General features: G+C 45.1%; 2 protein-coding genes and 1 long non-coding RNA gene across 3 annotated transcripts; 2 read left to right on the plus strand and 1 right to left on the minus strand.

Moving 5' to 3' along the window:
• The first annotated feature begins 19,413 nt into the window (after positions 1–19,413).
• LOC142558588 (uncharacterized) lies at positions 19,414–20,631 on the plus strand. The gene has a single exon (XM_075670720.1). It carries the CDS (start codon positions 19,423–19,425, stop codon positions 20,629–20,631), a length of 1,209 nt encoding a protein of 402 aa, XP_075526835.1. The 5' UTR covers positions 19,414–19,422.
• A 10,208-nt stretch (positions 20,632–30,839) lies between these two features.
• LOC142557847 (uncharacterized) lies at positions 30,840–32,509 on the minus strand. Its single transcript, XR_012822874.1, has 3 exons — positions 32,149–32,509; positions 31,273–31,347; positions 30,840–31,204 (listed from the first exon to the last, which is right to left on the minus strand). It is a non-coding gene; the product is annotated as an uncharacterized LOC142557847 (long non-coding RNA).
• A 10,508-nt stretch (positions 32,510–43,017) lies between these two features.
• Positions 43,018–46,476, plus strand: LOC142557848 (beta-1,4-galactosyltransferase 2-like). Its single transcript, XM_075670049.1, has one exon. It carries the CDS (start codon positions 43,508–43,510, stop codon positions 44,672–44,674), a length of 1,167 nt encoding a protein of 388 aa, XP_075526164.1. The 5' UTR covers positions 43,018–43,507; the 3' UTR covers positions 44,675–46,476.
• Positions 46,477–72,089: the final 25,613 nt, after the last annotated feature.

Below are 72,089 nucleotides of genomic sequence, written 5' to 3' on the forward strand. Positions count from 1 at the left end.
CAAGCATGAAAGGAGGAACCAAACGGTGTTCAGGTGCACGAGCGGTTAGTTGCACGGCACTTCTTGCATGTGTTCACTGGCTTCTTTCAAGCCTGAAAAAAAAATTTGTTGCACCTATTGAGCAGTAGAAAGCTGGATTGGGAATTTTTCAGGATGCTCTACAATTTTCGCACTTTTGCTTTGAATATAATTCAGCAGTTAAATAATCTTTAATAACTAATTACCTAATTAGGAAAAATGCAATTGGTTTCACTTCCTCAAAACGATGGCAAACGGCATTACCTTGGTGCTGTCCAGCTACGTGGCACTTGTACATATTTAAAGCTTGCACATGTCATACAGACCACCTGGTAATTACAAGGCATATATAGAAGTGGCTAAGTTGTGTGAGCCAGCCATGTGTAGCGAATCATGAGAAACAGCCATGTTTCTTTGACTTAAGGGCATAAGATTTACATGCTCGACACCTTGTATCAGTGTGTTCTAGGCCTCTTCGTAGTTTAGCTGCTACATAAACAATATTTCTCCACGTGTAAGCTCATATGCATCTTTCAAGTATATTGCCTCTTGTGTCCAAAATAAACCATCCTCGCGCTTCCTTCATTATGTCTTCATCTGTTGCTGTGCTAAATTTTTAACATGCAACTGCACAAATTTTCATCTTGTTTTCATATTTCCTCGTTGTTTGGTGGCTTTATTTCTGAACAAGTTGTTTTCGTTAAACCCTGTTGCACACAGCAGTACACATCATTTCTGCCTGGAGTGGGAATTGTTTTTTTTTCAGATTGACATTAATACACCTTGCCTGGGCAATGTAAGGCATTCTACATAACACGGCCCCGCAATAATGTATTATATTGCATTCCAGCATCATGCAAAACTGTTTACTTACCAGATTAGAATATGTATAAGTGTTGGAAGTAACAGAACTGGAAGAAGCCAGCAGATAATGAGGCCAAGGAAAGCATACAGGAACATGTTTTAAGTTTTTTATATGAAGTATAGAAGTGATAAATTCTAGGTAAGTGAAAGTGGATTAAAAAGATATCCAGCTGTGGGTGGGGAACGGACCCATAACCTTCACATTACGCATGTGATATACTAACCACTGGGGTACTACGGCCGTGTTCGAGCGTCGACAATCTGAGGGGCCATTGTGGACGGTTGAATGCTGCCTCGGTGGCACAGTGGTTAGTGCATCGCATGCCTAATGCAAAGGCTGTAGGTTCGTTCTCCCCCCATGCCTGGTTGTTTTTGACCATTTTCATTTCCCTTTATCATTTCTACATTTAAATAGAAAATTACAAATAAGTTTCTACGTGCCTTCCCTGGCATCTTCCAGCTGTGATTCAGAAAAATTTTGACCCTCAGTAGCCTTTCTTCTCGTTTGGAAGAACAGGAGCTTCATTTTAAAATAATGAATTCACCTTGTTCAGCATCTCAATGTGGTCTCAAATCTTATCACAGCATATGTATTACGAAGTGAAGTTTTAAGATGATGATATAGCATGGGACCTAATTAGTAGCCTTTGTGTACAGATATATGACTAGTCTAATAAATAGGAGGATTTTAAGAAGCACTTCTAACATGGTCTGAGCATGTGTTTAAAAAAACTAATCTAGCATGATTTCAGGCATAACTGTTGCCCCTGAAAAATATTTGGATCATCTGCATTGGCATTGTTTTTAGAGAGCACCAATACTGCTTTGATAGAAGTAGCCTCGTGGAACATGAAGCATCGCTTCTTGCCGAGTCAAGGAAATATCTGCATATCTGAGGTGCATGTGTCATATGCTCGAATGCTGTTTAAAGGCTGCTAATAAGAAAATTACTTTATTTGCCTTCCAGAGATTGCTTCAGTAGTTTATGCTACTCGATCATAAACAATTTACCAGTGAACATTCATCACAGTTGGCTTTTGCACTGTTTATGCAAAATACCACAATTGTCTACTAGACATGTGACTGCAGTAAAACTTGGAATTAATGACCAGTAAGATTTATGGGACCAGCAAAACTTAGTTTATTACTCCAGAACAAAATGCGAGGCACTTCGGTTATTTCTGCCATAGAGTTTCTTACAGTAATTACTAGAGGGAGCTCTGGCGCTGCAGTCGTACCACCATGGGAATGACAGGAAGCACATGGATTTGTCTAATATTCGTGCTTGGGAATTCAGACGTTCTTGTGGCTTCGTATATTATACGCTATATAAATCTTATTGTCGTAAATTTCAGCGTAGTCTATACTCTTCGAAGTGCAGAAGACGGCGCCAACACGGACAATTGCTATTAATTGCAACGATTGAGCTTGTCCAGGTGGCCAAATCGAAAGGCGCCAAGAGTCTCAAGGCACTGGTATGCCCGCGATAAATTCATCACGGCGTTGCACTCGCTTGTCGTTACATGCCTCCGTGGCTTAATGGTTTCAATATCAGACTTCTGTTCTAGAGTTCCTGTGTTTGAATCCTGTCGTCGGACGATTTTAATGCTTATTTATTTGTTACACAGTATATTGTTGAAAATGACTAGTTTACAAAGTCACAAAGCCGTTTGAAGCCAAACAGACGAAGTTTAGGCAAATCCATGTACTTTCCATAATTTCCATGCTGGTACAGCCGTTCTTGTTTGATCTCCTGTGGACACTAACGTCAGAGTTCCCTTTAGCAATTGTATGAAACTCTGATTTCTGCACCTCGCTCGTGCAGAAGCGGCACCACACCTGCTGCGTAAACATGCACTACCTTTCGGCCAAGCGCAGGGAATGCTGTGAACTCGCCCTGTACAAAGCCTGCACTAAGTAAAACAAATCACAACGTGCAGTTGCTGCCACGTTGAACTGGTGGAATGAGTAGTGAAATGCAGCACCTCCTGAACTAGTTCAGAAAGTGCAGGTTAATCAAGTGGAGATTATATAGTAACAGAAGTTGAGTGATACTGCATTACATTCACGAAATATACTTCATGATACTTTTCCATTTATTTCCTCAGTTATTAAGAATCCCTTTTGCATTGTTGGACAAAACTACAGAATGCCAACACATTTTCTAGCATTCACTGGTAGCAAACATGTCAAAACTTGTTCTAGTTTCTGGATTGTCGCTTTAGCCGTTAACCCCCAAGTTAATTCCGGAAAAATGTACCAAATTTTCCAAATTTCTTACGTACTAAATTTTTCGGTGTCATTCTCATTCTAAAGATATATTACTTCATTGGTCTCTGGTTAGAAATAACACAAAAATAAGAGCTGCTCTTGATGGCAGCTTTCCCTCAATGCCGACTGTAACTCATCTTTGACAATAAGAGCAGCATAACATTGGGCAGAAAGATTGCGACTCATCATTGGCGATGTTGGTACTACCTCCAGTCACTACTAGAGCTTGGGATCAATGGTTAAAGGTTGCGACTTTGTTGCTGCCCAACTTTAATTCTGCAGCTGTTACACTTGGGTGTAGCGTGTGTATATACGTGTGCATGCATTAAAATGACTTCACGCTAGAGCAAAGCAACTGTAGTGCAGAGAGGCATTAGTCATCTTTATATATTTGCTTTGTAAAGATGCACTAAGTTTATCTTTTGCAGTATAGACTTGGGGCTCATTGGCTAAAGATGCCCTTGTGCTACTAAAACCTGTCAATTAATTCGCTTTTTGCAGTAGCAGCTGCTTATTCCTTTTTCAAGATCGGTTTGTGAGTTTTAATTTGTTTTTCTTGAACTGTGCGATTCCCACTCACAGGACTGCATGTCATCTGAGGTGTTCCTTTTTCAATCAAGAATGTTGAGGTTGTGTTTGTACAACTTGATTTCTTGCCTCAAACGAGCGTGTACAAACTGACCAAGCAGATAATTCTACCTGATTATATATTAAATATGTTGCGGTTATGAACCCTCATAATGAATGACACATAGTATAAATCTAATAAAACAATTTAATGAAATTTTTCATGTTTTTCGCGTTCGTGTTCACTTCTCTACTCTCGTGTCCTGTCTGCATGCCTCACCTCTTCTTTTGCATATTAAATATCGTATAAACTTAACCATGCTTTTTTACCACAGTGCAGGGGAAAAGGTTCCGGTAACACCATGCATTCAGTATGGTGGCCCAGATGTGTATGCAAGCAACCTCCTTCATGTGGACCAAGAACTACTCTGCAGTGTCTCGCAGACTTCCATGCGAAGCCCTCAACATTCTCGTCTCAGTGGAATGGCTGCTCATCTATCTGCGTGTCCATCACCAAGACGGCCAGTTGTAAAGCTCCTGTACCCGTTTAAGAAAGCTTAATGATTTTTTTATTTAGTTTTCACGGTTGGCCGTAGAATCTTAACATTTTTGATGTTTCTAACATTTTTACCTGGCACAAAGTGGTGCAATAACTTTAAACCAGTGTAATGCATTTAAGTGATGCTCGCTCTAATGCCTATCTGGTTTTGTTTGTGTTTAAGAAATTTGAATGTCTGATGAGGTAACAGCATTTGAATTTCTCATCGTGGCTCTTTTCAATGAGCTGCTAGGAAATAAGACGCAAAACTTATCACATGCCAGTTGTAGCATTTTTGTTTTCATGACTGAAGTATACTAGTTTCAAAAGATGGAAAGTGGGGGAAAAAGCCTCAAGAACATAATCATCCTAGGATTGTCATGTCCTTACAACTCTGCAATGACTAATGCCTCATGCATCTTGGGAGCACATTGGTCGCAATGCCTACAGGTATACTTGATAAGAGAATAGCTTGCACTCAGATTTGCCACGCAGTTGATGGCTGATGGCTTTTGTTTGTCGTCTTCATGTTACTACTATGTATTCAATATTCATTTAGATGTGCTGCGGTTTCTTGCAGTCACCTATATATATATATATATATATACATATATATATTTATATATATATATATATATATATATATATATATATATATATATATATATATATATATATATATACGTTGCAATAAATATTTAGTTGAGAGTTAGCGCTCATCCTGTCTGCTTCTAGTCTGTGTCCGTGTCACTTCGCGCTACAATCCAAGATCATGTTACTGTACCAACTCGCCCAACTTTATATCCTTGTGTTAAAGACACACTCAGACTTGTTCTTACTTATGTGACCGGTTATTTTTGTGCTTTATAATAAGATGCAGTGCTTTTCGAATGAAAACATGTGATAGTTCGTAGTGAGGTTATTTAAAAAAACTGTTCTGCTTAAAATTTAATTGAGCAAGCCTGTGCCATTATTCGGTGCTTCTGTCTGTGTTGGTATGGTTTTACTCCTTATCTTCCTTTCTTACTTTTCAAATGTGCAAATATTATTATGTAACCATTTCTCTTTAATGAAATAAATACTTTTCTTCTGACATTTTGTCACAAATTTTACAATGATTTTGTTCGATTAGGTAACCTTAGACTAGTTGATTGTTATTCTGGTAGCTTAACTTACCATGCCTGTGAAATATTCAATGCAAGCACATGGTGAAAAATAAACTAAATTATTGGGTATAAGGAGGTCACTGGCAGTAAATGGAGCATACATATATTTCAGGAAATAGTGCATGTTTATATATTGAACAGCACGCACAGCTACACATGCTGTTTTGTTCGTAAATGCTGAAACATTATTCGACGTGGAAGCACTTTGTTCTTTGCCTTTCAGTGCTACCTTTAAGTCATATGTGTGAAAGTACTAGTAGAAGCATCCCGTGGAGATAAATGACAGCTTTGATGAATAGAGGTATAAAGTGTGTGCTTAAAACGGCAAAAAACTGCTTGACAGGCAAACGTATGCTTCTGTAATACTGCACTTGTTACCGTCGCCAATCTATGCATTGCTTGCGCTCTATTGCATTCAATACGAGCTACAACAACGAGCTATGGTGTCTTTCCCTCCTGGTCGAGCTGGTGTTGCGAAAATTTTTGACCAAGTGGAGGTTAATTATTTCTGAAATGCATATAACCATGCTTTTGGCTGTGTGCTGTTTCCACGGGGTTATAAGTACTGGTGCACCAAGGTGCGGGAGATCCTGTGTCCTTAGTGAAGCGTGCATTGTTATTGCGCTCTACATCCTGCCGGCAGTGTACTATCACTGCAGAGGAAGATTACGAAAAGCATGGCGTGTGTGCCTTGCTGCAATGGCGAAACCTTAAATTGTTTGCCTGAAAGGGTCGCACGTTATGCTACCACATGACGGGCCAGAAGCGCAATATGACGACGCCTCACAGATTCTGGCTCATACTGAACAAGGTAGTACCATAGCTAAGGCTAGGCAGCATTCACAACAGCTAGTCTGCCCATTAACTACATGGCTGTAGTGAACACCAAAATACTTGCAGGGATAACACCCTTTTGGAAGGGTGTTGTCCATGCTACACCCATATTGAAAGGGTGGTGTCTGTGTTACACCCCGTATAGAAAGGGTGTTGTTTGTTTTACACCCATAGGCGAGGTGACGTCATATTAACACCCCTTCTGTTGTGGGGTGTTAATTTGCCCCCCTTTGCTTGGGGTGTAGCAATACACCCAAAAAGGGTGTCACCCATGGGACAAGTCATTTACACCCTTAAGGGTGTTAAAATTTTTAGAGTGTACGCCTCGCCACGCCAGCACACTTGTGCACAAAGATGCCACGGAGGCACGTGCAGGTCAGAGGCAAGAAGCAGTGGCACTGGTGTCGACATTCACCCAATTTCTTTTTCTTACACTGAGGCAGCCAGCACACCTCGAACAGCCACCTTGACTGCGGGTGTGTCAGTAGATTCCTGTTGTACATATGCTCATAATAAACTTCAGTAAACTTGAACTTGATAATAAACTTGAAGGCAAATGGGGCATTGATGCATTGTATTTTTGAACATTTATTGTACACATACAATATATTTTATACTTTGCAGTGCTACAGAGCGTATTTTGAGGCTTCCCCCTATACTTTGCACCTTTAATTACGTATGTGTTGTGTGGCCCTCAATGCAGTTCATGTTGTAGCAGCTGCTTTCTCTGTGTATCGCACATTGGCTTAAGCTCGTGATATCCACATACTTCTCTCACATATACAAAATAAAGTTCTATGTAGTCCTCAGTGTTACAACGAAAAATGAAAGTAAACATTCCGATCGTGGAATTGTGTTTATTACAGTGATTCCTATAACAGTTACTCAGAAGTTGACAACTTGAACTGCTCAATCGGTCCATAGCCTCCTCTATTCTTCAAAAATAAAGGAGGCTATGATCCGTCATGGCAAGGAATTGTATGTATACGTAAAAAAGGGGGTATGTGTGTGTGTTTGTAGTGGGGGGTATAGGATTAGGGCGGTACGAAAAAAAGTACCAACACCGTCCTCTAGACCCATTCCGTTAATTTACCGTAAGAAAGCGTATTATGCATAAAGTTCATACAACGAACTCTGATATTACTGCACAAGCCAGGCGACGCGAGCTACATTGTTCATGACGCATTCGCGACTGCGCCGGATGCCCCCCATATTATTCTCGTTAATCGTGCTCACTGCACCGAGGCAAAAGAAAGATCATGGGCGCAGGTGCCTTTAAAGTATCTCGACCTTGCGAGGCACTGCTGCGCGTGCCAGGGTAGCTGTCCGTGCGAACACTCCCTGGCACACACACCTGCCTCGGCGGCCCCAACCTACGTACCGTTCTGCTTCGAGCTTTGATCCCCCCACTGTCACTTGGATGCCCTGGAGTTCTCGCGCCGCCTGCTTTATTATAATCTCAGGTGCTCTCCTGAGACTTCCGTTTGTCGGTTACATGTGCCCTACAGCTGGATCAGTCCTTATAATAATAAAAAAAAACCGATCTATCGTCGCGACGATAGATCGCGAAAGCTGCTTTTGCAACGTACCGCGCCCGTGCGAAGAGAATTACGGAACGCCAACGAGGAATCTGACCACAGCTTCGAGCTCGTAACCTCGTCGAGTGACACTCCTGCAACAGGCGTGACCGCTGAAAACCGCATACCGCCGGAAACTTCAACAGGATCATCCCTCGGTTGCATAACTGCCACCTGTACGGCCAACATGGACCACACCCACACCGTCCCGCAACATAGAATAAAGAACCAACTTATAAATCCCAAACACACGGCTGCACGCACACATCACGACACTACAAGCGAGACGCCATGCTGCTACGCTGCTACTGTTGCCGGATTAAAACTGCCTACTGTCACCAAGTCTAGCAAGCGTCTCAGGAGCTGGCAACCTCGGCGCGTAGCAACATGGCGGCGCTCATGCGGTTCCCGATTTCAATGCATGGGCCCTGTGGGTAGCTTGTCCTCTAGAGTCAGTATAGTAACTCTATGACCGCGCGCCCCAAGGGGATGGCTTAGGTGACGATTGTTTACAGCTTTTGAGAGAGATTTACCTAGAAAATACTGTTTGCTTTGAATGGGAAGGGATGAGGAGCAAGGAGAAAGTTCATATCAACAAGGGACTGAGGCAGGGGTGTCCTTTATCCCCACTGCTGTTTATGATGTACATGTGGAGGATGGAGAGGGCGCTAGAAGAAAGTAATATCGTCTTTAATCTCTCATACAAACAGGCGGGTACACTAGTTGAGCAGCAGCTTCCAGCTTTATTTTATGCGGACGACACTGTGTTGCTAGCTAACAAGCAAAGTGATTTCCAACGTCAGGTTAATATCTGTGGACAGGAAGGCAACAATTTAGGTGTGAAATTTAGTGTTAGAAAATCAGGTGTTATGGCATTCAATGAAAACAGTGAACAGACAGTGGCGATACAGGGCCAGGAAATACCTCGGGTAACAGAATATAAATAGCTTGGTATGTGAATAAACGAAGGCAATAGATATATGGAAACACAGGAAAAAACCATAACAGTAAAGGGGAAGATAAATGCAGCCATAATGAAGCACAGATCGCTATGGGGATACAATAGGTACGAGGCGCTCCGAGGTATGTGGAAATGTGCAATGGTTCTAGGACTTACTTTTGGAAATGCGATTGTTTGCTTTAAATCAGGGGTACAATCAGGACACGATGGGAACCAAAGGTCAGTGGGTCGCCTCGCATTGGGCGCTCACGGGAAGACTACAAATGAAGCTGTGCAGGGTGATATGGGCTGGACTAGTTTTGAAGTGAGGGAAGCTCGCAGTAAAATTGAGTATGAAGAACGGCTGAGGAATATGGAAGAAATGAAATGGGCTGGGAGAGTGTTGAGGTATCTGTGCAGGAAAAACATTGATTCACAGTGGAGAAAAAGAACTAGGAAACTTACCAGCAACTATGCGGCCTGTAGATTGGGCAACACAGCAGCAACAAAGAACGTCAAGCGGAAAGTCAGAGAGGCTAAAATAATCTCATGGGTGGCGGCAATGGAAAAGAAACCTGCCATGAGTAACACTTAAGAGGAAAAAACGAAATCAGGAAAGAAACAATTTATGATAACTCAAAGGGAAGCTCATTACTTTTCGAAGCGAGATCGGGGTGCCTTAGAACACGCACATATAAAGCGAGATATCCCGCTATATTGTCCTTACAAACAAAATAATGCAACTTGTTTTTAATTTACGATGTTCTTTCTTTATTTAGATTTTTGTGTCGCGTTCATTTTCATCAATACTTCACATTTGAAGTAAATTGTAAAACTGATAATTTGTGATACAACAACAACATTGCGCACAGTTGTTGAATAGGTTAATATCTCACAGTCCGCCAAATTTCAAAAGGCTCCACGGATTGCTTTAGTTGATAAAAGATCGTAGATATAGCAACTTTTGAAAATTGTAGCAAATTAAGCAGTTATGTTAAAACACTTCCGTTTTGCACGGCTAGCTGGCCCTTCTTTACGTCTATGTTTTACAGACGAAAATATATTCTTTGTTGCTGTAATATATTGTATTTCACATTCTTGCGAATTTTCGAGAATGCCTTGTGCATGAAATCGGTGCCTCCACACTGAGGGATTTCCCTATTTTTTTCTCCTAAATATTCATGTGGCAGAGGAGTCATGTTTACTTTCATGCTACCGAGTGATATGCGCACAAAATATAACACATTCTTTCGAATATAAAATATAAATTTCTTACCCTTGTTGATCTCTCGTGCGATCACCCAGCATGGAGACGATGGAAACTGACAAAATTTAAACATCAGTACGTGACACAGGTTTGTGACCAAGATTTTCAAAGTTGTCTGCATTCCTGTATGCTTGACTGCAAAAGATGTCTAAATGTGTAAGCGTGGTGCTGCCATATCAGCACACAGCATAGACATTAGTGATGGCCACAGCTTTACTAGCTATCAAAATAAAGCTTTACATGTTGCCTTAGATATGATGTGCATCTTATAAGTATGCAGCACTTTCCTGTGAAAATTGTTTTAAGAGAGCAAGATACCTTTTTCCAACAATTGAAGCAAAAGAAGTAGCCTCAAGGCAGCTTTTATAGGCTAAAATAGCTTCACTGTTCAGGGAACATGCTGGTTTACCCACACAGGTATTAATGCTAGCCTATATACTTCCTAATAGAGTACATCTCATAGCAGCTGACATCCTTGCCTAACTTCTTTCTTTTCTCGTCACAAAGACATCACATATGAACCTAGAGTATCCTCATAGTAATAAATGATAGCACAAAAGTACACATTAGCCTGCCCGTAGTTTCCAGGTCTTAATTTTTCTTCTCTTCAATGCTGTCTAGAATCTTCGCCAACTTTCCTAGATGATTTAGTGTGGCAGGATCTGATAGAGTGCGTATTGTCTCACAGTCTTGCAATAAGCCTTTTCTTTGTGTCAAATGGGCAGGTGTGCACATAAAGGAAAAATAATGTTTAATGCTGTAAATGGGATGATGACGGCGATCCATCCTATGTTGCCCTGAAAATCATAGCCTGGGTAAATTGCACAGTGTCCTCCAGGCATCCTGATATCTCACGTAAGAAATAGCTGCATAATTACTTCTCCTAAACATTATTCTTGTATTAGTGCTAATATAAGTACAGTGCCATGCAGCAGGAGGTCAGAACATGTCATTCACATGGGAGGATCTCTGTAGAAATGAGAAGAGAGAGCTGGAACTAATAGAGAGATTGGTTATTGTGGCTGTCTTAGATGCTTCCACAGAATGACAAGTTCCATAATTGTGCTAAGCTGGGCACGCAATTTAAGCATTTCGATTGAGATAAGACATGATTCAGTACCATTATTGCCCTTACTTCTCAGATGGTGAAATCTAGTATAGCCCACGGCTGAGCACTCGGTCAACGAAACTGTGCTTGATAGGTGATGCATGGTCAAATTAAAAAACTTGCAAGTTGGTCTGTCACCTCAGTGTGAGCTCTACCAGCATTTGGTTGAATTCTGTATACGAAGTCCAAAGCCAAGGTCGATGACTTCAAGACTGGCTTAGGCTAGTTTGAGCCTGAACCAGAAAGATGAATTCCAAGGCTAAGAGACGTAGCTTGTTCATTCTTAGCATGACTGACGGGTTGATTCCTAGCTCAAAGTCAGTTTCGAAGACTGACCTTACTTTTACTTATCTTAATTGTTAGTAACATGAATGCAGCGCAGGACTTTCCTATAGATAGTTGGGGACCAACAGTCTCTGCATATTCAGTGAGTATGTCAAGAGCATTTTGCAGCTGTTTACATTGCATATCAAGAGTCCCATACGTTGACCAAATCGTCATGTCATCAGTATAGATCCAGAACTCAATAACTGTGATGTCTTGTAGCCTCCATGCAGGACGAATGATGAACAGCAAGGGGGCCAGAAAAGAGCCATGTGGCACACTGTGGTTTGAAGTACAGCTAGGACCCAATATGAAAACAATTTACATGCACACTAATTCGTCTCAGACTCAAAAATATGGGTACCACTTTTGTTACCTGCTTTGGTAGACAAAAGTCTTCCATGTTTCCAAAATTACCTAGATTATGTTCCGCATTATTGTACGCATTGGTTGTATCAGTTGCCACCACCGTCCACAACTAGTGGCTGTGAGGGGAGATAAGCAGGACACCATCTGGCAGGAGAGACAGGCCATCCTCTGTGCCTAAGTACAATCTGAATCAAATCTGTGCTGCTGGGTACATATAATTGTTATATTCAAGCTCCCGTGTTTTTCAAGGTGCATACATGTCCATCATTAACTTCATTAAGCAATTTATGTCTGCTGTAGGATTGAAAGCTTCAGTTATATCCTTGCCTTGCATTAGATAACTCCATTCTATGCCAGTGAATTATGCTATCTCGAATTACACCTCCCAATCCTCTGCTGCCCATTACTGCCCTGCTTTCCTCTAGCACCGATTTTGGTACTCTTATAGATTATCAGTTAACTGCCTTGCATATTATATATGATAACTGATAATTTCTATTATCATCTATTCCTTGTTAATATATAGGATATTATAGGTCATTCTGCACATAAAATTGATATGTCCAGTAGCAAGTATTATCAGTGCAAATGTGGCAATGTATAAAAGACAGAGTGAACAGCAGCAACGCAAGGAAATTAAGTGATGGCTGACTGGCTGTGAAATGAGATGCATGCGGGGGCTAACCAACATTTTTTTAATAAAAAATTTGCCACATATATTGCGATTACAAGCCAATCTTACAATTTCATAATAGGAGTGTGCAAATATTCAATATTTCGAATATGAATCAAATAGTCTTTGCTATTCAATTCGTATTCGATTCGAGAATTCACTATTTGAAGTTGTCGAATAGTACATTTGTTTTGTTCGAATACTGTAAAGGACAACAACACTTCTTGCAGTCTACAAGGAGGAAGTCTGATATAAATGGAGAATCGTTGGATGGTTATAGTGCAGGATAATTGTGATTGTTGCGCAGATGATCCAGTTTCTAAACAAAGATATGGAGGAGGTCATATACATGCTATAGTTGAGTTAGCATGTCCTACCTTAGGAAGACTTTGCATTTGCGCTGTCTAATTAGACAAAGCAATTTATTGTTTGGTCAATCTCTCCATATGCTTGGATTCCTTGAAAATGATATGCAAGGCTGCAGTATTGCCCTTAGCTCTTTCACTGAGCTGTATACTCTACTATACTCTACTACATGTGTCTGGGACATGCTGTTCATTTTTTTTATTTGTGTCATAGTCATTGTGCACCAGATATGATTGTGCTTTCCTTGGCTTCTCATTTACAAGCTTCCTAGTTGACTTGACATCTAGTTGTTAGTGGCACTACACGCATCCAAAAAGGCCAGCAAGTCTTTCTTTCTTTAACAGGCTCCACGGCATTTTTCATTTCATTATTTTAGAAATTGGGAATATTCAATATTTGATTCGATATTCAGAGGTAACTTTTCTTAAGTATTGCTATCGATTCAATGAGAAAATTTCACTATCCAAGCATGCCTATTCAATATTAAAACTGCAACAATAATAAGCTTAGGTTTCAGTGCATGAGAACAATGTCACTTATCATTGCTGAATGTGGCTTACGTACTGTGTGCATAACTTCTCCGCTTATATTTTAAGCAAGAAAGGGGCAAAAAGATTGCTTGGAGGCATGGGACAGCTGAAAAGTGAAGCTTGCTTGAGATCCCCTGAGCGAGCTGGCGATACTTGTCCATGCACACGCTGACACTGTCAACAGTGTTGTTAGTGCCAACGTGCACAATGACAACATCAAAACCAGCTAGCTTGTCAGCAATCATTCACAGCGAATGCTCAATCCTTACTCCTCTATGCACGGCAACACTGACTGACAAACTACGACACGATGGGAAATACTGGTCCGTGTTTTTCACCATCGAGTCGCCGGCAACCAAAACACGTGTCATGTTGCAAGCAGTGCAATCTAAAATGACACCTAGAAGAAAAAAAAAGACTGTGACAAAATAAATCTGAGCTTTTCCCCAAACGAAAGGAGGCTACCTTCTAGTCAGCACTATATATGTTGAATCCGAGAAAAAGCAAGCGGTCGCGAATAAGGACAGCAAGATCGGCAAATACGCGACAAACACAATCAAAGTACCATCAAAATACTTATTAGAATAGATATAAATAACGCTAGCAAATATAAAATAGCCCTGCAAAGCAGCTTTCGCGCATATAAAAGGATGATGTTAAAAGCTTGCGAGGATGCAGCAGAACCAGGCATTGGGACCGGCACCAGCGGCAGCAGAAAAGCACGACCCGCAAGCGCGGCTGACGGGATGCGTACTGAATGTGTGGGGTCTCTCACACCGGTGCTCTTGGAACAAAGGAACGACAACACAGTAGTGCAAACAATCACAAGGGCATTTATTGCACCTTTCATAGATCAGCGCCTGCTAGCCGAGTTGCTATCCACAAAACATGCCGATGGTCGCGCGACAAATCTAGAAGTCCGACTCACCGCGACCTGGTAGCGAGCGAATATGTTCGCCCCATGCTGGATCCCCAACGCCTGGTCATTCGCGTGTACGGTCACGCGGACGGTGTCCAAGGCGGCCACGCGAGACGGTCTCGCAGAAGCATGGGTCGGCGCACGCGCAGCACGGCATGTCCGCCCCGCTTGCCTCCCGAACCCCAAAGAGCGCAAGCGCCTTCCTTTCGGCGCCCAAGTAACCTCGCCTGTCGGCGGCGTTAGCAGCGCAACACTCGCGCCATCTCTCGCACTGCGCCCCAACCACATCGACCGCCGTGGGCATCACGCAGGCCACGCGGCGAAGCCGGATTGCAGGAGACGCGCGAGAGTCGCGCATCCCCACATCCCCCCAACCTTAGATCACTACATATTCCGGCAACACATGTGACATGGTCTAACATCAAACGGTGCTTCGCGAACAAGGTAGAACATTAAACAGTGGCCGCGCCGAGGAAATGTCCACGCTGTCCATAGCATGCGAGCCGACATTGTCCTTGGGTGCACCGCTGGCGTCCGCCGGTCACAGCGGCAGCTTTGCAGACTCGACGGCACGGTGCCAGGCCAGGACCCCGGAGACGACGACGCAGTAGTCGGTACGAAAAAGCGTCGCTCGCGTCGACGCACCCTGCTGGCGAGAGCCGCATTAGCTGTCGGTGACCGCCGGCTCCTTTGTCCGCCGCCGAGGGTTGTGAGCTGGATACAGGAGGCCGCCGAAGTCGCTGCGCCGAACTGGCCACAGCATCACCATCGCCCGGGGTGGCTCGATCGTAGTCCCGGGCAGCAGCGCAGACGACGTGCAGGTGACAGCAAGCCAGGGGTGAATATAATCACGCTGCGTACATTCAACACACTCGGCAAACACTAAAGTAGTGCAAGGGAGAGGAATTATGCATGCGCATCGCCCACGTGGTACGATGTTCAACTCGGCTAGCAAAAGATCGGGCAGCTACTCAGATGCTAAGTTCATGTGAACGAAGCTCGCTTCCTTGAGTCGAACGAGTAATTTCAATTCGTGCGAGGCGAAATAGAATGAGGGAAGCAAATTGCAACCCCTCAACGCCACGGTCCACCAGGTTGTGTCCCTCCACGTGCGACAGGCAGCTTCGTAAAGCCTTAGGCCTAAAGAGTCGCTACCCTGACAACAACCGGCATCCAAAAACACACCCAACATGAGCGCAAAACAGGCAGCCGCGAGGAGACGTCAGCTCTGTGAGGTGGTCCTACTCCGTTCGGTGCACGCAGCATCCGAGTTGACGGCGCCCACCATCCCAGACGGTGTCGGAGCGCCCGGTGCCAGGCCGCAATACCAGTCAGCCCGTAGTGGCACCCGTGGCCCGCGGCCACCCGGCTCCCATAGCCGCGACTTCATCCGAGTCAAAGAGATAGAAGAAGCTATTTACATAAGAAATTAGGACCACCCACGAGGCTTCCGTACTCACTCGCTTCAGACTTGCCACTGCTCCGCGGGCGCTCTGCCTCGCTCTCCCAGGATGCAGACCACGTGGCTCTCGTACTGACGAATGTCATTAAAAAAACACTTGCGAAAAGGCTTAGGATGTTGACATGTTAAAACACACTACAGCCACCATCACCTCGCTCAAGAAAGCACGCCGCCGACGCTAGCGATCAAAATTCACGCTAGGCCTACGCTTCGGTTCAAACAAAGGTCTCGAACGAAGCAAAACTGTTAAAACTATCGTCCGATGCCCCAAGAGCCCCACGTTGGGCAGCCAGATGTGGGGTCTCTCACACCGGTGCTCTTGGGACAAAGGAACGACAACACAGTAGCGCAAACAATCACAAGGGCATTTATTGCACCTTTCATAGATCAGCGCCTGCTAGCCGAGTTGCTATCCACAAAACATGCCGATGGTCGCGCGACAAATCTAGAAGTCCGACTCACCGCGACCTGGTAGCGAGCGAATATGTTCGCCCCATGCTGGATCCCCAACGCCTGGTCATTCGCGTGTACGGTCACGCGGACGGTGTCCAAGACGGCCACGCGAGACGGTCTCGCAGAAGCATGGGTCGGCGCACGCGCAGCACGGCATGTCCGTCCCGCTTGCCTCCCGAACCCCAAAGAGCGCAAGCGCCTTCCTTTCGGCGCCCAAGTAACCTCGCCTGTCGGCGGCGTTAGCAGCGCAACACTCGCGCCATCTCTCGCACTGCGCCCCAACCACATCGACCGCCGTGGGCATCACGCAGGCCACGCGGCGAAGCCGGATTACAGGAGACGCGCGAGAGTCGCTCATCCCCACAAATGTCACGTGCGAACAAGCAATCAAACCACGCGCCCTCGAAAAATTGGAAATACACATAAGGTTTTTTCGATTCAGAAAAATGTGCACGGCACTTCAAACGAAAAAGTGCAGGGGGTGCTGGGCTGCACCCACTCGCTGCAAGGTTCAAGGGTGCAGTGCACCACGGCGGCACCTTGCCTTGCACCCCGTTCAATCGAGCACGGGGGTGCAGGGTGCACTGCTGCACCTCGGAGAATCGAAGGTCTAGGTGCAGTGCACCGTGAATAGGTGCAGAAGGTGCAGAGAAACTTGGCTGAATCGAATAGACCTATACATGCGCCGTTGTCATTTAGTAACGTCACTTCCGTGCATTGCAGGAGTCGATTCTTTGTGGGAGTGTCTAGGGAGCCGCTCGTTGCACCAGTCTTTGCCATATAATAATTAGCTTTGTGACACGACCTACTCTATAAAAAGGGGCCACCTGCGCGTGCGGCGCTGCGCCAGCGCCGCTGATTTGCTTTTGCTTGTGTGGTTTTTTTTTTTTTAGTTTTCCAAACCGCCGCCGCGAACAGTGGCGCTAGTGCTGACCCCCACCTACCCCCAACCCCGTGGCCGGCTGCACGCACGGGCAGCAAGCATTTTCAGCGAGAGCACGGAAGGACGCAAACGCACGCGCACGAAACAGTCGATTAGCTGAGTGCTTGGTGATCTGTTGGTGCCGCTAGATCTTGATTCCCAGATTCTATTTCAGTGACACTGTGATTCCCAGCCCCGTGGGCGCCGGCTTTCGCGTTTGCGGCTTCTTCATGCACAATGGTTACTCTGGTGCATACCGTGGAAAGTCAAGCGGCCGAGCATCAAGAGGAATTTCATTTCATGAGTTCCCCGTGACCGATATTAGAAACCAATGATTGCAACCTGAACAAAAAAACCAAAAAAAAATTGGCTGGGGCTTAGCTAAGGTTAAGCCTGGATATCTCGAAGCGAAAATGTTCGGTGATGCTTATGGTTTAGCTTATGCTTTATGATTTAGCCTATGGATATGCTTACGGTTTAATGGCGTTTTTCACTGGTCGATCTGGAGCGGCCGCCGAAATCCTCGAGCGAGCGCTCGGGTTTCGCAAATCCGAATCGGCCAGCGGAGCGCAAAAACGCTCCGCGGCGGATCACACGGGAAGTCTGCGTACAAGTCGCACGAACCGGTTCCGAAAACCATGCCCTACTTCCGTTCTGTACGTTTCCACGGCAACCAAACTCGCCGTCCCCCGTGTGTAATTTGACCGTGGCAGTCGCATAGTCCGTCATTTCCATGTCGCTCCCGCAAGGATTGTGCCTGGACAACGTGCATAGAAGTCTTCGTACAGCACCTGCGTCACTTCGTAATCGCTGTCGTCCGCGCTCTCATCGCTAAACGCGAGCGCTGCAGCAGTACCGAACGCAGCCATTTTGCGAAGCAACACAGTGTTGTGCGTACCAACCGGGTACCGATTTCGCTTGAAAACGGAAGTGACGCGGGCTATTTCCGCCCGAATCCGCGCCTCGGCGGCGGAGCAAGTGAGAGCGATCCGGCGCGGAGCGAGTTGATCCGAAACGACCAGTGGAACGCGCGAACCCGCTCCAGATCGACCAGTGAAATTCGGATTCGTTGCCACGGAGCAAGAAATTCTGCTCCGAATCGACCAGTGAAAAACGCCATAAGTTATGAATATGCTTGTGGTTTAAGTTATGGATATGCTTACGGTTTAGCTTATGGTTATGCTTTATGATTTAGCCTATGGTTATGCTTACGGTTTCACTTATGCATACGCTTTGGTAAGCTTATGGTTATGCTATACGTGTGCCTTGTGTAGTTATGCAAATTGCTTATCAATTATATATACCATAAGTTATGCAGGATTATTAAACTTCTGTATTCCTCATTGTTGGGCACATTGTCTTTCGATTTCTGTACAGCCATAAACACAGCTCTCTGTATCGGTAGTATCTCTCTCTTCTCCTTCCATGTTGAATGCGCACGCCTGTTCTCTGGCAAGCGGTTATATAGTCGGCCTCCGCGATAAACACGCGCTTGCGGCGAACGTCAAACGACGACGCATAGCGCGCGGCAGTGGCTACCTGCGCCGTCTCCGAACACGCTTACGGAGCCAATTCCGACATACGCCGGCTCGCGCGAAGCGCGGTGTTGACTAGCGTTTTCGTTTCAAAAGCCCAACTCCAGAAAAGTGTAGTGACTTTCTGTGTGATGGCACAATAAAGCGTCATTGGAATTTTTCAAGCTAGACTTTCATTATCATTTGGTAAAGCGGCGTAAATAAATACGTCAATAACAGCACATTTTTACGATTGTGGCATGCACTGCAATTAAATCTACGTACGTTCTGCCGCGCTCACAACGGCACGTCACTTGAATGAACGTGCCGAATGCGCAAAGGAACGCGTGGGCCCTGCAAAGCGCTACGTAGTGCGTTCATTGCGTCCGGCTCGGGACTAGCGAAACCTACGGGAGAATTAAGTGCGGGCGCGCTCAGGCCTCGGCTAGCGCGGAAAGTGCACACCAGACCGTATTGGCACCACAGCACTAACCAACATTTTAGCAGACAATGGGGGAAAAAAAGAGCTCTAACACTATTTCAATCCTAGCAGCCGCGCGGCCGCCCCTTCAAAGTAGTTTCAAATTTCATTGCACTACACAGCGAAGATACCAAATATCTGGGGCATGTATCGCATGTATCGACGCGCATTTTTCTAGCCGCACCCTGGGCCCGGCTGCTGTGCTTCAACACAGCACGCTAATCCGCTGATGTTCTACATGCAGGTGTCACTTCCCACGATGATCTACGTTCTGTTCCCTGCCCTAGCTATGGCTTTTCTAGACGCACCCCAACCGCATCCTGCCTGGCATGTCGACTACGACGCAACTGCTTTCTACCACCCAATGAATGCCAGCAGACCGTTGACACCGTCCGTGTGTCCGGCAGCGCCACTGTTCCCGGCAGCGTCACTCGACTTGCGGCCGGAATACCTATCGCCACCAACATCAATTCGCCCATCAGATATAAAAGAGCAGGCGCGCACGGAGGCGTTTTGTGGGCCCGGCTGCTGTGCTTCAGCACAGCACGCTAATCCTCTGATGTTCTACATGCAGGTAAGTAAATCATACAGTCTTTTCACGAAGCGTTCAAGTAATTACTTTCTACTGCAGCTGCCGGGCCCACATTGCTGCCTTTCCATTGTTGTTCAGTGTTGTGATGTTATTCGCTCTTCATTGTTGCTGGCGGGTGACATCGAAACTAACCCTGGAACTGATAGTCAAGCCATACTAAAGGAACTTAAGAGCCTATCCGCAGGTCAATCGCAACTGATCACCGACATTCAAGGCCTCAAGTCTCAGTTACTAACAACTGACAAAGCAATATCCGATCTGAGCGTGCGCATGACGAACCTGGAGACCCACTACCAAAACCTAATCCCCTTGCGTTCTGATATAGAAAGCGTGAAGAGTGATGCTGCCCGTGCAGCACACACAATTCAGAGGCTGGAAGCGCGTCTTGATGATGCCGAGAATCATTCTCGGCGCAATAATCTCATTTTCTATGGTATTGATGAATCTTCAGGGTCAGAGTCGTTCGCGCAATCGGAGCACATAATCATTGACCACTGTCGCAAACATATGAGCATCACTCTTGACCCAAAAGAAATCGAGCGCGCGCACCGCTTGGGCAATCGTGCAGCTAATCGTAACCGCCCCATAATAGTGAAGTTCACCTTTCATAAAACAAAAGATCTTGTTCTCTCTAACGGCCCTAAATTTAAAGGAACAAACTTCAGCGTTGGCGAGGATTTTACGCGTCCTGTTCAATTGGCCCGCAGACACCTTCTATCATTCGCAAAAAGCAAATCAGCACCTTACTCCCTGCGCTTTAAAACTCTGTTTATGGGTAATAAGCGCTATGTTTTCGATGAACGCACACAGTGTGAAAGAATTGCAATAGCAGCCAACTCGACGCGGGAAACGCCCTACGGTAACGACACGAGCTAACCTCTACCTTTCCGTAATCTTTGCCAACGCACGCAGCTTCCTTCCTAAACGCGATATTCTGTCTAACCTCGTGTTGTCGTCTAACAGTAATTTGCTGATAATAACTGAAACCTGGCTCACTGACGATATTACTGATACTGAGGTTCTTGCTGACTTGCCGAATTTCTGCCTTTTCCGGAAAGACCGCGAAATCTCACGAGATGGTGGTGTGCTAATCGCCGCGCATCACCATTTATCGTGCACGCTTGCAACCATTGAGACTGACTTGGAAATAATATGGCTAATCTGCCGCGCTTCACCACAGACTGTTCTCTTGGGCGTTTGTTACAGACCGCCACATAACACTCCTGATTTTTCGCATAAACTTAATAACATCTTGAGCAAACTTAGGGAAAAACACCCTAACGCAGAAATCCTGCTTTTCGGTGACTTTAATTTTCCGCAAATCAACTGGACTAACAATAGTGCTTTAATCATAGGCAATGAAGCTGCTAAAGAATTTCTTAATGTGTGTCTTAATTTCAGTCTAACTCAACTTGTGCTAGAGCCTACGCGGGTTACAAAAGACACATCTAATGTACTCGACCTTATGCTAAGCAGCCATCCTGACAGTCTATCATCCATAACTTACCTCCGTGAGGTAAGTGATCATAAAGTAATCCATGCCACCTTCAACTTTCAACCCATGCGACAACCAAAATCTAACAAAACTATATGCCTGTATGATAAAGGGAACTACGAAGCTATTAATTACGAGTTACGTGACTTCTTTTCTACTTTTGAGACATTATTCCATATGCGCTCGCCTCAAGAAAACTGGACACTATTTAAAAATAAAATTGATGAACTCGTAAACAAACATATACCAAGAATAACTATGCACACTAATCAAAATAAGCCATGGTTCACCAGAGATTTAAAGAAGCTTGAAAACCAAAAGAAACGTCGCTTCCGGCTAGCCACGCGTCTTGGAAGCACCGAGGCTTGGTCGAGATACTACACGGCAGAGAACGCCTACCTGAGTGCCCTTCGCACTGCTAAAAAATCTTTTTATAACGTCGACCTGCCCAAGCTACTTACTCAAAATCCTCGGCAGTTCTGGCGCATTTTAAATCCCAAAGAAGCTCGTACCATCAGCGTGACGAATGCAGCAGGCGACACCGCCACGGACGCCGAGTGCGCCGATATATTCAACACAGCATTTTTTTCCGTGTTTACAAAAGAAACTACCACTCCAGACTCTCCACTACCTACTAACATAACATCACATATGCCACCCATTGTATTTTCGGTAGATGGTATACTATCAATCATTGAAAAAAACAAATTATGTACTTCTTCGGGTGTAGACGAAATTAACTCAAAGATCCTAATGAATACTAAGCATATATCCGCGGCATGTTTCACTCTGTTGTTCACGCAATCATTGTCTACAGGTACTTTACCGGATGATAGGAAAGTGGGAAAGGTCGTTCCAGTATTCAAAGCAGGTAACAAAGACTCCCCCTTAAACTACCGCCCCATTTCATTAACTAGTGTTCCTTGCAAAATCATGGAACATGTCATATACTCGCATGTCATGAACTTTTTAGACTCGGAAAACTTCTTTCATCCTTCACAACATGGTTTTCGTAAAGGGCTTTCATATGAAACACAACTAGCTATCTTCCTTAATGATCTCCACGTTAATCTTGATAACAACGTTCAAACCGATGCAATCTTTCTAGACTACTCTAAAGCTTTTGACACAGTGCCTCATAACCGCTTGCTAATAAAATTATCTAGATTGAACTTGGATCCTCTTGTAGTACAATGGATAAAAGAATTCCTTACTAATCGTTCCCAGTTCGTCTTTGTCAATAACGTCTCCTCCGAACCCCTCCCTGTCACTTCAGGTGTCCCTCAAGGCTCAGTCTTAGGACCGCTTCTTTTCCTAATATATATTAACGATCTTCCGCTGCATGTATCTTGTCCTATTCGTATGTTCGCTGACGACTGTGTGATTTATCGTACTGTGACTAACATCTCTGACCAAGCATCTCTCCAGAATGACCTTAATAACGTGCAGGAATGGTGCAACCGTTGGCAAATGGCCTTGAACCCTAACAAGTGCAAATTTATTTCAATTTCCCGCCGTCGTAATCCTTATCTGTCTACTTACACAATTGCAAACGTCCCACTAGAATCAGTTCTAACCTATAAGTACTTAGGCGTAACCCTGTCCCACGACCTTTCCTGGAATGCGCATGCTACTAACGTAATCTCGTCAGCAAACAAGTCCCTTGGGTTCATGAGGCGTCATCTTCGTCATGCTCCACAGCACGTCAAACTACTCGCATACAAATCATTTGTCAGGCCACAACTGGAATATGCCGCCGCCATCTGGAACCCTCATCAAACATATATCATCAATGCACTCGAGTCGGTTCAGAATCGTGCGACTAGATTCATCCATTCTTCATATTCATATAACATCAGCGTTTCACACTTAAAGGCACAATCTAGCTTGGCATCTCTTGCTTTTCGTCGTCGCATCGCCACGCTCTCTCTTTATCACAAATTTTTTTACAGCTCACTAAGCCGCCCGCCTTACGTCACGCCATCATCTTCACGCATGTCACAGCGCACCAGCCATCAACTCCAAGTTTCTCGTCCTCGAACACGAACTGTCACTTTTCAATCATCATTTTTTGCTCGAGCTGCCAGGGACTGGAACGACCTACCCATTAATGTCGCTGCCATCACATGTCATTCACAATTTCTAGAAACTGTTGAAACTTGTATTTCAATGTAACACCTGCCTTTTCCTATGTTCACATGTTAACCACCCCTTATGTAACACCCCGAATGGGGTCTTTAAGGTAATAAAATGAAATGAAATGAAATAATGTGAAATGCCGAGTTTACTGCAGCTCCTCTGCGAATTTTTACCGTCATCGCCGTACTCCTGAAGGCATGGCTGGAGCGTTTCGGGCGCTGCTGTGAGGGTGAGCACTGGCGGCCTCTACCGGCACGCTTGGCCTCTACTTAATGATCACGTGGTATTTTTTCGGCCGCGCGCTGCCGTAGGCGAGCACGGGATGCGCAGGTCGCTCTTTATGCAGTAGGTCGTGCTTTGTGATTGTGTGGTTGAGCTTTGCGCCACCAGCTGGCGCCACCAATCTGGCCACTCACGTTTGTATAGGTCAATTTGTATAGGTCTTCTGTGGCTAAACCGGCTAACCGTCCGTGTTTGCCGGAATACCGGACACACTAAAATTCACTTATGACTCTGCCTTGGCACTAATGAGGATTAACACAGCAAGCTGGGCAAGTTGGTGATTGAACATGTTCCTATGGGTGGGCAGCGCAACCCGGAGGAAAGAAAAGAAAGTACACGATACGAACGCACTACGGAGGAGGTTTCTTAGCGCGAGTTATATTCGTTGGTCCCCAGACATGCCGGCATTGCGGAGAGCGGTCGAGTTTGGTTTTTAGAGCGCAGCTCTTTGGCGTCCGTTCCTGGGTTTCGCGTCGTCGTCGGCGTTGTCGTCGGCCTCGTAACCAGCTCCGCCCCCCTTTCATCCCCCCAGCGCTAGCAGCGACCGACTGATACCGCTGGATGCCGCTGACGTCGCTAGAGAGTCAAGATAACGTGACTGCATAGAACACCGTCGCCGCCATGCAGAAAGAGGAGGAAAGGGTCCCCCCCCCCCTGTTCTTGTGTGGCGGATAGGGTGCTCTTCAGTTGCCGACGCGCCGGTTATTTCACGTAGGCCCCGGCACGTCGACGAATACGTGACCACCTTCCCACGGCTACACCTGGTTCTTAGCGCTGCGGAAGCGAGGGTATCATATTGTTTGTGTCGGCATCGGCGGCGTTGTCCCTGAAACCAACTCCGCAGCTGGGGTTGACTCACTATCGGCGTCAGCGGCATCAGTCAGTCGCTGCTATCTCTTCCCTCCTCCCTTTATCGTGTTGTCCGCTTGCTGCGCGCGCTTCTGCCCCCATCGTTTGCCGCTGGGTGTACACGCCGCCCCCCTCTTCCTGCGAGTCTCCGGTTGTCAAAGCGCCGGCTCGAACTTAATTCCTTTCTTCGCTCCTCCTCCAATGCAACCCCTGTGCGGTGGCAATCAGAGAGCCAGATCGGTGGCGGCGGATCTGTATATGTGCACCGCCCGAGCCGAAATTGCCGCTGCCGTTCGCCACTGCGAAATTATCTGCCAGTTCTTTCTGAGCCATGAGCGAGACGACCGATGGAAGTCCTCCGTCTGCTGCTGCTGCTGCTGCTGCTAAACGAGCTGCCAGAGCAGAGGCCCAGCGCCGTCGCCGTCAGAATCCAGAGGTGCGTGCCGCCGAAGCAGAAGCTTACCGTTGCCGCCGTCGAGATGATCCAGGAGTACGGGAAATATAAAAAAAAAATTCTGTGATAGCGCATACATGTGTTGCTCGATTTCTTTGCCTCAATCTATCGAAAAGGTGAAACAGCTTATTTGCTGCGCTCAGATTTCGCATTAGGAAGTAACGTAATCGTCGGTAATTTTTTATTCCATGGTTTGTTTACGCTCAGCTGCTGGCTGCCAGCGCGGTGAGACAGTGGGCGCGGACGCCCCTTGGTGATCGCTGTGTCTGAAGGGGCAATGTTCTGACTGGTGTTGTATATACAAGTCGCGGGTCGCTTTTTTCGTCGCGACGATAGATTGAGTTTTTTACAAGCGCTGCTCCAGGAAGGCACATGTAACCGGCGAACGGAGGCCTCAGGAGAGCACCTGTGGGTATAATAAAGCAGGCGGCGCAGGATCTCCAGGGCACCCAAGGGATAGCGATGGGATCAAAGCTGGAAGCAGGGCGGCCCGTGGGTTGGGTCCGCGGCGGGCGAAGCGTGCCAGGAGGTGTTCGCATAAAAAGAAAGGCTGTCCACCGCGGCCAGCCGATCTTATATACCCCTGGCACGCGCAGGCCTCGGCGAGCTCCAACCCACGGACCCGTTCGGGTTCTAGCTTTGGTGTCCTGGAGGCGCCGCCAGTAACGCGAAATAATGACACGTTACAATTAATAAAAACACACGATTGAGTAAATATAGTTACGTCCAGCCGCCAACTTGTGACGCTAAGTTCAGCACTACCGCTCCCCGCTACTTTTTTTCAATATATGGGGCCTGGGCTCTGCTACAGTCGCTACTGCTCCCACAGAAACATCTGTGAAGTTATTTGCAAGGTACATCGCCGTAAGGCGCGAGAAAGCTATGATCCGCCACGACTGACTTAGCACGAGCGCCGCAGGTGCGAGACAGTCTGCCCGACACAGCGGTCGCCAAATCGGGTGTCAGTAGCCGCTGCGCCGGCCGCCAGAGTCCGAGAGTAAACAAATTCGACCCCACTACGCAATGCTGGCCCGCCTAGGGACAAACGCCTACAACACGCGCTAACTTCCTCCCTAGTGCCTAAGCAGAGTAGGAGCAAAAGCCCCCAGATTTTCTCTCACGTCCGCTCTTACTCGCGCCTGCGCACAAATGGCTAGCGATCCCTCAAATTAACGTCTCGTGTAAAGGAGGGAACGACGAATTCCCATGCCATAGAGTTTCTAAATAAATACCCTAGAGGAAAATGTGGCGCTAGTGCCTACGGGGTTGCTCATGAGCGTTGCCTCAACCTACACGAGAATGATGGAAATTACAGGCTTCGGATTGACTTCAATCTTTAGACTAGTGGCGTTTGCTTGCAGCGCAGTAAACAAAACTATACTCAAATATTATGCTGTAAAATCTCATTTTATTTCTGCAGTATGTTATATAATGTACAACACGCTATTGGCGGCGAAGAGTTACGGAGTCGCCATCTATCGGAAGCGCCTCGCTGGCGTAGTATGAGAGATCACGCGGCGCGCTCCTCATAGGTTTTGCCATAGAGTTACCATACTGACTCTAGAGGACAAGCTACTCATAGGGCCCTTGCATTGAAATCGGGAACCGCAAGAGCGCCGCCATGTTGCTACGCGCCGAGGTTGCCAGCTCCTGAGACGCTTGCTAGACTTGGTGAAAGTCATCATCATCAGCCTAGTTACGCCCACTGCAGGGCAAAGGCCTCTCCCATACTTCTCAAACTACCCCGGTCACGTACTAATTGTGGCCATGTTGTCCCTGCAAACGTCTTAATTTAATCCGCCCACCTAACTTTCTGCCGCCCCCTGCTACGCTTCCCTTCCCTTGGAATCCAGTCCGTAACCCTTAATGACCATCGGTTATCTTCCCTCCTCATTACATGTCCTGCCCATGCCCATTTCTTTTTCTTGATTTCAACTAAGATGTCGTTTACCCGCGTTTGTTGCCTCATCCAATCTGCTCTTTTCTTATCCCTTAACGCTACACCCATCATTCTTCTTTCCATAGCTCGTTGCGTCGTCCTCAATTTCAGCAGAACCCTTTTCGTAAGCCTCCAGGTTTCTGCCCCATATGTGAGTACTGGTAACACACAGCTGTTACACACTTTCCTTTTGAGGGATAGTGGCAACCTGCTGTTCATGATTTGAGAATGCCTGCCAAACGCACCCCAGCCCATTCTTATTCTTCTGGTTATTTCAGTCTCATGATCCGGATCCGTGGTCACTACCTGCCCTAAGTAGATGTATTCCCTTACCACTTCCAGTGCTTCGCTACCTATCGTAAACTGCTGTTCTCTTCCGAGACTGTTAAACAATACTTTAGTTTTCTGCAGATTAATTTTCAGACCCACCCTTCTGCTTTGCCTCTCCAGGTCAGTGAGCATGCATTGCAATTGGTCTCCTGAGTTACTAAGCAAGGCAATATCATCAGCGAATCGCAAGTTGCTAAGGTATTCTCCATCAACTTTTATCCCCAATTCTTCCCACTCCAGGCCTCTGAATACCTCCTGTAAACATGCTGTGAATAGCATTGGAGATATCGTATCTCCCTGTCTGACGCCTTTCTTTATAGGGATTTTGTTGCTTTCTTTGGGGAGGACTACGGTGGCTGTGGAGCCGCTATAGATATCTTCCAGTATTTTTACATACGGCTCGTCTACACCCTGATTGCGTAATGCCTCCGTGACTGCTGAGGTTTCGATTGAATCAAACGCTTTCTCATAATCAATGAAAGCTATATATACGGCTTGGTTATATTCCGCACATTTATCTATCACCTGATTGATAGTGTGAATATGGTCTATTGTAGAGTAGCCTTTACGGAATCCTGCCTGGTTTTTTGGTTGACGGAAGTCTAAAGTACTCCTGATTCTATTTGCGATTACCTTAGTAAAGAGTTTGTAGGCAACTGACAGTACGCTGATCGGTCTATAATTTTTCAAGTCTTTGGCGTCCCCTTTCTTATGGATTAGGATTATGTTAGCGTTCTTCCAAGATTCCGGTACGCTCGAGGTTATGAGGCATTGCGTATACAGGGTGGCCAGTTTCTCTAGAACAATCTGACCACCATCCTTCAACAAATCTGCTGTTACCTGATCCTCCCCAGCTGCCTTCCCCCTTTGCATAGCTCCTAAGGCTTTCTTTACTTCTTCTGGCGTTACCTGTGGGATTTCGAATTCCTCTAGGCTATTCTCTCTTCCACTATCGTCGTGGGTGCCACTGGTACTGTATAAATCTCTATAGAACTCCTCAGCCACTTGAACTATCTCATCCATATTAGTAACGATATTGCCGGCTTTGTCTCTTAACGCACACATCTGATTCTTGCCTATTCCTAGTTTCTTCTTCACTGTTTTTAGGCTTCCTCCGTTCCTGAGAGCCTGTTCAATTCTATCCATATTATAGTTTCTGATGTCCGCTGTCTTACGCTTGTTGATTAACTTAGAAAGTTCTGCCAGTTCTATTCTAGCTGTAGGGTTAGAGGCTTTCATACATTGGCGTTTCTTGATCAGATCTTTCGTCTCCTGCGATAGCTTACTGGTTTCCTGTATAACGGCGTTACCACCGACTTCTATTGCGCACTCCTTAATGACGCCCATGAAATTGTCGTTCATTGCTGCAACACTAAGGTCCTCTTCCTGAGTTAAAGCCGAGTACCTGTTCTGTAGCTTGATCCGGAATTCCTCTAGTTTCCCTCTTACCGTTAACTCATTGATTGGCTTCTTGTGTACCAGTTTCTTCCGTTCCCTCCTCAAGTCTAGGCTAATTCGAGTTCTTACCATTCTATGGTCACTGCAGCGTACCTTGCCGAGCACGTCTACATCTTGTATGATGCCAGGGTTCGCGCAGAGTATGAAGTCATTTCATTTCTAGTCTCACCATTCGGGCTCCTCCACGTCCACTTTCGACTAACCCGCTTGCGGAAAAAGGTGTTCATTATCCGCATATTATTCTGTTCTGCAAACTCTACTAATAATTCTCCTCTGCTATTCCTAGAGCCTATGCCATATTCCCCCACTGACTTGTCTCCAGCCTGCTTCTTGCCTACCCTGGCATTGAAGTCGCCCATCAGTATAGTGTATTTTGTTTTGACTTTACCCATCGCCGATTCCACGTCTTCATAAAAGCTTTCGACTTCCTGGTCATGATGACTGCATGTAGGGGCATAGACTTGTACCACCTTCAATTTGTACCTCTTATTAAGCTTCACAACGAGACCTGCCACCCTCTCGTTAATGCTATAGAATGCCTGTATGTTACCAGCTATTTCCTTATTAATCAGGAATCCGACTCCTAGTTCTCGTCTCTCTACTAAGCCCCGGTAACACAGTACTTGCCCGCTTTTTAGCACTGTATATGCTTCTTTTGTCCTCCTAACCTCACTGAGCCCTATTATATCCCATTTACTACCCTCTAATTCCTCCAATAACACTGCTAGACTCGCCTCACTAGATAGCGTTCTAACGTTAAACGTTGCCAGGTTCAGATTCCAATGGCGGCCTGTCCGTTTCCAATGGCGGCCTGTCCGTAGTCAGTTTTAATCCGGCAACGGTAGCAGCGTAGCAGCATGGCGTCTCGCTTGTACTACCGTGATGTGTGCGTGCAGCCGTGTGTTTGGGCTTTATAACTTGGTTCTTTATTCTATGTTGCGGGACGGTGGGGGTGTGGTCCATGTTGGCCGTACAGGTGGCAGTTATGCAACCGAGGAATGATCCTGTTGAAGTTTCCGGCGGTATGCGGTTTTCAGCTGTCACGCCTGTTGCAGGAGTGTCACTCGACAAGGTTACGAGCTCGAAGCTATGGCAGATTCCTCGTTGGCATTCCGTAATTCTCTTCGCCCGGGTGCGGTATGTTGCAAAAGCCGCTTTCGCGATCTATCGTCGCGACGATAGATCGGGCTTCTTTTATTATTATAAGTACTGATCCAGCTGGTAGGGCACATGTAACCGACAAACGAAAGTCTCAGGAGAGCACCTGAGATTATAATACAGCAGGCGGCGCAGGAACTCCAGCGCACCCAAGGGACAGTGGGGGGATCAAGGCTCGAAGCAGAACGGTACGTAGGTTGGGGCCGCCGAGGCAGGTGTGTGTGCCAGGGAGTGCTCGCACGGACAGCTCCCCTGGCACGCGCAGCAGAGCCTTGCAAGGTCGAGATACTTTAAAGGCACCTGCGCCCATGATCTTTCTTTTGCCTCGGTGCAGTGTGCACGATTAACGAGAATAATGTGGAGGGCATCCGGTGCAGTGGCGAATGCGTGTGCAGTAATATCAAAGTTGGTTGCATGAACTTTATGCATAATACGCTTTGTTACGGTACCTTAACGGAATGGGTCTAGAGGACGGTGTTGGTACATTTTTTCGTACCGCCCTAATCCTATACCCCCCACTACAAACACATACCCCCCTCTTTTTATGTATACATACAATTCCTTGCCATGACGGATCCATAGCCTCCTTTATTTTTGAAAAATAGAGGAGGCTATGGACCGATTTACCAGTTCAAGTTGTCAACTTGTCATAGGAATCACTGTATTAAACACAATTCCACAATCGGATTGTTTACTTTCATTTTTTGTTGTAACACTGAGGACTACATAGAACTTTATTTTGTATATGTGAGAGAAGTATGTGGATATCACGAGCTCAATCCAATGTGCGATATACAGACAAAGCAGCTGCTACAACATGAACTGCATTGAGGGCCACACAACACATACATAATTAAAGGTGCAAAATATAGGGGGAAGCTTCAAAATACGCTCTGTAGCACTGCAAAGTGTAACATATATTGTATGTGTACAATAAATGTTCAAAAATACAATGCATCAATGTACCATTTGCTTTCAAGTTTATTATCAAGTTCAAGTTTACTGAAGTTTATTATGAGCATATGTACAACAGCAATCTACTTACACACCCGCAGTCAAGGTGGCTGTTCGAGATGTGCTGGCTGCCTCAGTGTAAGAAAAAGAAATTGGGTGAATGTCGACACCAGTGCCACTGCTTCTTGCCTCTGACCTGCACGTGCCTCCACGGCATCTTTGTGCAAAAGTGTGCTGGCGTGGCGAGGCGTAGGAGTCATCCGAGAGAAAGAGTATCGTTTACATGGAGAAGTGGCTGTTCACATTGCCTGCCGCTTTCCCTCAAATGTTTCCTTTACAACTAGGGTGACACACCCACAGTCAAGGTGGCTGTTCGAGGTGTGCTGGCTGCCTAAACGAAAGAAAAAGAAAGAAATTAGATGAATGTCGATACCAGTGCTATTGCTTCTTGCCTCTTACCTGCATTTGCCTCCACGGCCTCTTGGCTTGCGGAGTCTGTATGAGGGAGCTGCTGTGGCTAGGCGTAGGCATTGTCTAAACAAAAAGAAAAGGCCATTCAAATGGGAAATTATTGAAATCAATGCAGTTATATCTGCTTCTTGCATTCTTCTTGCCCAAAAATTTTCAAACATGGTGTCCAGTACACACCAGGACTTTGACAGCTTCTGCTTTTTACCTGCAGGTGTTGCTGCGAGATCCTTAGTATGGCTGCGTGCAGCATTGTAACACTTTGTGGACGCATTTGAAGTGGTAGCCAAAAATATAAAGAATCATCCTTGTCTGCACAAATGCTTTCAATTTCTAAATGCAGTGGTAACTATCACTATTAGTGCAAGGCCCCCACATCTATGCGGCAAGTTCCATAGCTCGAAACTGAATTTTTCCTTTCGTGTTTTACAAGGCGTCTGATATGTCCACATTAGATGTGATGTGTTTATTTTTATTTATCCCAGTGTGGAGAGAGCATCATTAAATTGTTTTTTTATTTTTGCTTGTCTTGTTTTTTGGTGTATTTCTGAATTTATCAAGCACCAGTCTCATGATGCTAAAATGACTTATGTAATGACAATCATAGCTTTTGTTTTGCAGAAAAACAACGCATTTCCTGACCCATTGTTTGACATCCCCTCACTCGCATAATCTTGCAGAGTATTCTACCTATATTGACTTGCTTGACCTCCACTAAAGAGTTGCATTTGCAAATACGACTCTTTCCTTAAAACCATTCGACACTTCTCATAATTTCTGTACCTTGGGCTTCGATACTCTGCATTCACCATTTTTGCTTGTTTCTGACTAAAAATGTCTTTTTTAATTTAGAGCTTTTAATTTTACCTTTGGAACACACGGAAGGGCTTGCCATTGCATATCTGCATAAAAGGGAAACATGTTTCATTAAACATTTGCAAAATCCAATTGAAGATTGATGAATGCAGCTTGCAGTGTGATATGACTGAATGAGCCATAAAAGTAACTCATCTCACTTGGTAAATTAAAGCACATATTAGTGTGATGTGCAAGATACGTTACACTAACGTGGTGGGTTCTCTTGCTTATACAGCAAAATAATCGGTGCGCGAGAAAAAAATTATCTTTGCATACCCCTTGTACACACTGATTTAAGGAGAATGAGCTGGAGCTGTCCACATGATCTACTTATTTTACCTGCGAGTATGGTCAACAAAAATGTGTCCCAGCTGCTTCGTGGTACTCGGGATTGTCAGTATTGCATATGTGCCTGTTGTCTAAAATAATTGAATTTGGAAAATGCTCGCAGGGATCCGATGTGCTTATCTGCAGTTTATGGATACATGTAAAAGACTCAGCATCAAGTGCAAGTGAACGTTCCCGCAGGCCCGGAGTCAATCATGCAAATAGATTCGCTGCACAAATTTGTGACCAGAAAAGATATTCCACATGAAATGGCATGCAAGGAAGTGTTGAAAATATTGCACAGTTAATAGAACGCCTACGCTATTAATATGTGGGTCGATGCACTCGTTATGCAAAACGGAGGTGAGGCGTGCAGACAGGACACAAAGAGTAGAGTATTTACAAGCAAACAACACGAGCGCCGCCCACTTCTCTACTCCTGTGTCCTGTCTGCACGCCTCACCTCTGTTTTGCATAATGAATCCTTACCAAGTAGCTGAGCTTTCTGCCGTTCTAAGTCTCGATGCACTCGATTTCGTCCGCATTAGGCACTCGCCTCTTGATTACCTCGTGGCAGAGAAATACTCGGCATCAGACTGTTTGTCTGCTGTGGCCTTTGTAGAAGCATGATTGTTCAAAGTGCAACAATTAAACAGATTCTTTGAGTTGTTTGCGGCTTCGCCAGTACAATTCCGGTGCGCTGGTCCGCCTGTCCAGCAATTTCCTACTGAAGGGAAACCTGCAAATAAAAACACCGCTCCGCATGCAGAAAAATGCTCTACTGTGACGCTTCTCAAACGATTGTGATGCACCACAAGAGTTGCCTACTCGCGTGATATTCTCAACAAGGAGATACATTCGTTTACTTACATGTCAAGGTATATGCCACAGCACTTCGGTGGCACACAAGGCACGAGTGTGTGTGCCATAGCGTCCGATGTCGACGCGCGATCGCATGTCAAACCTAAACTGTACGAAACTACTACGCATCCAAAAAACAGATTCGAAACCGAAATTCGTGTCATCCTTTATTGCAAGAATGCGTACATCGTGATTTACATAAGTCGCGGACTTAGCGATCGCTTTCTGTAAACCTAATATTAATGTACCACCTTCATAAAGCCATCAGGTATGCGTTTTTAGATGAGAAAGCATAAGGTGACCTGTACTTATAATAGAACTGTGTATGTTGAGCGAGATAAGAGCTGCACTATAGGCATCGCAGGCAGTTTTAATTGGAGGCAAACTTGGCAAGTGCGCCTCGAATGATAAATTGTTTTGTCTAAACCGAAACAGCGCGAATTGGTAGGCTGCATGAAAGAGAGACATTCTTATTGAATGACAGGAAGTTATTCGGCATATATCTGGCGATCACTCAGGAAATGGTTGTTGTGGAACGACGAGTCGGTTCTGATGTACTTCGCTATAAAAACGCGCGAGATAGTGTCGAGCAGCCTATATTGGCTTTTGTGTGTGTATATATATATCAATTCTAAATATTGTAAGGCAGTTTGTCGTGTGCGTATCATGGACACGCATGCTTATATCGCCTTCCGTTTCCCTACCACGGTTGCGCTTTAAAACCAACAGCGCGCGCATGCGATCCCATAGATGAGATGAATACATATATATAGAAAAGTATCAGTCATAGCTCTCGTAGTATAGCCTTCTGAGCCGTTTCCCTTTTCTTTTTCTTCTCTTTTTTTTTCTTTGAAAGAAGTCCTATTAGGGTTATTATAATTACACGAAGGTATTTCGCCCTCGCCAGCAGCAGTACTTGAGATAGCTATTCCGGCGGCTAGCTTCCCACGCTATGCGTGCCGCCCCCGCACCTGTTTAAGCTTTTTCCTAGACGCTAGAGCTATACAATATCCGCGCAACCTTGAGCGATCGGAAAGCGCGTTTTCCACCCTGGGCCGGCGGAGAGGGGAGATTTCGTTCCGGCCGCGAAGCTCTCTACATCTCAGTAAGGTGCCTCGCGGTGGTCTCGTGCTGAAGATGCCCTCTCGGTGAGCGCATATTTCCCCCCTCATCTTTTAAGAGATTCAATACATACAAGCATTTGTCTCGCAAACCAGATTTATTTCAAGGGAATTTCCCACGTCTCAATAATTTCTCTCGTCGTATACGAGTGCTGATTGCCGTGTTATAGTTTGTTAACGAAGCTTCCCCTCAAGTCTAAATATTTTAAGGCAGTTTTCCTAGTCTATAAAGCCGCTCGAGTTCACGCTGCTCCTCTGGCGGCCATTTTTCAAAGAAATTATGCCTTCCAACCACTCAGAATGCCGGTGACAACTTCACGTTTGATCAATTCTGGATATTGTAAATAGTAAACAGCTACTTTTGCTTACATGATCGGCCATGACATTGAAATTGCTGATACAACGGAAAGCATTGCACCGGATGCACGTATATAGAACTGTGTATGTTGAGCGAGATAAGAGCTGCACTATAGGCATCGCAGGCAGTTTTAATTGGAGGCAAACTTGGCAAGTGCGCCTCGAATGATAAATTGTTTTGTCTAAACCGAAACAGCGCGAATTGGTAGGCTGCATGAAAGAGAGACATTCTTATTGAATGACAGGAAGTTATTCGGCATATATCTGGCGATCACTCAGGAAATGGTTGTTGTGGAACGACGAGTCGGTTCTGATGTACTTCGCTATAAAAACGCGCGAGATAGTGTCGAGCAGCCTATATTGGCTTTTGTGTGTGTATATATATATCAATTCTAAATATTGTAAGGCAGTTTGTCGTGTGCGTATCATGGACACGCAGGCTTATATCGCCTTCCGTTTCCCTACCACGGTTGCGCTTTAAAAGCAACAGCGCGCGCATGCGATCCCATAGATGAGATGAATACATATATATAGAAAAGTATCAGTCATAGCTCTCGTAGTATAGCCTTCTGAGCCGTTTCCCTTTTCTTTTTCTTCTCTTTTTTTTTTCTTTGAAAGAAGTCCTATTAGGGTTATTATAATTGCCGCGGACAACATCACTCCCTTTCCACATAAGTATGAGGCTCGGAGCAGGAGCTTTGGCGCTTGAAAGTAACCGTTGGCTTGACGAACCAACCGACTGAGCTACCTTTCCGGGCAACATTGAAGGATCACGAGTTCAAATCGCATGTTATGTTCCTTTTCTTTCCTTTTTTTTTCTTTATTTTTTTTTCTTTTAATGTATTTTCCTTCCTTTTATCACTGTACGGAAACTCTCCTAAAAAAAAAAAATTATATATCCTCAATTATGTGTGGCCACACATGTGCAGGTCATAAATACCAGGTTCTCTAGCCGAGTGCCATCCATGCGGTATAACCGAGCTCAGATTGGTCCACCTTGACTGATCAAATAGGGCACCACTGTAGGTTAAATGAGGCGTACAACTCCTGCGGGACCCGCCGTGGTTGCTCAGTGGTCATGGTGTTAGACTGCTGAGCACGAGGTCGCGGGATCGGACCCCGGCCACGGCGGCCGCATTTCGATGGGGGCGAAATGCGAAAACACCCGTGTACTTAGAATTAGGTGCACGTTAAAGAACCCCAGGTGGTCGAAATTTTCGGAGTCCTCCACTACGGCGTGCATAATCAGAAAGTGGTTTTGTCACGCAAAACACCATAATTCAATTTTTAATTTAACTCCTGCGGGGACGGTAGAGTATCCGTCTCCAGTGCAAGAGGACCGTGATTCAAATCCCGGTGCCGCGCAATTCTCCACCGGGAAATACAAAAAAAAAACCGTGTGTTGAGAAAATTGCACAAACAGGCCTGGAGTGCGGCCTGATCCCGGTGACCAGAACCGGTAGCGCACTCTCTCACCAGAGCAGGATTGGCCACCCTGGTGCAGTACTTGGCCACAACCTCCTATATGAATACAACAATCAAACCCCGGCCCTCAGTCCCCAGCAGCCGCGAAGCAACTGACCACGGCGGCGGTCAGATCTGTAACGCTGCAGAGGGTGCTAAGAATACCTGGCTCCGGACAGGCCGCCATTGGAATCTGAACCTGGCAACGTTTAACGTTAGAACGCTATCTAGTGAGGCGAGTCTAGCAGTGTTATTGGAGGAATTAGAGGGTAGTAAATGGGATATAATAGGGCTCAGTGAGGTTAGGAGGACAAAAGAAGCATATACAGTGCTAAAAAGCGGGCATGTACTGTGTTACAGGGGCTTAGCGGAGAGACGAGAACTAGGAGTCGGATTCCTGATTAATAAGGAAATAGCTGGTAACATACAGGAATTCTATAGCATTAACGAGAGGGTGGCAGGTCTTGTTGTGAAACTTAATAAGAGGTACAAATTGAAGGTGGTACAAGTCTATGCCCCTACATGCAGACATGATGACCAGGAAGTCGAAAGCTTTTATGAAGACGTGGAATCGGCGATGGGTAAAGTCAAAACAAAATACACTATACTGATGGGCGACTTCAATGCCAGGGTAGGCAAGAAGCAGGCTGGAGACAAGTCAGTGGGGGAATATGGCATAGGCTCTAGGAATAGCAGAGGAGAATTATTAGTAGAGTTTGCAGAACAGAATAATATGCGGATAATGAACACCTTTTTCCGCAAGCGGGTTAGTCGAAAGTGGACGTGGAGGAGCCCGAATGGTGAGACTAGAAATGAAATCGACTTCATACTCTGCGCGAACCCTGGCATCATACAAGATGTAGACGTACTCGGCAAGGTACGCTGCAGTGACCATAGGATGGTAAGAACTCGAATTAGCCTAGACTTGAGGAGGGAACGGAAGAAACTGGTACACAAGAAGCCAATCAATGAGTTAGCGGTAAGAGGGAAACTAGAGGAATTCCGGATCAAGCTACAGAACAGGTATTCGGCTTTAACTCAGGAAGAGGACCTTAGTGTTGAAGCAATGAACGACTATCTCATGGGAACCATTAAGGAGTGCGCAATAGAAGTCGGTGGTAACGCCGTTATACAGGAAACCAGTAAGCTATCGCAGGAGACGAAAGATCTGATCAAGAAACGCCAATGTATGAAAGCCTCTAACCCTACAGCTAGAATAGAACTGGCAGAACTTTCTAAGTTAATCAACAAGCGTAAGACAGCGGACATCAGGAACTATAATATGGATAGAATTGAACAGGCTCTCAGGAACGGAGGAAGCCTAAAAACAGTGAAGAAGGAACTAGGAATAGGCAAGAATCAGATGTGTGCGTTAAGAGACAAAGCCGGCAATATCGTTACTAATATGGATGAGATAGTTCAAGTGGCTGAGGAGTTCTATAGAGATTTATACAGTACCAGTGGCACCCACGACGATAGTTGAAGAGAGAATAGCCTAGAGGAATTCGAAATCCCACAGGTAACGCCAGAAGAAGTAAAGAAAGCCTTAGGAGCTATGCAAAGGGGGAAGGCAGCTGGGGAGGATCAGGTAACAGCAGATTTGTTGAAGGATGGTGGTCAGATTGTTCTAGAGAAACTGGCCACCCTGTATACGCAATGCCTCATAACCTCGAGCGTACCGGAATCTTGGAAGAACGCTAACATAATCCTAATCCATAAGAAAGGGGACGCCAAAGACTTGAAAAATTATAGACCGATCAGCTTACTGTCCGTTGCCTACAAAGTATTTACTAAGGTAATCGCAAATAGAATCAGGAACACCTTAGACTTCTGTCAACCAAAGGACCAGGCAGGATTCCGTAAAGGCTACTCAACAATAGACCATATTCACACTATCAATCAAGTGATAGAGAAATGTGCAGAATATAACCAACCGTTATATATAGCTTTCATTGATTACGAGAAAGCGTTTGATTCAGTCGAAACCTCAGCAGTCATGGAGGCATTACGGAATCAGGGTGTAGATGAGCCATATGTAAAGATACTGGAAGATATCTATAGCGGCTCCACAGCCACCGTAGTCCTCCACAAAGAAAGCAACAAAATCGCTATAAAGAAAGGCGTCAGACAGGGAGATACGATATCTCCAATGCTATTCACAGCATGTTTACAGGAGGTATTCAGAGGCCTGGAGTGGGAAGAATTGGGGATAAAAGTTGATGGAGAATACCTTAGCAACTTGCGATTCGCTGATGATATTGCCTTGCTTAGTAACTCAGGAGACCAATTGCAATGCATGCTCACTGACCTGGAGAGGCAAAGCAGAAGGGTGGGTCTGAAAATTAATCTGCAGAAAACTAAAGTAATGTTTAACAGGCTCGGAAGAGAACAGCAGTTTACGATAGGTAGCGAAGCACTGGAAGGGGTAAGGGACTACATCTACTTAGGGCAGGTAGTGACCACGGATCCGGATCATGAGACTGAAATAACCAGAAGAATAAGAATGGGCTGGGGTGCGTTTGGCAGGCATTCTCAAATCATGAACAGCAGGATGCCACTATCCCTCAAAAGGAAAGCGTATAACAGCTGTGTGTTACCAGTACTCACATATGGGGCAGAAACCTGGAGACTTACGAAAAGGGTTCTGCTGAAATTGAGGACGACGCAACGAGCTATGGAAAGAAGAATGATGGGTGTGACATTAAGGGATAAGAAAAGAGCAGATTGGGTGAGGCAACACACGCGGGTAAACGACATCTTAGTTGAAATCAAGAAAAAGAAATGGGCATGGGCCGGACATGTAATGAGGAGGGAAGATAACCGATGGTCACTAAGGGTTACGGACTGGATTCCAAGGGAAGGGATGCGTAGCAGGGGGCGGCAGAAAGTTAGGTGGGCGGATGACATTAAGACGTTTGCAGGGACAACATGGCCACAATTAGTACATGACCGGGGTAGTTGGAGAAGTATGGGAGAGGCCTTTTCCCTGCAGTGGGCGTAACTAGGCTGATGATGATGATGATGATGATGATGATGATGATGATGATGACTTGCTTTCAGCTCTTTCAATAGTAATTGCGCTGGCCACATTGACCAGTAGCAACAGGGCGGCGCCCTAGAGGTTCCCACTTTTCCGGCCCAGCTTTTCCTCTAGAGTTGGTCTACTAACTCTATGATCATGGGAATGATGGGAAGTACAGGCTTCGGATTGGCATTCTATTGACTGGCGAGCTTGTCTACAAGTATTTTTTGGCAATTTTAGTTTCGCTATGGTGTTCTAGAAGGGGGTAGTGGGCTCAGGAGCTGGAGCGCCCTATGCATTGCAGCGAGGCGGCGAGTGTGGACGGGACGCGGATTTCGGTGGCGGCGCTGTAGTCGCGTGGGCTGGCTCCCTCCGCTGCTTCGCCATACAATAAAGTGCTTCGCGCGCTTGTTCATGCGGGCTTGATTCGCGACGTTGACTGTTTCTTGGTGTTTCAACCTACCGTTCGAGTCTGTTTCGCGCGCAGTCGGCCGAACACGTGAGCAGTAGGAAGGTCGAAACGTCAACGGCAGCGACCCTGCTTCGCTCCCGGCTGTGAAACAGGATATAAGTGGAAAAAAGGATATAAGATGAATAAACACGGCGAATTTGGGAACGCAACTTGCACCGCCAAGACAAAAAAACTCGACGAAACATGTGCGGTTTGTGTGCGAAACACGCTAAAAGAATAGGTGGATTTTTAAGCGATCCAACTGCTAAGGGTGACGACATCCAGCACATTATCACTGCTGGATTATCGTGTCAGCCAGGGATTTAGGTATGTTATGACATCCAGGTTAAGCCAGGATTCGCTGGAAAACTTTTTCGGTATAGTCAGGCAATCATGGGGGTCTAATGTCCACCCAACGAACGCAGTTTCTAATTGTCGTTAATTGCCTATCCTTTTATAACTTTGCGAAAATAGTACGCTCAGGCAATTAATGCTGACCTTAATGGAGCTAGTGGAGAAATGAGTTCTCTCCTGAGTGCGCAAGATGCTCCAGCTCAATAAGCCAGGGCTGCTGCAATCGACCATCTCATTGAGGAAGGAAACCTTCAGCCGAGCGCATGCTTCGTAGTATTCCTGCTGAGCACAGAGAGTTGGTGGAGCAGAAGAGCGACGACCGTCTAATACATTACATGGCAGGGTATGTTGCTCGAAAGTTTCTGAAGTGTTATTACTGCATGTCTTGCAAGGCCTTTCTTTTGGAAACCCCCAATACGGAAAGCAGAAACTCTGAGTTCGCTGTGACATGCGACAAGGGCCGGAGGGTTGTTATTTCCTTCGCTGGAGCTTTTCAGGGCAGTGAAGAAGTTGGAGGACATCTTCACTGTGTTCTTCAGCCGAGAGAAACTCTGCAGTGACAGCAATAGTGGATGTAATGTTGCTAGTGAAGAACTTCGGCTGTGCCTTAGGCTGCAGCCAGCACTAGGATGCGCTCACAACAGAGTTGACGAAGTTATATGTGCTGACCAGACTGCACTTCTATGTAAAAGGGATCAACCAATCGCGACAGGAACGGCGTAAAAAGAAATTGCACGCGAAGATAAGCCGTTCCTCATAGTGCCTCTCTCGTAGCAGCCATGCACTTTGAGAAAGGAGTAGCTGCCCATCTTTTGTACCAATAAAGAGTTGTTTGTGGCCACCACGAGTTCTCTTTATTTTGCTGTGTTACGAAATTTCGCTATCCCTGGTAACCACTACGAGTCCGCATAATAGTGGCATCACCATAGGATTAACTCCCTAGCTTTCAGTGGATATATGCTTTCGTAAACAAAATCGCAGTTAAAGGAATAAAACCTCATCATATCTGACCTTTGTTCCGAATGTGTTAGCACACGCGCCGCGATTGCTTGGCTCACTTGAACTTGTAAATGCGATTGGGTCCTGACCTGTATAAAAATTGTTAATGGCAAATGAATTAAGTAATTTACCCATTCACATATTTACCTCTTCTACGGTGTTCGCGAGCTTTTAGTTTAGAAATCAGTCGCATCGTTGTGCGGCCGTTAGTCTGCACTCGTTGGGTCGGCGTTATTCTCACGCAAGCTTGAAAAACGTCCGTCTTTCCACCTTTCTCTGCGCCTTGGCTTAATTTCAGAGGACGTTTTCAGAAAACATGCTACGGAGCTGCGCGCTTTCTTTTTTCGGCGTGATACCAAGCGCACACGGCTTTCTCTACCTGGAAAATGCTCAGAGTTTCGCGTTCCGTACAGCCCATGCTCTAGTGGCGCCATCCGGCGGCGTCGACGTGAGATGCCACACCCGCGGGCTCTCCCTGACCCCACTACCCCCTTCTAGTTCACTATAGTTTCGCTCCAAGCGCAAATGCTATAACCTGCAGTGGGACAGTGCAACGCGAAGCTCTCTGCCTTTGTTATATTGGTCGAAGTGGCGATGGCGCGCTGGGCCAGCGACTGGGACGATGTTTGTGTCCCGGTGTGGCGTCGAAGCCCTGACGAGAAAGCGGCGGCATCGTAACCGTTGAAAGAACATGTTTTGAGCGTTTGGACCTTGGTTTGTTAAGTGGGTTAGGTTGGCACTGTAGCGTTACATGCTTTATGAAACTTCGTAATAGGAAAAAGAAGGCACTATTGATACAAGACAGTTGTACTTCTAGTGGCTTGACAATCAAATTTTATTGAATGCTTCATTATGCATTGCTCGTTTATGTGCTCATTGAAATGCGTGTTTTAGGTCTTTGAGAACACAAACTTACTTGTGGTAGGAAAAGTTGCTGCTTCCTGGCTGTAGTCTAGTGTCGCAAAATGGGTACGTGCAAAGCCACGCCGTAACGCTTCGGAAGCGGTACGTCAATATAACATATGATGAAGCATACTCGTAGGAGGCCACTATAGCGTCCTAGCTAGCACCGCAGCAGATGTGCTTAAAAGTACTTGAAGACGTTCAGCAATCATGACAGCTGACGCAGTCCTTCGAAAGAGCGAGAGAGTTCGCAAGTGCCTGTCGTCTGCGAGAAAAGTCTCGCGTTTGCAGCGAGCAGGCGTCGTAGCAGATGACACTTGTAGCATTCCGCTCAAGGGCGCAACACTTTCTCACAATACAACATTTTTATTTCCATAAATACTTGTTGAGTATTTTTATATAAGTACATGTACGGTTGTTATTGCTGTTGCAAAAATAAATAATTATTCTCCGTAGTTAAATCAGGAACAGAAGCGCACAAGAATGCATACCCTGGTGTGTCCTGGTGTAAAACCATAGTAAACCATCCTTCCATCTCAAAGTCATACAAAGTTTATATAGCGTGTTGTACATTATGTAACATACTGCAGAAATAAAATTAGATTTTACGCGATAACATTTGAGTAAAGCTTCGTTTACTGCGCTGCAACCAAAACCAAACGCCGCTATTTGAAGATCGAAGTCAATCCGAAGCCTGTACTTCCCATCATTCCCATGAAGATTGAGGCAACGCTCATGAGAACCCCCGTAGACACTAGCGCCACATTTCCCTCTAGGTATTTATTTAGAAACTCTATGGTGCTTGCCAAGCGCGTCTTCAAGGTGTCTGTCTCTCCGAGAACGATGCCAATCCGAAGTCACCATATACCGGCATTCCCATGCATACCACAGCGCAGCAGCGCCAGATTTCCCTCTAGGTAATGTAGTGAGAAACTCTATGATGCGAGCCATGATGCGAGCGTTCCGTCCGCTCATGGACGTCCGCTGCATGGTCCGCTATACTTGTGTGGTAATTGTGTGGTCGATCGCAGCGCCGCCGCTACTGGCGACGCCGCTGGAGCCATGCAGAAAGTGGCGCCCGCTGCACAGCCTCTTCTTATGTACTGTATTCTGCAAATGGGTGCGCTGTCTTGTGTAATGTTGATTCTCGGAACAAGTGGTGTGAAGCGCGTTTTCAGCAAACGCTGCACGCAATGCTGACCGATATGCCGTGCTAGCGTGGCGACATGACGTGATTCGAAGAACGTCAGAGAAGGTGAGACGCGACACATGTTTCCCGAGCGGGGCGGAAGAGACGTTGAGACTCGAGCAAGAACGAGATTCAGAATAGCAACACGGGCCGGCGCAAGCTTCCGGATTATCAAAATACAGCCTGCGTTATCTTTGACCTCTGCTCACGCATCTCCGACGCACGGTGCCGAAGCCAGAAACAGCAACATGGGTTAAGCCATTTGTCACTGCGAAGCACCTCGCGCTGTCGTTCCGTCCGCTACGACGCATTTCTCGACTATGGCTCTGTTGCACAGGGTACAACGCGGTGCTTGCGGCGTCCTACTGCTCTCCAGGCGCCGTGAGCTGATACACTTTTATAAGTTTAATCAGGGAGGCCTTTTGATCGGCCTGTTTCTCGTGGCGCTATGGTTGAGCGCGCTGCGGTGCCCGACGTGGCTGAGCGGCGACCACGTAGTGTTCTCCGAAGCAGACATCGAGCGCAACCCCAGCGAGTGTCCGTGGACCCCTCGCGAAGGCTACCAACTGTCTTGGCAGAACGTCGACTTGCGCATGAAATGTCCTCTGCGTCCGTCAATGATTCCCGTCGGTACTATTGTCGTACAGAGGAGCGTGAACCGAACGCTTCTGAAGGAACTGGAGACCAAATGGGGCTTGCTTCCGGGCGGCCGCTGGTCGCCGCCGTTCTGCAATTCGCGACACTTTGTTGCCATCGTCGTCCCATACCGAGACCGGAGCGAGCACCTGGACTTGTTCCTGCAGCACATGCACCTGTTTCTGCAGCGGCAGCAGCTACAGTACGGCATGTTTGTAGTCGAGCAGAGTGAGCGGCACGCATTCAATCGGGCTAAATTGTTCAACATCGGTTTCATCGAAGCCCTGGCTCGGGACAGCTACTGCTGCTTCGTCTTCCACGACGTCGACCTTCTGCCCATCGACGCGAGAAACTTGTACCGCTGCGAGCGGTTTCCCCGCCACCTGAGTTCTGCGATCGACGTCTTCCGTTTTGTGCTGCCGTATCCAGATCTCTTTGGCGGTGCCGTCGCAGTAAGGGCAGATCAGTTCCACGAGCTTAACGGTTTTTCCAACGAATTCTTCGGTTGGGGAGGTGAGGACGACGACCTCCAACGACGCATCCGAGCGCGGGGGCTGACCGTAATACGTTGGCCGACCTCCGTGTCGCGCTACACCATGCTGGCCCACGCCAAGGCGAAGCCCAGCTTGCAGAGGCAGGAACTTCTCAGGAGTGCAGAGTCGAGGTACGAAATGGACGGTCTCAACAATCTCCGTTACCAGGTCCTTGCCCTTGAGGAGAAGCCTTTGTACACAAGGATTCTGGTCGATGTCGATCCACCAGTCCAGCCAGAAGGCAGAAGCATTCCAGGTTTGGTAGACATGCAGCGCATGAAAGGAAAGCACACAGCTACTGACTTCGGCATTGTTTGATTTGTGCTGCAGATAAATAATATTGCACGTTGAGCTCAACCTGAGCCTCGAAACACGCATACAGTTGGGACGAAAAAATTTCCAAAGTTATGCTTTGCACCCCGCGAGATACGAGCCAGTTGGAATCACTATGCATCATAACTGCTCAGAGTTTACATGTAATTGTGGCAGTTGTCGGGTGAAACGAAAGGCACTGATTTGCCTTCTGCAGTGACGGCACTAACAACAGTGGTTGGCCTGCTGCTCTGAGGTTTCTATGTCATGGAAACAATAACCATATTAATTATAATGTTGCCTGCACACACTTTGTTTTGCCAAAACTTTGGCAGTCACCAGCAGCTCGATTTAGGTGAAGAAAGGTGTTGTTCGTGTATGACACAACAGCAGCTGGTAGAAGCATGCCTGTGACCTTGCATTCAATATCATTCATGGAGTTGTATCAGCTGGTGCCAACAACAGAATGACAGCACAGTGACCAATGTGCAGGAATGTTTGAGAGAGGCAGCTAAAAGTTTTATTTGTGCAGTTGTGTCTTGAAACTAGGAAAAGGGCTAATTTCTTTTTTTTCATTTACTCTTTAATAATTGGCCATCTGAGAATGTCCCCAAGGAATAGGTAGCTGAAAGCAAAGTGTCATCTATTTCAGACTTGAATGTGAGGAAACATGCTTTGCACCAGGTGCTGTTGTAGCTTCATAGGATTCTGCAGCACCAAGCAGTAGTTGTGCTCATGTCACTGTGCTAGCTGATGCATCGCATACTTTTTTTATAAAACACACAAAAAATCAGTGTGGCAAGCTTCTGAACAATATTTAAATTCAGGCAATGTGACACACCTAGTGCCAATACAGTGGATGTCTGAGAGGAGTTTGTGTACAACTGCAACAATAGTTTGGTCCACGTAAGGAGCATATATTCAGATATTGTAGCTTTACAGCAGCCTACATGCAAAATGTACTTTAAGTACAAGCGGATGTGTCACCAAAAGCTATCAAATGTCTTTAATACAGGAACTGGAAAGAACGCTGTCATGAATGTTCACTAGAAATGGTGCATGGCCCTAAACCAATGTGGCTCCTTGGCGTGACTTCCAAAATTAGGTGGTGCATGCTGGAAATCTTGGAGGCTACATGCTGGTATCTGCACCATATGGACACATTGTCTGCTTAGGTGCTATTTAAAGGCTGCTATTAAGAAAACGAGAATTCCCCACCCTGTAGCTTTGCCAAGATTACTTAAGCTGTGTATACTGCTCATTTATAAGCACTTTAGCAAAATTAATATTTAGTTGCAGCTGGCCTTTAATGAGGTGGTAGGAGCACTTTGGTTGGCTTCAACTTGCAGAAAGTGTTTAGTAATTATCCTGGTCACCAGTTACAGGTTGTTCTAAGCACATGCTCATAATAAAAACAGATTGCAGCACACCTTGTGTGCATTTTCATGCTAGTACTGTTTGACTGTAGAAAACATTGAAGGGTAGAGACTTGGGCGTTTTGGTAGTTCATGTTAAAGTAGGAACAGTGTGAGAGACAAGGACAGATGAAAGACTCATACAGTGCCGTGTGTGTCTTTGTTTGTCCCTGTCTTGTGCTGTTCTTATTGTAATAGAAAACTTGCTAAGGATGACCTAAGGATATGCTTCTGGGCCAGATACTGCCCTTTGGCTAGATGGTTGCTACTGATGGCTGCCTGTAACGATGATCCTGTAACCTGATGTGTGGACTGGAATCTCCAAACCATTGTTTAGGCCCACCTCTTGCTTTATTTTATTGTGTGCATTTGTTATAAATCTATGTGGTACCACTTGCGCTCTCCTCTAAGTCATTGAAATAGAACATCAAGAAACTTCTCATGCAGGAAAGTGCATGTTGCACTAAAGTCATTGCAAAAGGAAAGCCATGCTTTTATGGCTTACGAAATATTGCTGTTTATAGAGGTGCATAGTGCTTTTAGGCTTTTTAACTAAATTTGTTAGTGCCACACAGTACAGTAAACTGACGTCCTCTTGCCTCGCTCCTTTGCCAACTGGAAATGCATCACTGCTGCAGTGTAATTATTCTGGAGAGGGGAGAATGGAGGTACGAGCAAGAGTATTGGTCACAGTTCTGTACATGAAAGGGTATCACTGCACCACTTGCAGCAAATGATGCGTAGTGCCACATTAACAAAGGCCATAATGGATTTCGTGATTTCATGGTAGCATAACTGTCAAATCTTGCTTACTTTCATATTGCTTATGCTGAACTTCAGACACTTTCTTTCACTTCTCTGCAGTGTCATTTACAAATCTTTTGGTATACGCAGTTCTTTTTAGAGCGCAGCTCTTATGCGCCTGCTCCTGCCTTAAAGGGACACTAAAGGCAAATACTATGTCACGCTAAAGTGATGGATTAGTGCTCGAGAATTTCTAAGGCATCAATATTATAGCAAATAGAGCCTTAATAATCGAGAAATCGAGATAACTACAGGGCGTGATTAGTGACTTCCCCAGGACATTCAAGCACTTGCCCGATGACGAAAGCACTCCTCAGTTAAAATCTGTCACTAGTACTCAACTGCTCGTTGTAAAAAACATAATCGTATTGTAACATAATATGAAATAAAATGCTACTTGTCCAGTTCCATTTCATATTCAGAAAAAAGAACTAGTTGAAATTACCGTTGACAAAGACCCGGGCGGACGAAAGGTTTCGTTATCACCCGACTCTGCGCCGCCCAGGCTTTCACGTTTCAATACTTTCCTGATCACGTAGTGCTGCGCTGGTTTTGCTGGCTCGCGAAACTTGGACAAACTCCAAGTAGCGGAGAATTCAACTTAAATGTGATGTCGCAAGATGCCCGAACGGTCTACGCCACTTGACCAAAAAGCAGCTGCAGCGGCGACTCCGCCACTCTGTCTTGGCTCGGTGCCGCCATCTGTCAGGTGCCGTTTTACTCACCGACAGCACCAAAGGGCGGTGACTGTGTATGCAACATCACCACTCTCCCGATTGGATGGCGGGAGATTCGAATTTTGAAAAAGGTATGCGGACCCTTCAGATACAATTTGCTCATAAACTAAGTCATTTCTTGGCCTGAAACAAGTATTGCGAGGTTTCTGGAATGGTATTTAAAGAGCCCATGTCGACTTAGTATTTCCTTTAGTGTCCCCTTAAGCGTCAGTGTGCCTCAGTGTCCCTTGTAACCGAGTGAACGAGCATAGCGAAGGGTGAAATAACGAACGCAGAGCACAGCAGGTGATGAAAGATGGCGATAGCAAAGAGAACGCAAAGAGGAGAACAAAGGAGGAAGGTGCAGTGGGAACCATGAGGCAGAAAGTGGAGGAGGAGGGTACGGCAAAAATGTGAGAAGGAAAGCATAGTACCGTGCGAGACTGCTTCCGCGGGGACGATGTCTGTGAGGTGGTGCCAGAGTAGTGCATGTTCGACACATGGAAATAAAGTCTGCATGAGTGGAGGTCTGTCTGTGGCAGCTGTTGTGAAATGTACCCACGCATCACCTATGTGCTGCCTCTCCTGATCTCTTGATTAGCAAGGCAGTCGCACCACACTTTGCTCCGTTTGCAATGTGCTGCATGAGACTGATTGTCGGTGCCAGCCACGCTACTCACAGTGTTCTCTTCCAATGTAAACCGTCTACCTATATAGTCGTAACACAAAATATTGACATGTGAAATGAAAATGCGTATAGAGCTATGCTCAATTTCGCATTAGGAAGTATAATAGATCAATGAAAATTTTCAGCTAAATGCACTCATTTGCTTTTTGGGACAAGAGGGGCAGCCATAAAAACATTTATCATACTTTCATGTTCGCCAGTCCTGTCTTGCTACCTCTTCAGTTGATTTTCCTTTATAGTAGCATTTCGCACACAATAAGTAAATAAAGCCCTACCTAAACAAGTGAAGCAGCAAATAGAAATTACTTTCCTGTGACCCGAACTTGAAAGGAAGTGTTGAAGCACATAAATCATGAAAGCAAATGAAGTCCACCTTTCTCAGGAGTGCCACGGCCGCTGAAGATACGAATGTGCCCCAGCCTTACTGTACATGCTGCCAGGGGAAGCAGAGCCGCACGTTTGTTTTTGCAGACACCATTTGCCCTTCCACCTTCTGGGCAATGTCACGCGGTCCAACAATTGTGGAGAAGCTGATGCTAAAGCACTGATAAAACATAGTCAGCAATAACAGTGTCATTGGATTGTCACAGTTATACTTTTGAGGTCCGATGTCCAGATGACTGCTACTGAAATTAGTTTGTCTTGTTTTTACTTTGTTTGGTGCGAAATCCTGATAAGCACTTCTTTTCTTGCTTCTTACTTTTGCTAATTGTCATTTGCTTTAGAAAATGGCATCACATTGTCCGCTGTGAATGAAATAGTGTTAGAATACACCTTAGCACATGATAACCGTATACGTCTATTCATCGCAAAAAAATTGAGTGACTACGGTTTCTCAGGTGTATTATTTTGCCTTCGCATGTCCTCAAACCTCTTGGATAAAGCAGGTAGACCAGGTAGCTACTGCTATTGTTATATTGAGTATTGCTTCCTCAAGCATGATCTAGTGACTTTCCCTCACAACTGTGGTTCACTTCATGCTCAAGATGGTGCAGTTGTGTGCAACTGTGCTCTCTTTGGAAGCTTACACAGTAACTCTGAAAACAGCAACTGCCAGAAGCTCTTTGTGGGCAAAACAAGATGCACATGTGCCAAGTACTAGTCTCGGAATGTGGAGCCACATCAGTGGGTGAGCTGGGGTGGCATTTTGGTGCGTGCTTCCACGAGCATAGATTTTCTTTTGATTGCCTAGAAAGAGACAAGACTTTGCTAAAATCAAATGAATTATTATGAGAGGTTCTCAGTCTAGGTCCCCTTATACATAGAGGCTAAAAGGGCACATAATGGTGCAATGCCAGCAAATGGTGGCTTCGCTGTGGCATCTTTGTCCGAAAGCCAGGATACACGTCTAGTGGCTGGCGTTCAGTCTTCTTACCGCTCTGAGGAAGCCAAACACATACTGTGCAGGACAAGCACTGGCTCATAATTTCGGTAATTGCCCAGCTTTTAGCATTATTGGCATTCCCTCTATCACAGTAATTTATTATTTACTACACCAATGTGAAAAATGCTGTTTCTTTATTTCTATCTAAGAATGATATTTATTAAAGCCTACCATTAATGCTGGGTATGAAGTTACATTGAACACCCACCACGGTAGCTTAGTGGCTATGGTATTGTCCTGCTCAGGGCTTCATCCCAGCTGCATTCTGATGAGTGGCAAGAAAAGTGCTCCTGTGTGCTACTACTACATGTCGGTGCACATTATAAAAGAACCCCAATTAGTCAAAAATTAATGTGGAGCTTCGCGCATTGGGATGCCTCGTAATCCGATCATGGTTTTGGCACATAAAAGCTCCAGAATTTAATTTAGTTAAATGTGAACAGTACCAGCTAGTTAATAAAGGTGAAGAAAACGTTAGAATGAACGCTCACTGTGCCCCAGTTTCAACTAGTGTGCGCAAGTAAACATCGATGCAACATGTAATATGGAGGGAACAAATCTTTTTGTGAACACTGAATTCCAAGAAAACATTATTATGGCCACATTCTGGCATTCCCCATGGCCTTGCAGCTTCATTCAAGAAGCTTGCATAGATGATGGTGCCAGATTTCCCCCTAGGTATCTCTGTGCCCGCAAGTCACTGTCTTTCATATTAAAATTAAATTACGGGGTTTTGTGTGCCAAAACCACTATCTGATTATGAGGCACGCCGTAGTGGGGGGCTTCAAAAATTTGGGCCTCCTGGGTTTCATTAAAAGTGCACCTAAATCTAAGTACATGGATGTTTTTGCATTTCTCCCTCATCGAAATGCGGTCGGCGTGGCCGGGATTCGATCCCACGACCTCGTGCTTAGCAGCCCGTCACCATAGCCACTAAGCAACTGCGGCGGGTGAGTGACTGTCTTCATTCCCCCTGTACATAATTGAGCCAGTGGCACCTGCTGCTGTAATGTGGATGCACAAGTCCACACCAGAGTAATCTTATAGACATGCCATACTTTTGCAGGTAGCTGTGTGCTGTTTTCACCTTTTTATGCTTGTCAACATGGCAGCCCAGTCCCTTATTGTCACCTGTCCGGAATCTCTGTACTAGCCCAACACAATATATGAATGTCGTACTTGTGCAAGATTTATGGTCTATTTATATGCGTGAATGCACAGAAAAATGGCAACTAAGGAAGACTAAATGCAAGAGAGACAGCGCAGAAATGGTGGGCTGTGTGTGCTTTCACTGAAGTTACTGCTTTTAGTTGCAGAGCAAGTTGTGTAGAAGTGGACTGGCAAGACTGTATATAACCTTTTAAAGTCCACATTTAACTCTTTCTCTCATTTTTTTACCTTTGTATGATGTGGTTCTTGTAGATTTATTTTTGTTGATGGTGGGGGTACCAGCTAATGTGAATCAGGTTTCGCAATACAACCGATTCAACCTTGAATGTTTAAGTTAAGCTCTGAAATGATATTTTCAACTTTTAATTTTCTTGCGGTAAATGAAGGTCCTGGACCTCGAAATTCTAGAAAATATACTGGCATGCCTCAGAGCACCGTAAATACCTTACTATAATATCTTTTCTATGACCAGTTTGGGTTTCGTTTCCCAGGATGTGTATGTGTCATGATGTCATGGCAGAGCGGGTAGTCATGTGGAAGCAAAACAATGTCGCATTTTGGCACTGGCTCTGGGTTGCTCAATTTCCGTTATACCGCTACTCATTGGGAGGTAGCAACACAGTGGACAACTCAGCGATCCACAGCAAGCGCCAAAACGTGATGTTCTGCTCCCATGCGACTACCCTCTGTGCCACGGCGTCACGACACATGCACTTCTTAGAGTTTGAAGGTCATGCACTTCTTAGAGTTTGAAGGTCTAATACCTAAATAAATGCGAGAAAATGAAAAGTTGAAGATATCACGTCAGTGCTCGTTCAATGGAATCCTTGCAAGAAATGATGGCAACGCTGCCTTTAGAGAGTGTATTGCCACTGCATGGCAGCATGGACTTTCAACATTATGGTGGAAAGCCAGCTATAAGGAATGTAGTGGCTGCCTATGTTAGTAGGAGCCCTTTTGCATTGTTAGAGCCTGGGGATAACACACAGGATCCATCACTTACGGCATGGTGCACATGCCAGCCACCATGGCAGGCGTGTGCACCGAAGAACAGTGTACACAAACAGTACACACATGTAAGGCTAAACCCCATGAGAGCAATTTTATGTGCAATGGCGATGAGCGATGACTTCGAGCGACAAAATGGGCTGTTGCTTGAACAAATCGCTGGGTCTTGTCGCTCGATGGCTGAGTTCTAGAAATCTAGAATTTGTCGTTCGTTGCCCAGAAGCGCTATGGGTGACTAGCCAATAGCGTGAAGCCGGAACTGGATGTACATCAATCACATACTACTGATTGTCGCACGGAAGGAGGAAACGATTGCATTTTTACATGTGCAAGAATAAAAACCTTCTGCAAGACCCTCAGATATATTTTATTCAGCTTTTTACAGTAAAATACATCAACTTAAATAATAAAGCATACATTACACTAGTTTCGGTGCGTATACTGCTGCCCTCATACCGGCAACAGCCGGGAGATGTCGCTCAAAATTGTTGCTTGCATGGGGCACGACTTGTAGGCGATGAGCAAATGCGACAACCATCTCCATCGCATCGCTTGTCGCTGCCGCGTGCAAGATCGCTTGCGTGGAGTTTATACTGTATTCCTTATTTGTCCAATTCATAAGTACATGCACAACTTTTTGTTTTGGTCACTACATGATAGGAGTTTGGCACAAACACTTTGATTCATTGTTTTTCATACTGCTCAAAAATCTTTAGAGAGATTGTGAAGGTTACTAACATTATATACCAGCAGGGTAGTGTACAAATTGTGGCAAGTTGCACAAGATGACTCCAAAAATCATTTTCGGTCAAGCCACATCAATTGCAATAGTATTTTACAACGAAGCTGTCGGTCCAACTAGAAGCGCTCAAAAACAGTGTTTGTTTTCACAGTTTTCTGAAGAAAAATAAAGAAAGCTCTATCACTCATGCCGTGTGTACCTTGAGAAAACATGTGAATTGTTAAGTGGTATATGCAAGCAAATTTTTAAATGTGTGGGTTACCAAGAGGCTAAATGAAGGTTACTAGACATTTCTGACTGGTTTAGAAGCATCACATGAAATCCTTAAAGTTTTCCTGCTTCTTTGGGAGTACCCAATATGGCAGCGATTTCATATTTAGAGAAAATAGAGGCCATAGCATAGGTGACGTGTACCAAATGTTCGAAGTGTTGGTCAGTTATGTGCTTTGAAAATAATTACTGAATACTTGTTTTCTCCCAATTTTAATGCACTACGCAAGGCATGCAAATGGTTTTCCCGGTCTCCTCAGCGAACTATGCAACGCATGTTGATATTTTGTGGAAGCAGGAAGCATATTGTAGGTGACTTACAATAAATGCTTAATTTTACATTAATTGCAGTCCTTGTGGAAAATCCCTTATTCAAGTGATTCGTATTGTCATGCTACTATTATCCGCAATGTTCCCCAGAGTCGTAAAAGAAGTAATGACACCAAGCTTAAATTAAGTGGCAACAGGGGGCATGCTAAGTGTAATGTTTGGGGAAAGTTAAACATTTTTAGCTTGATTAAAAGCATTGTAAAGAATTAGTAAACCCTTGTTCTTTCTCCATTTTCATACCTTATATGGGGTTCATTTCCTTGGTGTCCTTGGAACTAAACAAGGTACTGCATTTATATTTGGTGAAAATGAAGGGCCCATTACGCATGATGTGCAGGAACAATTCAGAGCGGGTAGTGTAATTGCGGCCTTTACATTAAATTACGTATGCAAGCACCGCAGAGCATTTTGAGTGTGTCTTACAACAGGCAAAGATTTTAGCCTGTTTTCCTAGCAAAACTACAAATGCCACTGAGATCAAATTTAGTGAAAGTCGAGACACTGTGGCAAATCTTTGTGCAAAGTTAAAGGTGTGGATCAAATGCAGCTTTTCTAAAGAAATTCTTAAGTAAAAGCACGAGTGTGTTATGTGGCCATTTCACAGTATGTTTTCCGGTGTCCCCCCGAAAAACTGGTACATTACATCAATCTTACATTTGGCGGAAATAGGGGTACCTTAAGTGTAATGTGTGGTAAAACATTTAACATGTTTAGCTTAGTGGGGAGCGTTGCAAATACTTACTGAACCCTCTTGTTCTCCCTGTGTTATATGAGGTTTGTAGTAGTGTCATAGGTGAATTAAGTGAGGCACCTTGTTTATATTTGGTGAAAATAAGGTGTATATGTTATGGAAGATATGTAGACAGTTCATAGTGTGTCAGTTAATTACTGCCTTTGAATTAAGTTATGTATGCAGGCACATGGGAGCACAAGCATTATAAGTATGTTTTACAAACAGTGCAGAATTTCACCTACTACCCAGGAGAAAATATAAATTCCACCAAGATCAACTTCAGTGAAATAGGGGTGTGGCCAATGTTCTCGCAAAGTAAGATCTGTGTGGCTAAATTACTACTTTTGCAAAGAATTCCTTAGCAAGTGCTCGAAAGCATTATATATAGGCAAGGCTTTAAATAGATGAGTCATATATGGGCAGTGTTTTAAAGTATGTGGTTTAGTGATGGGGAACTAATATTCTTATTGCAACTGCTCAAATGAATCAGTTTCACCAGAAATTGGGTTGTGATTCTTTAAGGTCGCACAAGGCCTTTTTTTTTTTTAAATTTCTGGCTCACGTTGGCTTGGCTGCATCATGTATGCCCAGTTAGCAAAATTACACCATAGCTACCCTAGACTTGCAAGCGCTCATCCTTGTTGTCCTGTCTCCGTCCGTGTCTTTCATGTGCTGCCGCCTTTTCAAATATGTACCAACATGCCCAATTCGCCACATTAATGTTCTTGCACACTTGTTGTGCAAGGAATTTGCAGATAAATGTTGCTAGTTTCAAAATATTTAGGATTTTATATATGTAGCACAAATTATATTTTGCTACTTTTGACACCCATATCGTTATTGGGGCACATGTTTTTGCACAGTGAGATGATGTCTTACTAATACCAGTCTTACTGGTGTCTAGTCTCTTGTATCTAGTTGGCTTTGAAAGGCAAGCTTGTGAAACTTTTTTAAATTGTCATGATGCCATAGCAGTTATTATTTGAAGGTATTGCTACTTGGAAAATAGAAGAAAATATTTGTCTAATTACAAAATATTTTATACAATTTATTAGTTTATGCTATGCAAGAGTCTTAGTGTATGCATCAAGTGTGTGTACATAATTTAACCTAACAGGCTGTGTCTAATGCCACAAAATTTTACAAATGCCAAGTACGTTGATGTATTTAGTAGCTCAAGTACTAGTCACTGTGTTAATCTGTAAATGGATCAATGAACAAGCTTAATGCACTTTTAATCAATGTAGGACATTGTATCAGTCTAGTAAATTGTGTGCATTGTCGCGCAAGACTCAGGTTTCCTGCTTGCTACATATTTGTTAAAAGGCTTTTGTGTGTGTAGTGCTCGAAGCTGGCTCTAGCAGCTACTCGCCTGGCTCTAGCAGCTACTCGCCTATCATTTTGTTTTAATTTCACTTATGCAATTATTAGGGAATTTTACAAATAGCGGCTCCAAGTGGCTTAGCATAATCAAAAAGCAAAGCCCCCCGCATTCATTTGGAGGTACTACTTTTGCATTCTTTCGTATTCCCAGCCCGTTGCGTCCTTCAACTTTGGGGCCTCTATTTCTAAAACTCCTTGCTATGAAAAAAATTTTGGGGCAACATTACAAAACCTAAAATCAGGTAGGATTTCTGTTTATTATTAATGTTAGTCGACTGCATGCTCTTCTTTTTTACTTTCATGCCTACAACAGATAAGCTATATATGGGTGCTATGTTTTGTGTATCGTGAAGGGGTTGTCAGCCTTTAAAAAGGTTGCAAATGTAATTTTTTGGCAACAGGCAGCGCAAGAGAGCCTCTAGCAGCTGTAGTGTACCAGAATGTTGCAGTTGGCATTTACATCTGTAAACCAGTGCTTGAACATTTTAACCTTGAAATACCAGCCAAATATTCTGCCTTGCGAATAGTAGGCAAAAACCAAGGCTGCTCATTGCACCAATTATATATCTGGGTGGGGCATTCTTCTGCTGAGCACGATGATGCGGATTCAGTTTCTCAACAACAGTAGTGATCTTATGGAGCGAAGATTATTTGACTGCGCAAGAAGCATGCCAGGTGGCCAGAATTAAAGATCCCTGCAGCAACATGCCTAATGGTGCACAGCTCTGAAATGTAAATGTGTCTGTTTACTAGAACACAGCCATCTCCTGGCACTTCCAAAAGCATAATTGCATTTGTGCACATTTATCCTCTCATTACCTGCTGTCAGTGCAGAGCCTTGGATTTTCACATTGCTTTGTCTTCCCCTTAAACATTTGATATTTTGTTTCGTTTGCAACTAGCATGCACACATTTTAGCAAAATTTTAGGATTTTATTATTCACAGCATCTTGCATTGATATTTTATATGAACCAAGTGCAAGAGTGATCTTGGGGTCTCTCAGTGCTGTGTACTATATCTTGCATCAGATGTGAATGTTCTTGACATGGTGGCACAATTGTGCATTGCCTTAGACAAGCATTTTTCACATACTCTGCTACAGTTTTGTCTTCTTTCAGTGTCTCCACTAGTCACATAGGCATGCTGCCTGCCTGTCTGCACTCTTTCATGATGGAATTGTACATGCGAACAGAGCCTATTTTTGAAAATACAGAAGCTGAGAACAAACTTGGACTGTAGTGTGTTTCTGCAGAGTGGCCTTGAGTCTCCTGCGTTGAAGTCATGAAAGAGGCATGACACCACCTGTTGGTGTGAAATCGAGTATTATATGCAGTCAGACTCCCTGCATCAGTTGGCTGCATGTAACTGTCGAACGCCAAGCGCCTATTTCACTTGCTCCTGGTGTGTGTTGCACATTTTCTTTTTTTTTTTTTTTCATCTCTAGCACTTAGAAGAAGAGCTAACAACTTCCTTCCTTTGTCAGAGAGGCTACAAGACTGTCACAGAATAGTTGACCAACTTATTCACTGCACCCATGCAGAAAGCGGAAGTGAGCACTGCCGCGCCGCACCCTACGACACAACGTCGTCACTGTTGCTACTGTCTTGGTGGGCTCAGGGGCTGTGCCACGACACTGACTTCTAATCCGCTGTTTTTCACCACACAGATGATTACTGCTGTGCTCTCACACGTGCTGCTGTCCACACTGGCAGCTGCTTGCACTGCGTGATTGCATGCAGCAGCGATCTGGGAGCGGTTGTAAGCCTACACATGAAAGCGCTATATAAGGTGAAAAGTTCCTATCGTACCTGCAGCTTATGGAGCGGATCACTTTCTTTTGGATGGCCTCACTCTGATTAATGACGCACTGTTTGTGCGGATTCCAAGCAAGAGAAGCATATTCTAGTATAGGCCAGATTAGCGATTTATACACCAGTAGTTTAGTATCCCTTGAGGCTGTGGTCAGTGTGCGGGGCAGATAGCCTAACTTTTTCAATGCATTTGAGGTTATTGAATCTATGTGCTTCGACCGAGACATACTGGGTGTGAAAACAAGACCAAGGTATTTATATTCACTAACGCTCTGAATTGGAGTATTATTAACCTTGTAAGTAAATGTGGAAGGCGCCATTTTATTAGTGAAAGTCATAACAACGGTTTTGCAGATGTTAATAGTCATTTGTCAGGTAGCGCACCAAGAGCTAAAATTAGATGATTTTTGAAGCTGTAAATAGTCATGAAAGCAGGAAATCTTATGATATAATACACAATCATCAGCATACAAACCTATATTTGAGAGTATGTGGCGAGGCAAGTCATTTATAAAGATCAAGAAAAGCAATGGACCCAGCACGGAACCTTGTGGCGCTCCTGTGGCCACCTCTGTCACCCTAGAATTAGCTCTGTTAAAGGACACAAATTGTGATCGATCGGAAAGAAAACTAGAAATCCAGCTGAGAAGGCGGGGATTATTAAGGATGGCGTCAAGTTTATACATCAGTTTCGAATGAATCACTGTATCAAATGCCTTTGAGAAGTCAATGAAGCCTGTATCGAGGTTAATACAAATGTCATGTAAATTCACTTAGCTGCGTTAATGTTCTTAACCCCCGTCTGAAGCCGTGCTGGACATTAGTTAGTCATTTATGTGACTCAAGGTATTCCATAATGTGTTTGTAAATAATGTGCTCCAACATTTTACACGAAGGAGAGGTTATAGAAATTGGTCTATAATTAGATAAAACGCATTTGTCACCAGTCTTGAATAAAGGAAGAACTTGAGCCATTTTCCAGGATGAGGGTATTGTAGAGAATGCCAGGGACTTGCAAGATATGACAGTGAGGTAGCGACAGGTCCATAATGAGTACCATACCAAAAAGTTTGGAATGCCATCTGGTCCAGCAGACTTCTTAATATCGAGTTTCAGTATTAAGTTCAACACACCTTCTTCAGTAATGTTAATGTCATTGATGGATACGTTACTACGAGCAATGGTGTCCGGTTGGATGACATCACGAGTGAAAACAAACTGGAAATACTAATTAAATTCATTTGATATATTTATTTATTTATAAAGACCTTACAGGTCCCCGTAGGAGCATGACATAACGGGGGGTATAAACGGAAACAGTACTATAAGAGCTAGTAAACATATTTTGTAGCAAGTGGCACTTATACATTTCTAATACAAAGCATTCAAACACAATTGATACAGCATACTTTCAAAATGTAACTGATGCACAGTACAAACCAGAATGCAACTGAGAAATAACAATGAAAAACATTAAGTCGGTGAACAGATTAAAAGGGTGTTATTGAAAGATGACTGCTGACTTGGTTGCGGAAGGAATCATGGTTTGTTAAGGAAGCAATAGTATTGGGCAAATCGTTCCACAGGGAAATGGCACATGGAAGCTCAGAGCTGCTGAAGGTTAATGTGTGACTGAAGATGTGCGAGTAACTGAATTTTTATGGAGGTGTCTTGACATGCACAAAGGCCTTTCGAGAGGTAGTAGAGACATCCTATTACCATAAACCTACTTGTGGAACAAACAGAGAAGTGCGATGCAACGGTGAGTTTCAAGTGAAATGATGTCATGATTCTGCTTAATCTCAGTTATGCTATGAGAATAGTTATAATCGCAAGAAATAAAACGTGCTGTGCTGTTCTCTACGGCTTCTAGCATATCGATTAGATATTTTTGATGAGGCGACCACACAGGTCTTGCAAATTCTAGTTGAGGCTGGACAGATGTTGCATATGCAAGCTTCCGGATTCTGGTTCGAGCGTTTAAGTCTCTTCATAAATACCCCAAAGTTCGTGAGGCTCTGGCGCAAATGGCGGTGACGTGGAATGTCCAGGACAGGTTAGGAGTGAGATGAACTACGAGATATTTATATGAAGATGCTTCCGAGATTGGAGAGTTGTTAAGAAAGTAGATGAACTTAGAATTGACATGCTTACGGCTAAAAATGGGCAGTGCCTTAGCTCGGCTATGCCAGGATATACGTAGCGAAAGCTAAGGCATAGCATGGTTAGCCTTGGTTAATCTTCATTGCTAGTCCAGGTTAGTCTGGTTGCCTAGCTATGTTGCGGCGTTTAGCCAGTCGTTCGGCGCGCTGTTCGTCTGTTTCCTGGGCGATTCGTTTCCTCTTCATCTCGTTCCGATGTCAATTCCAGGCCTCCTCCTGCTTATCATAATTGTCGCCGTCCATACTACCGCTTCAGCTGTGGTTGCAGCGCACGCGAGTTCTCCTTTTCAATCTTCCGACATGTTATCAGGCATGCGATGCAGCTGGCGAAGCAAGCAGAGGCGAATGCAACAACGAGGAATGCGGTGTGATGAATGGGGTGTGATGTGCCTCCTCGGAGCACAGCCTCGGCGAAATCGCAAGTTTGTGGCCAGTAAAGCTTTCGCCAGTAAAGCTTTCAATATTATATCCCCGATAATGCACTTACCTGGCCGTAGCGACCACGATACTTTACATTTTACAATCACGATATCACTACCACTGAAACGTAAACAATTTAAGGAAATAAAAGATTATAAAAAGGCTAACTTCTCTGCAATAAACAACGAACTTTCTTCCTTTCTTGACACGTTTCTACTCTGCCATCTGGATCATTCTGTCGAGACAAATTGGCACCTCTTTAAAGAAAAGGTATTTAATCTAATAAATTGTTATATTCCAGTCCGACATATATATTCAAATAGTAATGCACCAATATCAATCAGGTGATAGAGAAATGTGCGGAATATAACCAACCCTTATATATAGCTTTTATTGATTATGAGAAAGCGTTTGATTCTGTCGAAACCTCAGCAGTCATAGAGGCATTACGGAATCAGGGTGTAGACGAGCCGTATGTAAAAATACTGAAAGATATCTATAGCGGCTCCACAGCCACCGTAGTCCTCCATAAAGCAAGCAACAAAATCCCAATAAAAAAAGGCGTCAGGCAGGGAGATACGATATCTCCAATGCTATTCACAGCGTGTTTACAGGAGGTATTCAGAGACCTGGATTGGGAAGAATTGGGGATAAAAGTTAATGGAGAATACCTTAGTAACTTGCGATTCGCTGATGATATTGCCTTGCTTAGTAACTCAGGGGACCAATTGCAATGCATGCTCACTGACCTGGAGAGGCAAAGCAGAAGAGTGGGTCTGAAAATTAATCTGCAGAAAACTAAAGTAATGCTTAACAGTCTCAGAAGAGAACAGCAATTTACAATAGGCAGCGAGGCACTGGAAGTTGTAGGGAATACATCTACTTAGGGCAGGTAGTGACGGCGGATCCGGATCATGAGACGGAAATAATCAGAAGAATAAGAATGGGCTGGGGTGCGTTTGGCAGGCATTCTCAGATCATGAACAGCAGGTTGCCATTATCCCTCAAGAGAAAAGTATATAATAGCTGTGTCTTACCAGTACTCACCTACGGGGCAGAAACCTGGAGGCTTACGAAAAGGGTTCTACTCAAATTGAGGACGACGCAACGAGCTATGGAAAGAAGAATGATAGGTGTAACGTTAAGGGATAAGAAAAGAGCAGATTGGGTGAGGGAACAAACGCGAGTTAATGACATCTTAGTTGAAATCAAGAAAAAGAAATGGGCATAGGCAGGACATGTAATGAGGAGGGAAGATAACTGATGGTCATTAAGGGTTACGGACTGGATCCCAAGGGAAGGGAAGCGTAGCAGGGGACGGCAGAAAGTTAGGTGGGCGGATGAGATTAAGAAGTTTGCAGGCATGGCATGGCCACAATCAGTACATGACCGGGGTTGTTGGAGAAGTATGGGAGAGGCCTTTGCCCTGCAGTGGGCGTAACCAGGCTGATGATGATGATGATGTAATGCACCGTGGTATAACAGACACCTTAGAAGACTAAGTAACAAAATGAAACGTCTATTTCGTATCGCTAGACGGTCACTAAATCCTGAACACTGGTTCTCATACAAATCTGCTGCCGCCACGTACTTTTCAAATTTACACTCTGCGAAGTTTTCCTACTACAACGTTACCCTTCGTAAGCTACTGAAAACTAGCAGTAAGGCATTCTGGAACTCTATGAAAGGAGATAGCACTAGAAAGGTTACTCTAACTTCACTAACTGGGAAAGCAATCGCTGACCACACATGCGCTGACGTGCTAAATGACACGTTCGTACAGGCCTTTTCACCGTCTTCACATGCTACTCCTCCCGAAATACGACCCAAAATATACCCCCACATGGATCCCATAGCATTTAATAGTAATGGTATTAAATCAATTATAAATAAATTAGAATTGAAATTGTCATGTAGTGTTGATGGAATTAACATTAAATTTTTACACAGTACTAGTGAGTATTGCTCAATAATTTTATAACTACTTTTTCTCAGTCGCTTCACAACGGCACATTGCCTTTAGATTGTAAAACGGCTAAGTTCATTCCAATTCATAAATCTGGTGATACGCATAACCCTTCAAATTATAGGCCCATTAGTTTAACTTATAGCTTAACTTATAGGCCCTGTAAGATAATGGAGCACGTAATTTTTTCTCAGGTAATCATCTTGAATCTAACAACTTCTTTACATCTAGCCAACATAGTTTTCGTAAAACATTCTCCTGTGATACCTAGCTTCCTTGCTTTACAACGACTTGCATTCCAACTTGGACGCAGGCTTTCTTACAGACTGTATATTTCTTGATTTTGCTAAAGCTTTTGACAAAGTATACCACACATTACTGCTATGTAAACTCGGAGCACTAAACATGGATAATACTAATGTAATTAATTGGATACAAGCATTTCTAACACACCGCATGCAATTTGTAATCGCCAATGAAGTTAATTCTACTCTAACACCCATCAAATCTGGCGTTCCACAAGGGTCTGTGCTTGGACTGCTGTTGTTTTTTATCTACGTTAACGATTTACCTGATAACATTTCGTCTAAAATTTGTCTTTTTGCAGATGACTGCGTAATATATCGTAAAATTACTAATGACGCTAATAGTTCATCTCTTCAGGACGATTTAAACACACTGCATAGCTGGACTATAAAATGGCGCATGCAGCTTAACGTCAAGAAATGTAAATCGATGCGAATATCCCGTACTAATGAAGCTTGTCCTGCCTATTTACTTGATAACATTCCTTTAGAGAGTGCAAGAAACTACAAATATCTGGACATCCATATAACCTATAACTTATCCTGGAAGTACCATATTGACTTTATAACAAGCAAAGCTAATCGCGCACTTGGATATCTTCGCAGAAACTTCTCGCTCGCACCATTATCACTCAAACATTTGTTATTCACGACATATGTCCGTCCACAGTTGGAATATGCATCATCAGTGTGGGACCCACATCATGCCATGTCATTTAGCTGCCTTGAAAGTGTCCAGAACTGCTCCACTCGGTTTATACTAGCCAATTACCATCGTACGGCAAGCGTAACACAAATGAAGGCTACACTTAACCTATCTTCGCTGTTAACCCGCAGGAAACAATCACGCTTATGCTTATTTCACGAGATTTACTACCAGAACGCAGCGCTTCGGTCAGCATGGATTAATCCAGCACCATTCATCTCCTCACGTAGAGATCATACGCATAAGGTACATGTGCCTCACTGTAACACACTAACACGTTCGCAATCATTTTTACCCAAAACATGCAACGAATGGAACGGTTTGCCAGCATCCATTGTTAGTATAAGTAATCCTGTTCAATTTAGAAATGCTTTAGTTAACTACATTTAAATCATGAAACTTGCATTCAATATGTCATGTGTCTTTTCACAGTATAAATACTATATTTTCAACTTAACTGTGTATGTATTGACCTATCATTCCCAATTTGTTTTATTGAAAAGTGTATCAAGACATTTCTATGGTGAACTACCACTATTATTTTTTGTCTATGATGTGTAAATCAGTGAGCAAGCATAATTTATCATTGTTACTTATACTGTGCCTTTTCTGTGTATCATTTTTACCTCCCTTATGTTGCCTCTCCCCTCTATAATGCATACTTACTCTGAGGGTACTGTAAGTAAATAAGTAAATAAAACTTCAGTGGCGAATACAAGCACATTGCGAGGCATACCACCATGGCCTACTTTGAAACGCTAGCCGAGTCCAACGCCAGTGCTTCGGTAACGACAATCTCGATTCCGGAACCCAGCGATGTGGGCTTGACCAGTCACATCAACGTCAACCCACAGCTAGACCAACCCGAAAAGGAGAGGCTCCTCACTCTGCTATCGTCATTTAGCGACTATTTCGCCACCATGTCGAAGGTCAAACAGACTTCTTTAACCAAGCACAGAATCATCACTGAACCGACCGTCCAACCTGTTCGCCAGCACGCTTATCCCGTGTCACAGAGAGAACAGGATGCTATTAATCATCAATTTAAAGAAATGCTAGACGATGGTGCCATTCAACCATCGACAAGTCCTTGGGCTTCACCTGCTGTATTAGTTAAGAAGAAAGACGGTTCACTGCGATTCTGTGTCAATTATCGCAAACTGAACAATATCACGAAAAAAGACGTTTACCCACCTCCTCGTATTGACGACTCTTTTAATCGCCTGAGACATCCCCGTTACTTTTCTTCAATGGATCTGCGTAGTGGGCACTGGCAGATTGAAGTTGACGAACGGGACCAGGAAAAAACGACGTTTATAACACCCGACGGTCTATATCAATTTAAGGTCCTCCCTTTTGGATTGTGTTCCGCTCCGGCCACATTTCAATGCATGATGGACAGTTTTATCTGACCGCAACTGGCACTCGTGCTTAGTCTACACGATGTAGTTGTTTTTTCCACCGCATTTGAACAACACATCCAGCGGCTTGAGGCGCTTCTTCAAGCCAGCCTCGCCGCCGGCCTGTCTCTGAAGCCCGAAAAAATGTCACTTTGGCTACGAGGAGCTTAAATTTCTAGGTCATATTGTCAGCAGCACCGGTGTGCGCCCTGGCCCTTACAAATCCATGGCAGTTGCTCTCTCTGTTCCCGATACCGAGGACAAAGCACGACGTCCGCCGATATTTAGGGCTTTGTGCGTATTACCGCCGTTTTGTGCCCAATTTTTGGGAAATTGCCGAACCTTTGCAACGACTCATCAAGAACGACGTCACATTTGTTTGGGGCCCGGCACAATCCGACGCCTTCCACGACTTTCAGCGACGTCTACAGACACCACCGATCTTTGGTCATTTTGACACCGAGGCCGACACAGAAGTGCATGCTGATGCTAGTAACGTTGGTCTCGGAGCGACACTCGTACAGTTACAAGCTGGTGTTGAACTCGTTATTGCGTATGCCAGCTGAACGCTGTCTGCTGTATCGTGTTTTATAAAGACAAGCGCATCATGTTCAACTCGGCATTACTGCGCATGCCCACTAACAATGGAATCAAACATGCCCTCGAAAGCTATCTTAAACGTGTTCCCTCTCCTACCCACAACGCATAAATAGTTGAGCAAATAAAGCAACAGCGTTCTTTGTTTACTGACACTTGGGTCGATCGTATTCTTTTCGCGAACGACACGAAACATGGTGTCAGAAGTGCGTGGCCACCCGTGATGGAATTCTTAAAGCCTCCTGAACCGTTACGCCTAAGTGGCGACATTGCCAAGCAATGGAAGCTTTTTAAGCAAAAAATTCGAGGTTTCCCTAGCAGCCTCGGTGCCAAGAGACAAGCCTCGGGATGATAGCATGAAGTCTGCCCTACTGCTCAGTTTGGGAGGCGAAGAGGTGTTGGAAATCTACAACTTCACTTTCACTGAAGACGCAGTAAGGACTATGCGACCGTTATCAAGAAATTAGATAAGTACTGCGCAGCGCAGGTGAATCAAATACATGAGCGGTACCTATTTCGACGATGAGTTCAAGCAGAAGGTGAGCCCTTTGAACCATTCACAAGGGACCTGAGGCACCTGGCGAAATCATGCAACTTCGGTGTAATGGAAAATTCAATGATCCATGACCAAATTTGTATTTGGAACGAGCGACGACAAAGTGTGCCAGAAGCTGCTAAGGGACAAGGAATTGACACTGGCGAAAGCTGAGCAGATGTGCAAATCCGCCGAGTTGTCAGATGCACAAAATAAACTTTGGGCACGCGAACAGCGCCAAGTTGACCGTATCCAAGCAAGGCCAGAGCGAACTGGTGCATCCGCAGTATTTAAATGCAGTAGGTGTGGTCGGGAGCACGGCTCGAGGGATTGTCCGGCGTTTGGACGCACCTGTAGACGATGCGGAGGCAAGAACCATTTTACTGTGCAATGCAAGAGCAACAGGCAAGCGGCCGAAGTCAATGCTGACGAAGGCTTCACGATTCTCGACATATCGGTAGATACTGTCGAAAGCCATGGAGACTGGGTAGTACAAGCACTAGTCGGCAGCAAGCACATCAACTTGAAAGTGGACACCGTTGCACAAGCCAACCTTCTGCCGCATGGTATGTACCGCGCACTACAGCCCGCGGTACAAATAATAGAAAGTAATTCAGTGCTACGCTCCTATGGGAGAGGAATCATCAAGCACTTCGGGGTAGCCAGATTGAAGGTCGCATTCGGCAAGACGGCGACTGAAGTCGACTTCCTTGTAAAGAAGGGACGCGCGATTATTGGCCTCGAAGCAAGCGAACGCCTGGGTTTCTTCGTCAGGTCGGTTGATGCAATGACAACAAAGGGAACTACAGAGTTCGTGCAGGAATACAACGACGTCTTCACCGGCACCGGATGCCTTCAGCGGCTGCACAAAATGGTGTTGCGACAAGACGCCGTACCGACGGTCCAGATGGCTGCACGAGTACCCCTGGCGCTGCTGAACCACTGCGGGCTAAACTCGACCGGATGCTCAAGGCAGGCATCATTGCCAAGGTTGAAGAGCCCACAGACTGGGCAAGTCCGCTAGTTATCGTCAAGAAGGACGGTCAGCTGCGTATATGCATGGATCCTAGGAAAATTAAGGCCTCAAGCGGGAGCACTTACAGATGCCTCGTCGCGATGACATGGAAGCCGAGCTTGCGGGAGCGCGATATTTTTCACGACTAGACGCCAAATCTGGATTTCATCAAATACCGTTACATAAAGAAACATCCGGGATCTGTACGTTTTCGACCCCCATTGGGCGTTATCGTTTCCTCAGGCTTTCCTTTCGGCATAGCGTCAGCATCCGAAGTATTTCAAAGGTACATGAACGAGATCTTTGACGGGATTCCTGGTGTTTGTGTGTATGTCGACGACATCCTAGTATGGGGCACTTCAAGAAAAGAGCACGACGAAAATCTATGAGCAGTCCTTCAGTCTGCGCGTAAGGCGGGATTAACATTCAATGCTTCAAAATGGGAAATTAGTGTGCCAGAAATTTCTTGGCGATGTCATTTCCGAAAACTGCATGAGGCCAAGCCCTGATTCCGTCTAATCAGTTCTACATCTATCGCCACCGAGAGACAAGAAAGGAGTTCATAGAATGTTAGGTGTCGTCAACTATTTCGCTAAGTTTGTACCGGCACTCGCAGAAAAAAATAAGTTACTCCGAGACCTGATAAGAAAAGACAGTGTTTTCGATTGGACGGAAAATCATGCCACAGAATGGAACCATATTTTGCAAAAGACAATTTCTGACATGCCACCGAGACTGCAGCGCTTTTTTCTACGTTTACTAAAATACAATTTCACTCTGCATTTTGTTCCAGGAAAGCAGTTCGTGTTGCCAGACCTGCTGTCGCGTGCCTCTGTACGAAAACCGCAAAAGGATGAAGCAGAAGAAGACATCGAGATTCACGCCGTAGGTGTTGTATCGTCACTTGTAAGCGATTCCACGTTAGAGCGCGTATCAAAAGAAACGCGAATTGACAGCTACTTGCATAGTGTCGTCACGTGCCTTCAGAAGAACCAACCTGTGCAGGGACGGCTTAAGCATTTCGAAAGTGAACTATCAACAGTAAGCGGGCTGCTACTAAAAGGTTGCAAGGTCGTGGTGCCAACCAGCATGCGCCAAGAAATGTTGCGAAGAATCCATGAAGGCAACATGGCACTAAATAAGTGCAAAGAACGTGCGCGTCGTTTGATTTTCTGGCCCGGTAAGAACACTGATATCGAAAATCTGGTTTAAAAAATGCTCAGTATGCCAGAAGCACGCATACAAGTATGTATGTCGCCACAGATAAAAATTGGGACGAACTGCTCCCGTATGTGACATTCGCGTATAACACTGCGCTTCAAGAAACCACCGGCTTTCCTCCTTTTCGTCTGGTCTACGGACGCGACGTCACCACTATGCTCGACGTGATGCTCCTACCAACTTCGTCTCAACCTACCACACCAGATACAGACGCCTTTGTTCAACGTGCCGAAGCTGCGCGGCACCTTGCACGGCAACAAATTCTATCCCGACAAAGTCAAGATGCCCGTCGATACAACATACGCCATCGAGACGTCACATACAACCCGGGAGATCTCGTATGAGTTTGGACCCCTATACGTCAACGAGGCGCGTCAACGAGGCAGAAAAATTATTGCGCCGATACTTTTGACCCTACATAGCTTTGCATCGTCTAAGTCCTGTCAACTACGAAGTTATTCCAGCCGAAACTTCGCACCACGTTTCTCTGACATTGTTCACGTTACCAGGATGAAGTCCTACCACTCGCGCTGACTCTCATCCACAAACTTTGTGGTGCGGGCCCTGTCGTCATGTCAATTGTCTTTCTCATTTCATTTATTTTCTCCTTGTGGCATTTAACATCTCCCCAACCTTCTTTCTTTTTTTTTTTGGGGGGGGGGGGAGGCTAACTTTGGTCTGGTCGCATAGAGAAGTAGTCTCTCTCTTTTTTTTTTTCTTTTTTGGAGGGAGGGGTAATGGCACGGTGCTAGTTACTCTAGAAGCCGAGGATGAAGAAGTGTGCGTGGTAGCTGCTGCAGAAACGAACAGTAAACGGCCGTTCGCTTGGAACTGACTACTTGCCTTTTCCTCTCGCGACAATAGCGACGCGGCGAGGGTAGGTAGAGCCTTGCGGGGGAGAAGGAGTGGTGCGCACGGCGAGCGAGGAACGCGGCCCGGATTCCCCCCCCCCCCGCCCCCTCCCCAACACCTTGTATAGAAAACTTAAGGCCTTCTGGTTGTACCCTGTCCCCTTGGACTACGTCACGCGAAAGAGGCCCACATAGAAGTTAGTGCAGCGTGCTACGAACCTGCGAGCGGCGCACTTGTGTTGAAAATGAGACGCGGAAGACCGAGTGGGCGAAGACGGCGGTAACAATTCGATTAGTTCCGGGAACCCTGCCGCTCCTTGGATAGCTTTGGGGTTAGAAAAGTCCTGACATGCCGCGACATGCTTCCGAGCGCACTTTTTTGTCTGGACGTGAACCGTGCATGGTACTCTCTGCGCTTGTGCTGCGATTGCGGCTGTGTCCGGCAAGCCTTCATTGCCGCGGAATGTGGATATACCATGCGATCATGCCAGGATATGCCTAATAAGTGCTGCGTGCCCAATTGCTGGAACAATTACAAATCGGGGCCGAAAAATCATTGGTTGATGTTTCCGCAAGATCAATGACAGAATTTTGAGTGCCAATGCTGAGGCAAAGAAGAGAAAAGCTGGAATTCTGCGGTATAAGGCAGCTGTTTCTTTGTAAATAGTTGTATGAATGTTTTGCATCTACATTGCTAAACTCATTTGAGGTGTTGTAGAGAGAGAGAGAGAGATAATTTAATTGAAAGAAGGCAGAGAGGTCGGCCTGAGCTAAAGTGCTCTAGCCTGCTACTCTGCACAGGGGGAGGGGGAACGGGGACATAAAGATGTGATGAGGGATTGGTGCGAAAGACTTGATGTGAAACCTGATTGTGGCTTCATAGATGACATTTGTGAATGTTTATCATCAGAGTGCTGAACTTGCTTTCACTTTTTAGGTGTTGTAAATATGTGGACTGCGATACTGTATGTAATACAGTATCGCAAAACAAAACCAAAAAAAAAAACGTCAGAACCCGTGATCTGCGCAAGACTGAAAGGTTTGTTCGGACTAAAGCATTCGCGAATTACGGTAAAAGAACGAGATCATATTATGTATCGTTCTACTTCAATAAAGTACGAGTTCCCAAAGTATCGTCATTCAGGAAAATAAAAGATTTTGTACGTCACACGGTTCTGACAAGTGGCTGGGAATAGCAGAAGCAAACCATGTGGCAGGAATTTTCTGATGAACTTTCGCTAACAATTGTATAAAACAGACTAGAGTATTGTGTTCCTTCTATGTGTATTGTGTTCTTCTTACTTTCTAATAGTGATTTATGACTGCTACTTTTCCAACACATTGACAACTGTATATGATGAAATAGAGGGTTGTGCTGTACATATATTTTGCTGCTGTAATATGTCTAAGCTTAAACTATTGCTCGTGCAGGAACGCATACTATAAATTAGACGAGCGATGGAGGAAAAGGGTGAGGGAATGGAAGGGAGGATGGATTGAAATTGTGTACTGGTATTATGCGTTGTTGAAGGCAAATACACAGTGGTCAGCATAAAAACATCGGTGCTTTCGCGGACTACAGGTTACTATTTTTGGCGCATACAAGAAATTTAATTTTGCTATTGTACTTTTTATTTTTCTCTCTTCCTATTGTTTCCTCTGTTCTTTGAGCACAAGACTGCAATTTGGGCCAGAGCACTGCCCAGTCCCGCTCAAAAGGATCATTGCTTTGGTGGGCTGACAACATATTTGACTATGTTTTATGTTCTAATAAAGAAAGAAAAAGAAAATAATTCCTCGAAAGCGAAATTATTCGTTTAGAGCCAAATCTGAATGGATCAAATACATGTGTCCCGAATGTGAAGAAGGGCACACCAATGAAGTTGTCATGAGAGATGTGTTATGGCGCAGTGCTAACGTTTCGTTGAAGAACTTTTGTGGTCGCACGAACGGCAAACTCTGACGCCTACGATAAATCAAGGCATAGAAGCTACTCTGAGTTTGACTGTGACTTTTCAATAAAAGCCATGCTCCCTGTCATCATTTGCCCGAAATTCGTTCTCAATCCTAAGGTTGAACCATTTCATTTTTTATGGTGAGCTTTTTAATAATGCAGCGCGTAAATAGTTTTACATAAATAAATTATTTTAGAACGCCCTCTGTTCGCTGCGGGCCATCTGCTCAACTATGCCAAAAAATAAATAACTGTGCCCTGGTTAAAGGGACACTAAAGATTAATATTAAGTCAACGTGGACTGTTCAAATATCCCAGAAACCTCGAAACGGTTGTTTCATGCGAAGAAGAGACTTATTTTAAGAGAAAATGCGTTCTGAAGCGTCCGCGTACCTCTAGCGCAGTTCAAATGCCCGCCTTCCCATCGAGGACTAGTGACGTCATGGTCTCATAGTGACGTTGCGCCGTCGGTGAGTAAAACGGCGGCCGCAGACGGCGCTACGGCTTTTCTGCGCAAAACTCAAACGCGCGGCCAGAAACAAAGCCAAGACAGAGCTGACAGCAGCGCGAAAGCGGAACTATGGTGGCTAGCGGAAGGGAAAGCGCGCGACGATAAGCTGGTTCTTTATTTTATGACGCCAACTTTGACGCTCGTTGAAATGGAGGACCCTGACAACGACAGATTGGCTCGCGATGCTGGGCTCGGCTTCAGCGATTTAAGCACGGATGAACGTGACCTGCTGCTGAGGGCTCGCGCTGCCGGCGTCGTTGCGTACTACTACGACGGCAACTGCATGTCATGGCTGTACATATCCGCACATTTGTAGCTTTTCCTTCGTGAAAACCAAATGCTGCACTCACCGCCCCGTCTTTGACCTGCAATTGTTCTTGCGCTTCGGAGAATGCAGGCAAGACTGACTTAACAGCGCTAAGGGAAAGCATTGCTCTGAAAGGCACTCTACACGACTTCAGTAAGTCGGCATTGAACTCGTAATCCTCTGGACGAAAGTGCAGCGAGCACACTGTGCGATTTTTAGGCTCTTTGCCAACGCGCTGTGGCAGAGGTACGGCACTTAACCACTTCGAACGGAGAGGTTCACTCGTTGGCACACAGTGATAAGTAACGTTGGATTCGCCGCTGCAATTGCCCTTGGCCAAGTACCGCGGACCGTTCGCGCATCCCACGGCATCACATGGACGTGGCATTCTCGCTGCTTGTTCCAAATGCAAGTTTCGCGAGCCAGCAGAACCAGCGCAGCACGACACGATAACGAAACAACTGAAACTCCAAAGCGCGCGCGGCGCAGAGTCGAGCGAAAACGAAACCTATCGACCACCGATACTACTGAAGGGTAATGTCAAAATGTTATTTTTTCTTAGAATCGAACAGAAGTAGACAAATATCATTTTCTTCCTTCCTATAATTTAATGAAATGATTTTTTTTAATACGAGTAATTGAGTAGTAGTGACAAATTATGATGAGGAGTGCCTTCGTCATCGGGCTAGTACCGGAATGTCGCTGGGGGGTCTCAAATCGTGCCATGCATTTACCTCAATTTCTCGGTTACTAAAGCTTTGTTTGCGATTTCATTGACGCCTTAGACGTTCTAGAGCACTGCTTTATCACCTTAACTTGACTTCATAGTAACCGGCGACTTGAGGAGGTCGCGCGACTATTTGCGACTCGCGACCAAAAAGCGACCGAAGGCGACTGATGTTCACGCCGACAAGCACGGCTTGCGCGACCCGCAAGTCGCAATCCAGGAGATTATCGTTCTCAGCGAGAACTCCCGGAATCTACGCGGAATTTGCCGCGACGCGGGAGCAGGCCGG

The sequence above is a fragment of the Dermacentor variabilis genome, chromosome 9 (genome assembly GCF_050947875.1).
Source record: "Dermacentor variabilis isolate Ectoservices chromosome 9, ASM5094787v1, whole genome shotgun sequence".
Taxonomy (NCBI): domain Eukaryota; kingdom Metazoa; phylum Arthropoda; class Arachnida; order Ixodida; family Ixodidae; genus Dermacentor; species Dermacentor variabilis.

Excerpts from the sequence above, each read along its gene's own strand:
- LOC142558588 (XM_075670720.1), top strand. The coding sequence starts at position 19,423 with ATGATCTACGTTCTGTTCCCTGCCCTAGCTATGGCTTTTCTAGACGCA.
- LOC142557848 (XM_075670049.1), top strand. The coding sequence starts at position 43,508 with ATGGCTCTGTTGCACAGGGTACAACGCGGTGCTTGCGGCGTCCTACTG.